This window comes from Coregonus lavaretus (genome assembly GCF_964263955.1).
Source record: "Coregonus lavaretus genome assembly, chromosome: 28".
In the NCBI taxonomy this organism is placed as follows: domain Eukaryota; kingdom Metazoa; phylum Chordata; class Actinopteri; order Salmoniformes; family Salmonidae; genus Coregonus; species Coregonus lavaretus.
The window spans coordinates 5,973,160-6,034,107 of NC_140015.1; the positions used below are offsets into that span (position 1 = coordinate 5,973,160).

Consider the following 60,948-nt stretch of genomic DNA (forward strand, 5'->3'; position numbering starts at 1 on the left):
TACGGACACTTGAGCGCAGAATACCTTTCCCTGCTGGACCAGATGGTGAGTTATCAGCACGCTGTAAGAGCAGACTGAATGCATGTATTAAGGACAGCAATCAACCAAGCAAAATAGTAATATGTTTCATGTTTAGCCTCTGTGTTAGAAGACTGTAGTCTATCTTTGAATATCATAGTAAAAGGGCGCTAAGGCTATAGTGACAGAGATATCAAGAGAGGCTATCTACATTAGGCCTATACTGTCCTTGCAGTTTAAGCTATACTTTTTGACGCGTGACTTAACATACTATATTGATTGTTTTCCAGGGACGAGATATTATAGAGGAGATTTCCCCTGTCCCTTTCCCCAAATTATTATACAGACGCAGAGATAAAGCTGAGGTAAAAACTAGAATTCTAACTCATCATGTTCTGATATGCTTTGGTATAGCGGTCTTGACCCAATGTTATATTGATGCCATAACGGAAGCCTATACTGTTTCTAATATTTGTTTTATATCATCCTGTGTAGTTTGAGGACAAAGTCAGGTTCATGAACGAGACCATCTATGAAATCACACAACTGTTTGATGGGAATATGAATGCTGTCACCTGGGAAAAGAAAAACCTGGATGATTTCCTCAACATTCTTGAAAGACAATTTGAGAACCTTAATTCCTGTGTAAGTAACGAGTCTATTTTAAAGTGTAATCACTGTTGAGGTCAGGGCTCTCCAACCCTGTTCATGGAGAGCTACCCTCCTGTAGGTTTTCGCTCCAACCCCAGTTGTAACTAACCTGATTCAGTTTATTAACTAGCTAATTAATCAGGTGTGCTAGATTAGGACTGGAGCGAAAACCTAAAGGACGGTATCTCTTCGGGAACATGGTTGGAGAGCCCTGGTTTAGGTGTAGCCTACTAACTGTACAAGTGAGATAATCTATATGGGCTATTATGTTCAGTGCGAGGCTAATGTTTTAATTTTGTCCAACAGGTATCACCTGCCATGAAACCTGAGAGGAGACTGAAACTACTTCAAGATGTTGAATAGGAAGGTTCTGAGAAAAATGGTGAGTTTGGTTTCGAATGGCAACATGTTTGATACCTGTAATCAAATGAATATAAACTAGGCTAGGCTAAACAGGAGCAGTTTTAAAACACTTTTTGGTTCTGGGCCCATATGTATCAAGCGTTTTAGAGAAGTGCTGATCTAGTATCAGGTCTCCTCTGTCCTTATTTATAGTGACCTAAAAAGCACTCCTACTCTGAAAAGTTTAATACATTATTATTATTATTATTATTATTATTATTATTATTATTATTACATATGGCACCAGGCCTTTCTTTGTTGTTCAAGACAAAATGATCATTATATTGGCCAGAAAGTCCACACCACTAATATTTACATTTTCCTTTTTTCAGAACTACAGTGCACAGGCGCTCATCAGGAAAGAGACTAAACTTAATCTTAATCTTAATGTTGGATACTGATCATACGGACTCATCTCAGAAGCTATGCCTTACCAGTTTATAAAGCATGCAAACAATCATGTGGGATCCTAATAGTCTAATTATTATATTTAAATGCATAAATTATTGTTTTTTATTATTATAAATTATTATTTATATTTTGTATTTCCCTTTTGTACCTGTGTTGAACTGAACTGTATTGCCTGTCTACTTGAGAAACCTGTGAAATAAATGAATATTGAAAATGTGAGTAAAATGTATTTTGTATAAATTGTCCAAATGTTGTTCTTTTTTAGAACCAATGAGAGTGGATTTATCTAACCATTTGAGGGGATAAAGATTAAACTTGTTGCTGATCGTCAGTCACATGATAATTCTACTTTAAGTTTATACACCACATGACCAAACGAATGTGGACACCTGTTAATCGAACATCTCATTCCCCCCTTTGCTGCTATAACAGCCTCCACCCTTCTGGGAAGGCTTTCCACTAGATGTTGGAACATTGCTGCGGGGACATGCTTCCATTCAGCCACAAGAGCATTAGTGATGTCGGGCATTGATGTTGGGCGATTAGGCCTGGCTCGCAGTCAGCGTTCCAATTCATCCCAAAGGTATTCGATGGGGTTGAAGTCAGGGTTCTGTGCAGGCCAGTCAAGTTCTTCCACACCGATCTCGACAAACCATTTCTGTATGGACCTCGCTTTGTGCACAGGGGCATTGTCATGCTGAAACAGGAAAGGACCTTCCCCAAACTGTTGCCACAAAGTTGGAAACACAGAATCATCTAGAACGTCATTGAATGCTGTAGCATTAAGATTTCCCTTCATTGGAACTAAGGGGCCTAGCCCGAACCATGAAAAACAGCCCCAGACGATTATTCCTCCTCCACCAAACTTTACAGATGGCACTATGCATTGGGTGGGTAGAGTTCTCCAAACCCAGATTAGTCCGTCGGACTGCCAGATGGTGAAGCTTGATTCATCACTCCACAGAACGCATTTCCACTGCTTCAGAGTCCAATGGCGGCTAGCTTTACACTACTCCAGCCAACGCTTGGCATTGCGCATTGTGATTTTAGGCTTGTGTGCGGCTGCTCGGCCATGGAAACCCATTTCATGAAGCTCTCTGCGAATAGTTATTGTGCTGACGTTGCTTCCAGAGGCAGTTTGGAACTTGGTAGTGAGTGTTGCAACCAAAGACAGACGATTTTTACGCACTATGCGCTTCAGCACTCGCCGTTCCCGTTCTGTGAGCTTGTGTGGCCTACCACTTCGCGGCTGAGCCGTTGTTGCTCTTAGATGTTTCCAGTTCACAATAACAGCACTTACAGTTGACCGGGGCAGCTCTAGCAGGGAAGAAATCTGACGAACTGACTTGTTGGAAAGGTGGCATCCTATGACCGTACGACGTTGAAAGTCACTGAGCTCTTCAGTAAAGCCATTCTACTGCCAATGTTTGTCTATGGAGATTGCATGGCGGTGTGCTCGATTTTATACACCAGTCAGCAACGGGTGTGGCTGAAATAGCCGAATCCACTAATTTGATGGGGTGTCCACATACTTTTGTATATATAGTGTATATTCTTGTTGTTTTGTTTCTTTCTGTAATTTCTTTTAAATGTGTTTTTCTACTTTGTGAGGGTTACTGTTTTTCTTGTTTGTTTTTGTGTGTCAATCACACTGGGGCAGTGGGCTGAAGGGGGTGGGGAGATCTGGGTGAGGAGTAGACGATAATCTGGGGGACCAGGAACTTTTAGCTCCCACTTGCAATTGTGGGATGTTTATTTATAAAGTCTGTCCAATGTATTAAACACCTGTAGGTCTTACTATGATTGGAGGAGAAATAAGAAAAAAGACATGGAAAGACAATATTGAAAAAGAGATACAAATTAAACAATACTTTTAATAGATATCAGTTTAGTCCCCTGATTGAGGAAGGGTGGTGGTGGGCAAAAAATAACAATAAATCTTTGATTTAGCTTAGTCATATATATAGAACTTTTTAAGTGGCATCATGGGGATCCTCCTAATAGGTCTCAATGGATAAATGAGGACAATTCCTGTATGACATTAGACAAAGGTGTGTATTATATAGGCCAATGTGGCAGCACACAGTCCTTTCATAAGACTTGGAATTCCTGGATAGAATAGAGTTATTGTAGATATACTGTATATCCATTTGTATAATGGTATGAGGTTATTTGGGATAACATCTAGAATGGTGTGTATGTGTGTTTACATTGTATGTCCCCTGTAGCTCAGTTGGAGAGCATGGCGCTTGCATCGCCAGGGTTGTGGGTTCGTTTCCCACTGGGGCCAGTATGGAAATATATGCACTCACTAACTGTAAGTCGCTCTGGATAAGAGCGTCTGCTAAATGACTAAAAATGTTTTTTTTTAAAGATATGGTATAGTACTCATATGTGCTGTATCTGAATGGTTTGCAGTATGTTTGGTGTATTACAAAAATACTCAGAGCCCCACCTGTTTTGAGCCCCACCTGTTTAGAAAAAAAAATTTATTTTGTTTTTGTTGTTGTTTCCTGTTTCACATGTTATTTTGTCACTAATACGTGTCATTGGTGTATTTGTAAAAATAAAATAAAAGAATCATCCAATGGCACATGAAACTGTTAATGAATGCAATGTGTAAAGTCAATAAATACAAGTTCTCCCCAAAAGAAACCTGTCTAGAGTGGATCACAATATGTTATTTGAGTTTAGTAAAGTATATTTTTTCAAGTGAAGATAATCCAATGAGATTATCTCCATTTATGTTTATAGGCTACAAGTGAAGGTAGGCTACTCAGTTGTCCCATCTCGGTTGGCTGTCAGGAATTTTGGGAGTTGTTTATACAGGCTACATATTGATGCTTGTCTCAGATTTCCAGACCGATCTTTCCAATAATGCGTGAGAATGTATTGTGTAGCCTACCATCATGATAAACAGTTTGACATGGTGGAGTGTTTCATTTAGCATATGTAAGGTGTATCCAACAATTGGATACACATGGAGGGATGCTCCTCTCAAAATCCTAAATAAGCACAACATCAAACTTCTTCAGGATTTGGTGAGATGGCTGACAAAAACCGTTGATGATTGTGTCCGAGCATGAAACGTAGCCTAATTTCTGAATCTGTAACCTAATTTCTCAATCTTGGCTTATCCTTTGCTGACCATATCATGTTTTAAATACCTAGGGTGGTCGTTTTCCGGTTCAGTGCTTGTAAGAGAACGTGAACATCGAATTCAACATGCATTTGTTATTTGAAGACACCCATTATCAACAGGTAGGTTAAATCTGTAACTTCTACAGTAGACAAATAATTTCCTACAATGGAATGATTTTATAGCACATTGATTTACGTCCATTTTTTTTTCCCAAACGAGAGAGATGGTTTTGACTGCATATATCATTTTAGGTCAAGTGAGAAAGATATTTGCTAAACCTCTTCAGCCTTTGTCATGGAACAAAAGTCACCTGGGTTACTTTAGAAATATAATTTTTAGACAGACAACGAATGTATCTGAATGTGTGAGTATGATTATTTGCTTGCAAGTTGAAATGTCAATACCACTTACTACATTGAATTGTTTCACACAGTTAAATGCAGATGAGAATTCTACCATTGGACACGTTTTCATGGAGAATCTGTCATTCTACAAAACGCTACTTCAGCAAAATGAAGCAACTTCTAAAGCAAAAGGTAAAAATAACACAGTAGCTTATATTGAATGGAATCACTTTTTAATTCTTCTATTTACTCATTTCAATTTACTGTGGGGTTTCATCGTTTCACGACAACAGTTATTGTACTTGGGAGGTTGTTCAAAATGAAATCGTGTGGATATTGAAGAATTTACAGATTCTACTCGAGTATATGCACCACAAATGAGCAGATGTAATATGTTTATTTAATAACACGACTGACTGTAGGCTACCAAAATAAACATGTTGACCCATTTAACCCATTTGTATTTCATTGACTGCACAAATAAAGTGAAATTCATCTCAAGCTTGAAAATAATAATTCATTTGTTGATAGGCCTACAATGTTGATAAATCAATGCCATGATCAGTTAGGTCATTGTTACAAGGTAACCTACAATAAAGGCTTAACATAAAAACTGCAAAATCAGAGACCTACACCTCAATTAACGTCGTCATCATCACCATAACCATCATCATCATTCTATGATTCTATATCTCAATGGGACTTTCCTACTTAAATCAAGGTTTTTAAAAAAGACCCATAAAACATAATCATCCTTCACATTAGGCCAAACTCACACATAATCTTCATCATTGTTGTCGTCTTGGTCAGCGCCTAATGAAGGCTAATTTAGGGCATATACTATTTTATTAAACAGAAATTATCAAACTGTAAAAAGATCCCCTTGGAATTTACCGAATCAATTTAATAAGAATGAACCGCATGAGAGAAAAGGAAAAGTAATTCCCCTGCATGCTGGCAGCAAAGTCAATACCACCGCACTCAACTCTCGATTTTAGAGGCGGGACGGCTTTAGCTTTCATTCAACACTACCAGTCACTCTATTAATAAAATGTATTTTTATTTGAATGATGTGCAATTTTAACACTGAACAGTCATGCTTCAGATTGAACTACCTGATTAAAAGAGTCACAACAGACTAAATGTGTGAACAAAATGATTCTGGTTAACCATACACAGAATCTGAAAAATGTGGTGTGCAATGTCCACAATCTTGAACATGGCCCTCATTTGCTAAGAAAGAGCCCTGCAACATTGTAGAAATAGGCTGTTTTCTGTTTTTCATATTCAATTTTGCCTGCTGAATAACTGCTTTCTGTTCTCATGAAATGCCTTGTTCCAATGCAATTCTCTGCATAGACATGTATGAAAACTGTTAACTTGCTGGACCCCAAAATAAATCGGATTAATTTCACAATAGCATAATTAAGAATCACCGACTGAAAAGTGGGGCTTAAGGGAAGCGAAAGCCTGAACCAAGCAGCCTTCTTCACCCCAAAGGAGTATTTTATACCGTCACGTATATCGATACTTAGGTTTATTATATAATAAAGGAACTTCAGCAATTGGGTATCATATCGAATCACGATTAAGATAATCGGTTGTTAATCATTTCGAAAGTCTGTTACACTTAAATTATATCCAAGGAAACATGGCTGTATTGAAATGGTGGAGTATCTGCCTGACTCTGTTCTGTCTAGACACAGCAGCATCCAAACCTTGCTGGTGGACGCAGTTTATGAACCAGTCCGCAATTTTTTGCACCAGTCCGCTATTTGGTGTGCACAATTTTATGCTCAATATATCTCATTATTAGGCCTAGATTTTTATTGATTTATTATAGCACATTTTATCTAACCAATGCTTTCACTCTCTGTACCACAATGTTTCATTTAAGGTTACTATCCCAATACAGTTCACTTATTTATATTGATATGACTTTATTTCTGGGTGGACAATTTCCAGTTCTGTGAGCGCATGTTTCCAGAGCATGTTTACAAGAACACACAGGTAGGATACACTTCAGTATCATATAGCAATATTTTGATAGCCTAAACTATAGTATATGATTTCTTGCAATTTCAAAGGGGTAAATTGGAAGTTTAACAATTTAATTTATGAGACACCCTAATGCCTAAAACCTTGTTTTATTTTATCCAGGGCGAGGATGTCTCTGTGGTTGCTTTAGAGGCTTTGGGATATATGGCCCAATTATTTAACAGCCTGACTTCTGTTACCTGCAACAAGGAAACACTGAACCTGTTCAAAAACAGATTACCAGTTAAATTAAGAAATTAGAGGGATGCGTAAGTATGATCCCTCATGGTGTAGCCTAAGCTATATTTGGGGGGCAGACAATCATTGGCATAGGTCTTTAATTTGTGATTTAATATAAGCGATACATTTTCAGAACCTGTCTTAAGACAGAACTAATTCACTCACCACCATTTTACTTTGTCTCCAGGTCAGATGTGGTGTTGGGGCATCCTCTGGAGTGTTGGTTACTTAAGGCAACGCGTCTATGAAAACATACTTCGACAAGCTGAACACCGTCTTGAAACAGACGGTGGGTCCAATATCAAATGTACTGGAAAAAAGGCTAAATTAATCAGAGGAAAAGTTCTAGATCACCACAAATCGGATGAATTTCGCTGCCACAACTCACATATGAAACTTGGAACTTCCAAGCGCCGTTTTAGTGTCGTCGGATGCGCTGGTGCAGTACCTGCTGTGGTTGAGTTGAGTGAAAAAATGCATGTCTTGTATGCGCTCCAGGAACACAGCGCATGTGCATGGGAGATAGTGGGAGCGGAGGTTCGCTACAAAATTGTGCAGTTTTAAAAATCCCTCCCAAATTCATTCACTTTAACTCTTAATTTAGTGAGACGCTTTCACTTTTTGTACATCCTTTCAATCGTCACTATTTAAGTTAATCCGCAGATATGGGATCAGAACACAAACCACATTCTAATTGGAGGAAATGTGCAATATACTGGCAACACGTGAGTCAACAATATGCTATCATTTGATCAATGCTTCAGGCTTCATTGAATGAATCATTTTCAGAAATATATTCAACTAACACTGATCATCTGCTACAGGTCGTCTAACTACCCTGAGAATGGCACTTCAGACTATCACTTGGATGAGCGCCTTCCTCTGCCTCGCACAAGTTTGCTCCATGCCCATGCCTTGCCAGCTACAAGGCCAGCTGGTGCGAACAACCCACAACCTACTGAGAGACATGGTACATTTTTTAAATTACTTTTGACTTGAGGTGTATTATCCAACTATGTTTAACTGAATAGCTCAACGTGAATACTGTGTTTTCGCTTTCTTTCAGGGGGGTCATTTTCCTCTGGAGTGCCTGCAGCACAATGTCTTCCTGGCATTCCCAGCCGCCGCATTTGCAACCGGCGCGCCACAGGTAAGGGAAAGCGCGCATATCCAAGGGTTCTTTACAGCATGAAAGAGTTTTTTGCAATCGTTAGGATTAGAAAGTAGAAAACTTTAAACTGCCATTTATGTTATTTGAAATTATTGTTGTTGTCCGTTTCAGTTGAGCAGCAGCGGTGCTAAGGCTATTTATGATACATTGAAGAACATCGACTCATTGTTTGGAGCTGACGACCTGCCCACTAAGTGGGACCAACAGAAGTTGGAGAATTTTCAGAATATTATATACCGCCAGATTGAAGAGAGCAAATGTGTGAGTTGCTATGCCAACACAGATAGCTTAACTGTTTAATTGTGGTATGGTGGCATTTTAATTATTATTCATCGCCTGCCTCTTTCTTTCTGGCAGATGATGGGCAGTGTGGATACAAGTGATTATCCCATCAGGGCAGAGGGACTGAATGCATACTTTGGGCACATTGCAGCAGTCCTAAAAGAAAAGGTAGGCTATAGGGTAAAAACAAAGACACATTGTTTTGATACATCTCTACATTGGACAATATTACGCTATATTGCCCTAACAGTTTATTTGTATTTTCACAGAATTTCAGTTACTGCGCCTGGGAAGTGGTTCGAAAAGAGCTCCTGTACACCCTACAGTTCATTCTGGAACACAACTCTGATAGCCTTTTGTGGTCCAACAGAATATGAATTTGAACGTGCAGAATTGATTTACATACTGTACTTGATTTTGATTGCCTACCATTGTACAATTATGTAATGTGTGATGTCAAACTGCAATATTATACATGTATGTATTTATTTATTTATCAAGGTTATTTATTTATGTAGGCCTATTTATAAATGTATTCATTTATCTCTTTGAAAATCGAATAAACTTTTTCTACTTTTAAATATTATTAATCTGAGTGCTCATTCTGTTGGCAAGTCTGTCGGTGTGTGAACATTCAGATTTGGATTAAACATGCTCGGGACATATGCACGGATGGCAGTACAATTAATTCTATAGCCTACTAATCCATAAAGGAAAGCCATACAAACAAGTAAAATGTATCTTCTCAAAATGTAGTTATATTCAAAAGCCTTTTTTCAATGAAGTGTGTTTTAGTACTGGACAGGGCGGGCCTGTTTTGAACGTTTCACTTTTAGCTCCTATACGAATTCCGTTCCTACCATAGAGATCCTATTAAATTATTCGAATTCCAAATTCTATGGTTTCAACCCCCTCTGTGAAATTGGGTTCCACAATCAATAACGTAATCGGAACAATATTAGCCGAATAGAAAGAACAGGTGCACAGTGAATTCACAAGCAGTGAGGTAAATGGTCGAACTTTAGCCTTCATTCAACACTATCAGTCTTTCTATTAATAACTTCTATTTTATTTCAATTATGTGCAATATAAACACTGAACAGCCATATGCTTCAGATTGCACTGCCTGATTAAAAGAGAGTCAACAGACTAAATGTGTGAGCAAAATGTGGTCTCTGTGAAACGCCTATTGAAACAATTGTTCTTGCTAACCCTACACAGAATCTGAAAAGTGTGGTGTACAATGTCCACAATTTCAGCATATTTATATTGAACATGGCCCTCATTTAATAAGACAGAGTCCTGCACCATTGTATTATAGCGTTATTCGTTTTTCATATTCAATATTGCCTGCTGAATAACTGCTGAATGTTATCATTAAATAAGACAGTCGTGGGCATTGGTATTTAATTTAGACACTACAGTTACTTATTTATTCAAATATTTTATGTATCTTTCATAAGACAGAACTAATGCACTCACCACCATTTTATGTTATCTCCAGGTCGGAGGTGATGTTGGGGCATCCTCTGGAGATGGAGGGTCGGTTACTGCAGGCAACGCGTCTCTCAAAACATATTTCGATAAGATGAACACCGTCTTGAAACACAAGGTCGGTCCAATATCAAATGCCCTCGAAAATAGACTAATTTAATCTGAGCAAAAGTTCTAGATCACCACTAATTGGATGCATTTCTCTTCCACAACTCACATATGAAACTGGGAACATCCAAGCGCCGTGGTAGTGTCGTTGGATGCGTTGGCGCAGCACTTGCTGTGGTTGAGTTGACTGAAATGTTTGTATTTATTTTATGCTCTCCAGGAACACAACACATGCGCATGCGAGATCGTGAGAGAGGAGGTTCGCGACAACCTGGTGCATGTCAAGAAATTCCTCGACAGCAGAGTCAAGCCGTGAGGAAGTCAACAGCAGAGTCAAGCCATAAGGAAGAAGCGGTCTGTTGGAGAACCACATAATCATCATTGGAGACATGTGACATGTTCCCAGAGGTGGGTAGAGTAGCCAAAAATTGTACTCAAGTAAAAGTACTGTTACTTCAGAATAATATGACTCAAGTAAAAGTAAAAAGTAGTCATCCAAATAATTACTTGAGTAAGAGTAAAAAAAGTACTTGGTGAAAAAACTACTCAAGTACTGAGTAACTGTTGAGTAACGTCTGATTTATTTTTTAACACAAGACAACAATCAGACAGACAAAAATACAAAATAATCATCTTTAATGAATTACAAAATAGCTTAAATTAAAATAATTAAGGTAAATTCAAGTATTAAAAAATAAAATAATAATAAATAAAAAATAAATAAGCACAAGTAACACACATTTCCAAACCTTTATACTTTTTTTACCAGGCAGAACTAGAACGAGGCAGCCCATAAACTCTCATAAACTGTGTGTGTGTCTCCACAGTGACAGAACAACAGAAGGAAACACACAAACATTTCATACCAGGCATGCTGAACAGAAAACTGCACACCAGAAGGAAGCAGTCAACGTAAAATAATCAATAGGTGTTGATTAGGCCTACTCAGTACCTTTGTATTGCATGGCAAGCAACAGCCCTTTTTCTGTGTGCCTAGAAATGAATACTCTGATCTGTGATTAGGCCACACTGCACATCTCACTGAGCAGAGGAAAAGAGCAGCAGTACACATCAACTGAAAAAGCACCAGTCCATGATAGATGGCCAAATAAAACAATATTGCAGGTCTAGTATCCCAGAACACAAATTAAGCTGAATGCATGTTCTCTAAAAGGCATTAGAGGAGAGTGATGTAGTTGTAGATCGGGCATTATGTTTACTTCCAGTTCCAATATCTAACAAGAAAAGTCAGCAAAAAAAAGTCACACTAACTATATTGCCACCCTGTGGTTTGTCACTGACACACTATAATCCTAAATGACAGTAACATTATACAGAGTTATATAGGTCAATGTCTACTGGTTCACATTTGAATTGATAAACAAGTATATTTACCAGCATTTAAGATGTTCTCCTCTGTGGTCCAGGATGTTCTGAATCTTGGTAGGAGTATTGCTGCTGCAATCAGCTCAGGCTCTTTCATGACGTCTCCAAAACGTTTCTGGATCCCTTGCTGCAGGGCGTGAACAAGAGGTGTACACATTTTGCAAGTTGACTCCAACTTCTTCAGCTTGTCCTGCAACTGGTAAAGTGTTGGCAGCAGGAGGCCCATATGCACAGATGATTCCCCTTGGAGGATATTAAGGGCCATGGCAACAGGCTTCATCACAGCAGCATACTCGACCAAAAACCAATTTTCAGCTGGATTGAACCTATAAAAGATGTAACGATAAAACAATTACTTATAGCTATTTCTGGTACAATGTCTTTATTATGCATTGTACATGTTAAATACAATATATATATATATATATATATATTTCATTCAAGTCATCCACAATTGTCACACCACCATGCAAAGAAAACTTAGTTACTTGAGACAAGTGGATTCACCCATTAATCAGCAAGGCTTATTTACTTTTATTATTCTTTAAAAACAAAATATACATTTTGTCAACTTACATCTTTATCTTTAATGCTGTGCAGACATTGCAAATTGCTTGTTCTCCTTGCTCTCGGTGAATGCGCACAATCCTTTCTACAGCGAGGAACAGGGAGCTCCAGCGTGTCTGATTGGGTCGGAGAAACTGCAGCTTGCATTCACGTTCCACTGTTTCATGAGCCATGGTTGACCTGCTGGTTTTATTCCAAAGAGCATGACATTTTGCAAAAGCAGACCGAGACAGCCTCTTGTAGGTTTCGTTTGCAGCTCCTCCTGCAGCAGTGGCATCAACTGTGGATATAAGATTGAGGAGATGGCATGCACACTTTTGGTGCCTTGGAAGTTGGTACTCAAGGCCTGTGTTGTCATCCAGAATTGCAGACATCTTGATACTCCACCTCTGACTCACTCTGATCTTCTGTTGCATCATCAAGGGTGGAGTCACTCTCCTCTTGTACATTGATGGCTTCCTCCTCTTTCTCCTCACCATATAATCGAAAGGAAGTTTGAGCCACTGTCTGTTGTCGTCCTGGTCACTTTTTCCCTGATGTGGTACTCAGAATGTATTTCCTCTAATGCAGCAGCAAGGACATCAAACGTGTGCGAGCCTTTGACAGGTCTACAAGCCAATGTGGAGTGCCTCTCCAGTGAGGTGTTGTCTATCCAGTGACAGGTGACACCTAAGTAGCTACGTTAGCAACATAGTTCACAGCACTCAGCTTTTTGATGATTATGCTCTTCTTGTGTTTTGCAGCTTCTTGTATTCTTGTGCATAACGTTTTCCTTGTCATTACTGTATGAGGTTGCAAGGTTTCTATCAACGTTTTGAAGGATGGCGTCTCAACCACAGAAAATGGTTGGTTGGCCTCACATACAAAATTTAGCATCAGCTTGTCAAGCGTTGCTTGTGTTACCCGCCCTGGGGCAGCAAAGGCTGTGATTTTTGCATTTTTCACAAGAGTATCACTGGAAGAGGAGGACTTACGCTTTCTGTGGTTCTCTAGTAAGTCTGTGTACTTTGCCAGTTTGTTGGGGTGAATCCTCTGTGGACAAAAAAACTACAGGGAGATCAAGACATTAAAAGAGACTTATTATCACATCAAATGTGGATATATATATATATATATATATATATATATATATATATATATATATAGAAAATGTTTAAAACATATGTAACCTAAAAGACAAACATTCGCCTATCCACAGCAAAAAAAAACGAATTTCGGAAACTTACCGCTACATGTTTCCTCAAGTTAGATGTTGAGTTCTTGAATGCTGAAATGTCCGTTTGTTTTGGTAGACACAGAAGACACCGCATAATGTAGCTGTTCTTTCGCACTTTTACTAAGGTAAACATGCTTTCAATATGAGGCCAGGGGTGCGGGTGTTCCTGGGTCATTCTACAGATTCGGTGCCTTTTGTGATTGAGGAGGATGAAACAATGAACATTAAAATCTTAAGCTTTTTTTTATTTGATGTGACAAAGTAATGTGTGTACTTGATAGAAAATACCTTTTCCCATCTCAATGTAGAGTATTAAGTTATTATTCTGTATTATTTTCTCAAACAAGTCCCAATTTAATTCAACCCCGTCACAGTCATTTTGTTATTCAACTATTCATTTTTCCAATAAGCTTGAGATCAGCTTCTGGCATAATCTCACAGTTTAGATGTCCCTTGTAAATAATGGCATATTGTAATTAAAGAGAAAATCAAGAAAAACTGACCAGCACCATCCTTTCCAGTTTACGATGAAGAAATTTCTAATCTAACTCCACATTTTCGCAAGAAATGTGCAAGAATGCTGCGTAATTCCTGACAAAATTGAAATAGCCTTATTTACCCTGATTTAATACACACAATAAAAACACTATTGATGTTATATTTTGTGTATTTAATACAAAAATGTAAAAAAATAATCTCGTAACAGGGATGAATGCACCGCAACAGGGTTGAAAATCATGTAACAGGGTTGAGTGAAAAGCATCACGTGTCATATGTTTTATCTTTTGAGATCACTAACATGTTGCCATTTTTTAAACATTTTAAACATTTTTAAACCTACTGTCAACATAGCTTTTAAAATCTAAAGAATCTAGATGAAAGCTAGACAGAGTAAAACACATTAATGAACTAATAACAGTAACAACATTTCATTGATTTCATAAAAATATCCATCTGATAATGGCAGGAGTCTGTTTGAACATTGAGCAAACATCTTAACATTGATAACCTATATAGGTCACATGTTGCCATTTTTTAACATTTTAAACTACTGTCAACATAGCTTTTAAAGTTTAAACAATCAAGATGAAATCTAGACAGATTAAAACACATTAATAAACTAACAACAGTTACAACATTTTCATTGATTTCATAGAAATATCCAGAGTAATGGCAGGAATGTCTGTGTTGTTTGAATGTTTGAACATTAAGCAAACATCTTAACATTAATAACCTATAGGTAAGCCTACAGTTTGTTCACCATTTTTACTGAGAGAGCCTAGCCCACACTTCCTTCTGTATTTCCATGTGCCTAGAAGTCACCGGTTTAGGGGGATCAATGTGTTCCAAGATGTCCTCAAATGGATACCACAGGATATCATCAAGAAGTGGCCAGAAGTACCTATTTGGTCCAGCACAGCACATGCATTTGACCTGCACATGGGATTCATCTGTGGCTAGAATTATTCCGGGATAGAAATCGTCATCATATTTGGCCACGCACCATTTCCCGCATATGTCTGGATTTGCCCAATCAACCTCCCTCTGTGACACGACTGATGTAACTTTAGGGGTAAATGTGAAATGTTGTGTATTGAAACACTGGCATTCCAGTTTCTTGTTGTGGACTGTGCACATACAGCTTACATCACGGTAGGCAATTTGCCTTGCAGCCACACAAACAACTTGGTGGATCCGCATTGTGGATGGAACTACTGGCAAATTGGCTGGCATACCTTGGACGGCTTTCTCGATGGCCTCGTCTTCAATGAAGTAAAGCTTGATGGCACTGTTGTTCTCCTCTAAGACCCTGTACAGAGTATGAGCATTTGGGATGTCACATCCTTGACTTATCAGCCTGTCTGCGGTTCTTTTTAGGGTTGCACCAACACCATCTGGTGCTCCCTTCCCATGTCCAGGAGAATTACCTGACCACCGGCGCGCGGATGTCCCTCACCTTCCTCTCTATGTGTGTTTCCTTTCTGCTGCTGTTTTTTCCATTGTTGAATCTGAAATTGTAGGTCAAGGTCAAGTCAATGACCTGCTTACTCTTCAAGACTAAATATTGTATCCTTTTAATCACTATGTAGTAAAATGAACATGAACTTGCAGATAATACTCCTAAATATGTCAATGTATATAGGAGAGAGAACAAATTAATTGTCACTTTTTTAAAGTTATTATTTTCAAAAATTCCTCGTACTTTTAGTTGATACTGTAAAACCGTAAACAACAAACATTCAACAAGAAAATATGATTGGTATTAAGCAATATACATTAAATATTGCTAAGATTTAACAGCTATTCAACCCTGTAACAGCCATTCAACCCCGTAACATTGAAAAATGTGATGGGGTTGAATGTGACAGGGTTGAAGATTTTGTGCTAATCTGTTGCTAATTCGGGATGCTAGCAGCTAGCAGTGTGCCACATGGCCTTATTCAACAAAAGACATTGTTATACTTCATAGCTATAAAAACAATTCTTGGTAAAATCTTAACTATGAATTCCCCCCCCAACAGAGTTGAATACCTGAGATTGACAAAGCCCATATGTGCTTAAAAAACATGAAATATTTATAAAAAGTGAGAGAGCAGCTTACCACTTGTCACACCAGGCTTCTCTGAAGACTTGTATGATGTCACTTCCTCATAAATTATGTCCACAGGATCAAACCATTATTTAATTGTGAGTGGGGGTATTGTTGCGTTACGGGGTTGAAAGAAATACAAGGACAGGGGTAAAAGCCTGAATTTCTCAGAAAATAAAATGTCTTATGCTGAGAAAATGGATTATGCATAATAAGGGGGCATATACAATTAATTTAACAAAAAAAAAGCATTATTATTTAACACTGTGTACTCAAAATGAGTCACGCCATTTGCATGATGGTCAATAGGGACAGGCGAAATTCTTAATACTCCTAAGAAAAGCAAACATATAAGTATTGAAATTCATCTCTGTTTAAAATCATATTCTCTACTCCATATTAAAAACATGTAAAACTTTGAAATGTTGTAATTTAAGTGTAGTTTGATAAATGTTCTGACAAGTTATAACACTAGTACATCTTGGGACACTGACAATACTGAAATGTCACCGAATCTGTAGACTGACCCTCCTCCTCGTCTGTGTCTGCATTGCCGACGGCTAACAGCCGCGAGCTGCCCAGTGACACAAGCCTACCAGACGAGCTAAACCACTTCTATGCTCGCTTCGAGGCAAGCAACACTGAAGCATGCATGAGAGCACCAGCTGTTCCGGACGACTATGTGATCACGCTCTCCGTAGCCGATGTGAGTAAGACTTTTAAGCAGGTCAACATTCACAAGGCCGCAGGGCCAGACGGATTACCAGGACGTGTACTCCGAGCATGTGCTGACCAACTGGCAAGTGTCTTCACTGACATTTTCAACATGTCCCTGACTGAGTCTGTAATACCAACATGTTTCAAGCAGACCACCATAGTCCCCGTGCCCAAGAACTCTAAGATAACCTGCCTAAATGACTACCGACCCGTGGCACTGACGTCTGTAGCCATGAAGTGCTTTGAAAGACTGGTCATGGCTCACATCAACAGCATAATCCCAGAAACCCTAGACCCACTCCAATTTGCATACCGCCCCAACAGATCCACAGATGATGCAATCTCTATCGCACTCCACACTGCCCTTTCCCACCTGGACAAGAGGAACACCTACGTGAGAATGCTATTCATTGACTACAGCTCAGCATTCAACACCATAGTGCCCTCAAAGCTCATCACTAAGCTAAGGATCCTGGGACTAAACACCTCCCTCTGCAACTGGATCCTGGACTTCCTGACGGGCCGCCCCCAGGTGGTAAGGGTAGGTAACAACACATCTGCCACACTGATCCTCAACACGGGGGCCCCTCAGGGGTGCGTGCTCAGTCCCCTCCTGTACTCTCTGTTCACCCATGACTGCATGGCCAGGCACGACTCCAACACCATCATTAAGTTTGCCGACGACACAACAGTGGTAGGCCTGATCACCGACAACGATGAGACAGCCTATAGGGAGGAGGTCAGAGATCTGGCCGTGTGGTGCCAGGACAACAACCTCTCCCTCAACGTGACCAAGACAAAGGAGATGATTGTGGACTACAGGAAAAAAAAGAGGACTGAGCACGCCCCCATTCTCATCGACGGGCGGTAGTGGAACAGGTTGAGAGCTTCAAGTTCCTTGGTGTCCACATCACCAACGAACTATCATGGTCCAAACACACCAAGACAGTCGTGAAGAGGGCACGACAAAGCCTATTCCCCCTCAGGAGACTAAAAAGATTTGGCATGGGTCCTCAGATCCTCAAAAAATTCTACAGCTGCACCATCGAGAGCATCCTGACTGGTTGCATCACCGCCTGGTATGGCAACTGCTTGGCCTCTGACCGCAAGGCACTACAGAGGGTAGTGCGTACGGCCCAGTACATCACAGGGGCAAAGCTCCCTGCCATCCAGGACCTCTATACCAGGCGGTGTCAGAGGAAGGCCCTCAAAATTGTCAAAGACTCCAGTCACCCTAGTCATAGACTGTTCTCTCTGCTACCGCACGGCAAGCGGTACCGGAGTGCCAAGTCTAGGTCCAAAAGACTTCTCAACAGCTTCTACCCCCAAGCCATAAGACTCCTGAACAGCTAATCATGGCTACCCGGACTATTTGCACTGCCCCCCCACCCCATACTTTTTACGCTGCTGCTACTCTGTTAAGTATTTATGCATAGTCACTTTAACTCTACCCACATGTACATATTACCTCAACTACCTCAACTAGCCGGTGCCCCCGCACATTGACTATGCAACGGTACCCCCCTGTATATATAGCCTCCCTACTGTCACTTTATTCTATTGTATATATAGCCTCCCTACTGTCACTTTATTTTTACTTCTGCTCTTTTTTTCTCAACACTTTTTTGTTGTTGTTTTATTCTTACTTTTTTGTTTAAAATAAATGCACTGTTGGTTAAGGGCTGTAAGTAAGCATTTCACTGTAATGTCTGCACCTGTTGTATTCGGCGCATGTGACCAATAAAATTTGATTTGATTTGATAATTCTGACATTTTTGTGTTGCTATGACTGTAAAGCCAACCCGTCCCGCCACTGAGATTGAGTATGGTAAAGTGACGAGACTGCACAACTACGTTTGATTGGTGAAACACAGTCACGTGGTAGAGCCTTAGCGGAAGTCTCTCTCTCTCTCTGTCAAAATAAAAACATTAAAATAAGGCATATGCGGGGGGATAAAGACAATGACGCGTAGAATACCAAAGAGGTAAAAAGAAAAGTAACGACCTCATTGTAGCCTAATGTAGCGGAGTAAGAGTACAGTTTCTTCTTCACAAATCTACTCAAGTAAAAGTAAAAAGTATAGTGATTTAAAACTACTCCTAGAAGTATAATTTTTTCAAAAACTTACTCAAGTAAATGTAACGGAGTAAATGTAACTCGTTACTACCCACCTCTGGATGTTCCTGAGGCTGGCTAATAGATTGATGGCTGATATATTTACTGACTGACTGATTTATTTATAAACATTGGTTGACTGATATTTATATGTGAAGGCTATGTATTTATTTATGTATTCCTTTATTTATTTATAATACAATTAAATGAAAAATACATGCATCTATTATCATTTTGTTTCTATTCATTCATTTATATATTCAGTCATCCATGCATTCATCCATTCAGTCTTTAATGCATTCATTTGTTTATAGACTTACTTTTTAAAAGGGGCAATCTGAAGTTCAAACAACACCAAAGCGGTCACTCAACCACTATTTTGGTAAATAGCTGAGGGATGGGGTTCGAGAAAAGTAACCACGGTCAGAGAGCTATTGATTCAAGTAATGACCATCCAAGAGATCAAAATTATAGTTTTAACTACATTTTGAAGCTATACAGTGTTTAGATTAGTGGTCCTCTGTAGCTCAGCTGGTAGAGCACGGCGCTTGTAACGCCAAGGTAGTGGGTTCGATCCCCGGGACCACCCATACACAAAAATGTATGCACGCATGACTGTAAGTCGCTTTGGATAAAAGCGTCTGCTAAATGGCATATTATATATTATTATTATTATATTATATTATATTATATTATATTATATTTATATATTATAGATTCATATTGTTTAAAACAATGTAATAAAACAAGTATATTTTTGGTTCTGTTGAGGTAAGACAGTTGAACTAAACTCATGAGGCATTTAACATTGATATATTCTTCAAGAATCAATGGGTAGCCTGTATATAATTAATTAAAAAGTCCATAAATGGATGTAGCAATCGCAGAAAATTCCCCTTTAATGTAGCATGTCCAGGATGATGAAATGTTATAGCATAAGGAATTATGATTTAGGTCATTTTCTAATAAACATACGATAATGTTATCACAACACATTGGCAAATTGTTTTATTCATATAGGCCTGCTAGTCTCTCCTAATGATGAAATATTCGAATGTTAATGTTAGCCTGATTATTCAGATACAGACGTCATAAAATGCTGGCGAATTTCTATTTAATTTCTATTTAATCTTCAGTTATTATCAACAGTTTAATTCAACTGTATAGACATGAATGAGATCATATTAAGTTATTTGTGGCTCAGCTGGTAGAGCATGGTGCTTGCAATGCCAGTGTTGTGGGTTCAATTCCCATAGCATCTGCCTCTAACCCTAGGAAGCTCTTTGCCACCTTCTCCTCCCTGCTGAATCCCCACCCCCCTCCCTCCCTCTCTGTGGATGACATCCGATCCTCGTTTGTTAAGTCAAATGACACTGCTGGTCCTGCTCACACTGCCCTACCCTATGCTTTGACTTCTTTCTCCCCTCTCTCTCCAGATAAAATCTTGCGACTTGTGACGGCCGGCCGCCCAACAACCTGCCCGCTTGACCCTATCCCCTCCTCTCTTCTCCAGGCCATTTCCGGTGACCTTCTCCCTTACCTCACCTCGCTGATCAACTAATCCTTGACCGCTGGATATGTCCCTTCCGTCTTCAAGAGAGCGAGAGTTGCACCCCTTCTCAAAAAACCAACACTCTGATGTCAACAACTACAGACCAGTATCCCTTCTTTCTTTTCTCTCCAAAACTATTGAGCGTCCCGTCTTTAGCCAACTCTCTTGCTATCTCTCTCAGAATGACCTTCTTGATCCAAACCAGTCAGGTTTCAAGACTGGTCATTCAACTGAGACTGCTCTTCTCTGTGTCACGGAGGCTCTCCGCACTGCTAAAGCTAACTCTCTCTCCTCTGCTCTTGTCCTTCTAGACCTGTCTGCTGCCTTTGATACTGTGAACCATCAGATCCTCCTCTCCACCCTCTCCGAGCTGGGCATCTCCGGCGCGGCTCACTCTTGGATTGCGTCCTACCTGACCGGTCGCTCCTACCAAGTGGCGTGGCGAGAAGCTGTCTCCGCACCACGTGCTCTCACCACTGGTGTCCCCCAGTGCTCAGTTCTAGGCCCTCTCCTATTCTCGCTATACACCAAGTCACTTGGCTCTGTCATATCCTCACATGGCCTCTCCTATCATTGCTACGCAGACGACACACACAACTAATCTTCTCCTTCTGATAACCAGGTGGCGAATCGCATCTTTGCATGTCTGGCAGACATATCAGTATGGATGACGGATCACCACCTCAAGCTGAACCTTGGCAAGACGGAGCTGCTCTTCCTCCCGGGGAAGGACTGCCCGTTCCATGATCTCACCATCACGGTTGACAACTCCATTGTGTCCTCCTCCCAGAGTGCGAAGAGCCTTGGCGTGACCCTGGACAACACCCTGTCGTTCTCCGCTAACATCAAGGCGGTGACCCGATCCTGTAGGTTCATGCTCTACAACATTCGGAGAGTACGACCCTGCCTTACAAAGGAAGCGGCACAGGTCCTAATCCAGGCACTTGTCATCTCCCGTCTGGATTACTGCAACTCGCTGTTGGCTGGGCTCCCTGCCTGTGCCATTAAACCCCTACAACTCATCCAGAATGCCGCAGCCCGTCTGGTGTTCAACCTTCCCAAGTTCTCTCACGTCACCCCGCTCCTCCGCACACTACACTGGCTTCCAGTTTAAGCTCGCATCTGCTACAAGACCATGGTGCTTGCCTACGGAGCTGTGAGGGGAACGGCACCTCCGTACCTTCAGGCTCTGATCAGTCCCTACACCCAAACGAGGGCTTTGCGTTCATCCACCTCTGGCCTGCTGGCTCCCCTACCTCTGCTGAAGCACAGTTCCCGCTCAGCCCAGTCAAAACTGTTCGCTGCTCTGGCACCCCAATGGTGGAACAAGCTCCCTCACGACGCCAGGACAGCGGAGTCACTCACCACCTTCCGGAGACATTTGAAACCCCACCTCTTTAAGGAACACCTGGGATAGGATAAAGTAATCCTTCTACCCCCCCTTACCCCACCCCCCCAAAAAAAAAATACATTGTAAAGTGGTTATCCCACTGGCTATAAGGTGAATGCACCAATTTGTGAGTCGCTCTGGATAAGAGCGTCTGCTAAATGACGTAAATGTAAATGGGACAAGCAAAAAAAAAAAAAATGTATGTATGCACTCACTACAGTAAGTCGCTCTGGATAAACGCGTCTGCTAAATGACAAAAATGTAAATCATCATCTCACAGAGAGAGATATTGGTTGACTGATATGTATTTATGATTTTATTTATAATAACATTGAATGAAAAATACATGTATCTATTCATTCACTTATCCTTTCATGCATTCATTTGTTTGTTGACTGACTTTTTTAAAGCGGCAATCTGCAAATCAAACGACAACAAAGCCAATCCCCGCCACTGTTTTGTTAAATAGCAAAGGGATGGGATTGGAGAAAAGTAACCACGGTCAAATTCATAGAGAGCTCAGGATGCAATGAAATCAAAATGTGACTATAGTTTTAACCACATTTTGAGGACATACAGTATTTGCTTACAATTAGCAAAATTTTTTACAAACAATGAGTAAATAAAGCTTATAATCTGGGTTCTGGTGGGATACGACTGTTGAACTATGAGCCATTTAAAAGTTGTGTCTATTATTTAATAATCAATAGCTATATATCATTAATTTAAAAGTCCCAAAATGGAAGTACAATTTTACAGATTGCCCCTTTAACGTAGCATGTCCAGGAGGATGGCATGTTGTAGTAGGCATATTAGGTAGTTTTAAATTATTTACATCATTTTCTGATAAACCTATGACGAGGTTATCACAACACATTGGGACATTAGTTTATTCAGATAAATAACGACAAAATATTAAAATATTAATGTTAACCCAGATATTTGGTTCTAGTTTGCCTAGATTATTTAGATGATAAAGACATTTAGAGGTCTACTGCATTCATCGTATAGTTAAGGGTCAATATTCTCTCTCTCTCCCTCTCTCTATTTTAGCAATGTTTGAGCCTTCGCAAGGCCAGATGAGACATTGTTTAGAACTAGCCTACTGAGGACACACTCTGTACATAATGAGAGAGAAGTTGAGGATACCAAAAGGGAAATCTGGTAGGTCTATTGTGGTTTTAACTAGGCCAAACTTTCCCAAATTCATTCATTTTTTACTCAAACCTAGTGAGACCCCCATTCACTTTTTGTACATCCTTTAAATTCTCACAATTTCAGTTAATCCGCAGATACAGTGAGGGAAAAAAGTATTTGATCCCCTGCTGATTTTGTACGTTTGCCCACTGACAAAGAGATGATCAGTCTATCATTTTATTGGTAGGTTAATTTGAACAGAGAGAGACGGAATAACAACAAATAAATCCAGAAAAACGCATGTCAAAAATTTTATAAATTGATTTGCATTTTAATGAGGGAAATAAGTATTTGACCCCTCTGCAAAACATGACTTAGTACTTGGTGGCAAAACCCTTGTTGGCAAATATAGAGGTCAGACGTTTCTTGTAGTTGGCCACCAGGTTTGCACACATCTCAGGAGGGATTTTGTCCCACTCCTCTTTGCAGATCTTCTCCAAGTCCTTAAGGTTTCGAGGCTGACGTTTGGCAACTCGAACCTTCAGCTCCCGCCACAGATTTTCTATAGGATTAAGGTCTGGAGACTGGCTAGGCCACTCCAGGACCTTAATGTGCTTCTTCTTGAGCCACTCCTTTGTTGCCTTGGCCGTGTGTTTTGGGTCATTGTCATGCTGGAATACCCATCCACGACCCATTTTCAATGCCCTGGCTGAGGGAAGGAGGTTCTCACCCAAGATTTGACGGTACATGGCCCCGTCCATCGTCCCTTTGATGCAGTGAAGTTGTCCTGTCCCCTTAGCAGAAAAACACCCCCAAAGCATAATGTTTCCACCTCCATGTTTGACGGTGGGGATGGTGTTCTTGGGGTCATAGGCAGCATTCCTCCTCCTCCAAACACGGCGAGTTGAGTTGATGCCAAAGAGCTCGATTTTGGTCTCATCTGACCACAACACTTTCACCCAGTTCTCCTCTGAATCATTCAGATGTTCATTGGCAAACTTCAGACGGGCCTGTATATGTGCTTTCTTGAGCAGGGGGACCTTGTGGGCGCTGCAGGATTTCAGTCCTTCACGGCGTAGTGTGTTACCAATTGTTTTCTTGGTGACTATGGTCCCAGCTGCCTTGAGATCATTGTCAAGATCCTCCCGTGTAGTTCTGGGCTGATTCCTCACCATTCTCATGATCATTGCAACTCCACGAGGTGAGATCTTGCAAGGAGCCCCAGGCCGAGGGAGATTGACAGTTATTTTGTGTTTCTTCCATTTGCGAATAATCGCACCAACTGTTGTCACCTTCTCACCAAGCTGCTTGGCGATGGTCTTGTAGCCCATTCCAGCCTTGTGTAGGTCTACAATCTTTCCCCTGACATCCTTGGAGAGCTTGGAATCTGATTGATTGATTGCGTCTGTGGACAGGTGTCTTTTATACAGTTAACAAGCTGAGATTAGGAGCACTCCCTTTAAGAGTGTGCTCCTAATCTCAGCTCGTTACCTGTATAAAAGACACCTGGGAGCCAGAAATCTTTCTGATTGAGAGGGGGTCAAATACTTATTTCCCTCTGTCACGATCGTCATACAGAGTGGACCAATGCGCAGCGTGATAAGTGAACATACTTTTAATGAGTACTATTCAATGACAACAAAACAACAAAACGATACGTGAAGTCCTAGGTAACAGACACAAACCATACACGGAACAAGATCCCACAAAATACTGTGGAAAACAGGCTGCCTAAGTATGGTTCCCAATCAGAGACAACAAGCAACAGCTGATACTCGTTGCCTCTGATTGAGAACCACCCTGGCCAACACAGAAACACATGAGCTAGATAATGAACCAAGAACCCAAACACATAGAAACTACACACCCTGGCTCAACATAACAGAGTCCCAGAGCCAGGGCGTGACACCCTCATTAAAATGCAAATCAATTTATAACATTTTTGACATGCGTTTTTCTGGATTTTTTTGTTCTTCTGTCTCTCACTGTTCAAATAAACCTACCATTAAAAGTATAGACTGATCATTTCTTTGTCAGTGGGCAAACATACAAAATCAGCAGGGGATCAAATACTTTTTTCCCTCACTGTATGGGATCAGAACACAAACCACATTCTGACTCTGGAGGTTATGTGCACTATACTAGCAACAGGTGAGTCTATATGCTATCATTTTATCATTACTTCAGGTTTTAACGAATGAATCATTTTCAGGATTAAATTTAACTAACAATGATACTCTGTTGCAGGTCATCTAGCTACCCTAAGAGTGGCACTTCAGACTATCACTTGGATGAGCACCTTCCTCTGCCTCGCGCAAGTTTGCTCCATGCCTTGCCAGTTAAAAGAACAGCTGGTGCGAACAACCCACAACCTACTGAGAGACATGGTACATTTTTTAAATTACTTTGGGCTTTAATTGTAGTATCTAACAAAGTGTATTAACTGACTAACTCAGCCTGACTTCTGTGTTTTGTCTTTCTTTCAGGGAGGTAATTTTCCTCTGGAGTGCCTGCAGGATAATGTCTTCATGGCATTCCCAGCCACTGCTTTCGCAACCTCCGGCGCGCCACAGGTAACCGCATGGGCTCATATCCAAGTGTTCATTAGAGCATGAAAGTATATTTGCAACCCTTACAATAAATAAGACAATCTTACACTGTCATATGTTATTTGAAATTATTGTTCTTGTCCGTTTCAGTTGAGCAGCAGCGGTGTTAAGTCTATTTATGAGATATTGAAGAACATCGACTCATTGTTTGGAGTTGACGACCTGCCAACAATGTGGGACCAACAGAAGTTGGAGTATTTTCAGAATATTATCTACCGTCAGATTGAAGAGAGCAAATGTGTGAGTACCTACCTATGCTAATACAGATTACTTAAACATTTGAATTATTTTTGTTCGCCTGCCTCTTTTCTTCTTGTGTCAGATGATGGGGAGTGTGGATACACGTGGTTATCTAGTATGGGCAAAGGTGCTGAAGACATACTTCGGGAACATCGCAGAAGTCCTAAAAGAAAAAGTAGGATAAAAGCAAAAATACTATAATAGAAAACACTACTTTGATAATATATCTATGTCAATATTAGCCTACATTTCCCTAACAGTTTATTTGTATTTTCACAGAATTTCAGTTACTGCGCCTGGGAAGTGGTTCGAAAAGAGCTCCTGTACACCCTACAGTTCATTCTGGAACACAACTCTGATAGCCTTTTGTGGTCCAACAGAACATGAATTTGAACGTGCAGAATTGATTTTCATACTGTACTTGATTTTGATTGCCTACCATTCTACAATTATGTAATGTGTGATGTCAAACTGCAATATAATGGATTTATTTATGTATATTTCAAGGTTACATTTTTATTTATTTGAAAATCGTGCATATTGTTGCTGTCAGGTAAATACACATTTTTATACTTTCAAATATTGCTACTCTGTGTGCTCATTCTGTAGCATCTTGATGCACTGACTGTCGGCGTGTAAACGTTCAGATTTGAGTTAAACATGCTCAGGACATGCACGGTTGGCAGTGGAATTTGGCCTATAGCATACTAATCTATAAAGGAAAGTCCTAAAAAACAAGTCAGATGTAACTTCTCAAACTGTAGTTAGTCTATATTCAAAAGCCTGTCTTCAATGAGGATAAGTAAACGGGTTTCAGCAGGGCTCGCCTGTTTTGAACACAGTACTTTGAGCTATTACAAATTCCGTTTCAACCCCCTCCATTAAATTGCATTCCACAATAACGTAATCAAAGCAATATTCGTCGAATAGACAGAACAGATGCATAGTGAATTCACAAGCAGTGAAGTAAAACAGTTTTCCCTACTGTTTTCTTTTCTAGTTTCAGTTTCCATTTCCTAGCGCATACAGTGCCTTCAAAAAGTGTTCATACCCTAAAACGTATTCCACATTTTGTTGTGTTACAGCTTGAATTAAAAATTGATTAAATACAATAACTTTCATATTATGGGGTATTGTGTGTAGGCCAGTGACAAAAAATCTAAATGTAATCACGTTTTAAATTCAGGCTATAAAACAACAAAATGTGGAAAAAGTCAAGGGGTGAAAATACTTTCTGAAGGCAATGTACATGCATGTAGCCTTTTGCTGTAGAGTTCATGTAAGGTTACAGCCAGGTGTAGTCAGATCATGTCTAAACAGTGAGGTTTGACTGAGGGCCAGTTGAGCTCAGTGAGAATCAGATGAGCCAGAGGGGTAAACAGAATGACACACCCTGCACTGCTCATTAAGTAAACCTGACATAGAAACATGGAGGTGAATCATATTTTATGGCATATGATTCACTGACTTGAGATCGAAACGAATCTATATATAAACACAATGGTTAATGAACAGGTGTCAAGGTATTAAGTGTTATGATTCACCACATAGACCTACATTATCATAGGTCTGATTTTTAAGCACCGCTAGCTAAAACAGAAATATCGCATCTGATTCACAGGGGATTATTACCGTGGAAGTTCATGAAGGGGCTATAAATGCTGTGGTATATCTGTATGAGAACTACACCCTAGGATATGACATGTTGGACGGGTCTGACAGTCTGAATTAGAACAGAATGTCAACATTTGGCAGAACATTGCTAATCACTAAAGAAAAGTTATGGTATTAAATGTCAGTTTTTCATATTGCTTTTTCTCACCATCACTTACCATTACATTTTTATTAACAAATAACTATTACATTTAAGGAAATAGTCTTACGCTATTGCAGGAGTAACATTTGAATTCCTTTTTAAGTCAAAGTTATGGATTAACCCTAGCGTAGATCATTTGACTCAATAATTCACATGCAAATATATGAGAGTTTGGGATATGATTGAGGTTAAAACCTTTCACAAGGTCAGGAAATAGCATCTGGTTTTGTAAAACTCAGTCTCTTATAGGTGATTTATTCATCTTCTTCTGAGGTCAAGTACTACTCATCATCCTTGGCCCAATAATTGTCTTCAAAATACCCGCAGTCTGCCACTTCCACCGAATGTGTGTTATTAGTCGGTATTTAGCTGAACTAGTGCTATGAAGGGTGGTGTGAGCTGTGAAGTGACTCACAACTTCAGCCCACACCTGTGAAAACAACAAGCTAACCCTGGAAGACACCTAAGACATGAGGCTTTAGGCAACCGACCATAAACCACTTCTCTTCTAATCCTCAAATCAAACGGTGTTGGCCAATACAGTCATGTCCATAATTATTGGCACCCTTGATATAGATGAGCAAAAAATACTGTATATAAAATATAGTAAATAATACAAATACTGAGCCACGTATATTGCATGCTAAATATTATTTTATACTCTTACAATTGCTCAGAGAAAGAGATTTGAGAACACGTTGGGAGGGATCTTAGATCATTCCTCCATACAGAATCTTTCCAGACCCTTGATCTCCTTTGTCTGCTCTTATGGACTGCCTGCCCTCTTCAATTCAAAACACAGGTTTGAGGTATACCGTAGATATGAGGTACTTTGCTTCCGCTTTTCAGGCCAAAGAGCTCTATTTTCATGTCATCTGACCATCTGAGTTTGATGGTCAGAAGACAGTGGTGGGTTTGGCGTTGAAAAACAGAAGCATATGCAGAAAATTACCTTATACCTACAGTAAAATATGGTGGTGGATCTTTGATGTTATGGGGCTATTTTGCTTCCACTGGTCCTGGGGCCCTTGTTAATTGACCACAAAAATCATCATTTTGCAATGTCCATCTCAGTCTCTGGACTTGAACCCCGTTGACAACTTGTGGTTTGAATTGAGGAGGGCAGTCCATAAGAGCAGAAGAAGGATATCAACAATCTGGAAATATTCTGTGTGGAGGAATGGTCAAAGATCCCTCCCAACATGTTATCCAATCACATAAAACATTTCAGAAAAAGGCTCAGTGTTGTTATCCGAGAGTATTGAAAACAGGAGTGCCAATTTTTTGACCCCCATTTTAACAAAAAAATAATGTGGTTACTTGTTAAACAAAATCTGTTTCTCTGAGCAATTGTATTAGTTTAAAATTATATAATGTCCCACTTTTTTTTGGAGCACACAACATAGCTCAGTGTTATTATACCGTTTTTTTGCTCATCTTTATCAAGGGTACCAATAATTATGGACCTGACTGTATGTCTCCTCCCAAACCATCCATGGTTGCCTGGTTATCTCTCTCTTCATTGGGATTCTTCATCATACCAGAGTGTGGATAAGTTCGAAGTCTGATGCTGACTAATATAGATTACTGTAAACTTAACAGAGACAACAGATTGCAACTCCAACTTTCAACACATATTGTACCTCCCATATTGGGCTGCCAAAATGGGTGGATGGCTGCCTGGGTATGTCTCCTCATTCAGATTCCAGGACTACGGAGTGTGGATAAGCTAGGAGACAAGTCTAATGCGGACTAATATACAGTCGTGGTCAAAAGTTTTGAGAATGACACAAATACTAATTTTCACAAAGTCTGCTGCCTCAGTTTTGATGATGGCAATTTGCATATACTCCAGAATGTCATGAAGCGTGATCAGATGAATTGCAATTAATTGCAAAGTCCCTCTTTGCCATGAAAATGAACTTAATCCCCCTGCATTTCAGCCCTGCCACAAAAGGACCAGCTGCCATCATGTCAGTGATTCTCTCTTAAACACAGGTGAGAGTGTTGATGAGGACAAGGCTGGAGATCACTCTGTCATGCTGATTGAGTTAGAATAACAGACTGGAAGCTTTAAAAGGAGGGTGGTGCTTGAAATCATTGTTCTTCCTCTGTTAACCATGGTTACCTACAAGGAAACACGTGGCGTCATCATTGCTTTGCACAAAAAGGGCTTCACAGGCAAGGATATTGCTGCTAGTAAGATTGCACCTAAATCAACTATTTATCGGATCATCAAGAACTTAAAGGAGAGAGGTTCAATTGTTGTGAAGAAGGCGTCAGGGCACCCAAGAAAGTCCAGCAAGCGCCAGGACCGTCTCCTAAAGTTGATTCAGCTGCAGGATCAGGGCACCACCAGTGCAGAGCTTGCTCAGGAATGGCAGCAGGCAGGTGTGAGTGCATCTGCACGCACAGTGAGGCGAAGACTTTTGGAGGATGGCCTGGTGTCAAGAAGGGCAGCAAAGAAGCCACTTCTCTCCAGGAAAAACATCAGGGACAGACTGATATTCAGCAAAAGGTACAGGGATTGGACTGCTGAGGACTGGGGTAAAGTCATTTTCTCTGATGAATCCCCTTTCAGATTGTTTGGGGGATCCGGAAAACACCTTGTCCGGAGAAGACAAGGTGAGCGCTACCATCAGTCCTGTGTCATGCCAACAGTAAAGCATCCTGAGACCATTCTTGTGTGGGGTTGCTTCTCAGCCAAGGGAGTGGGCTCACTCACAATTTTGCCTAAGAACACAGCCATGAATAAAGAATGGTACCAACACATCCTCCGAGAGCAACTTCTCCCAACCATCCAAGAACAGTTTGGTGACGACCAATGCCTTTTCCAGCATGATGGAACACCTTGCCATAAGGCAAAAGTGATAACTAAGAGGCTCGGGGAACAAAACATCGACATTTTGGGTCCATGGCCAGGAAACTCTCCAGACCTTAATCCCATTGAGAACTTGTGGTCGATCCTCAAGAGGCGGGTGGACAAACAAAAACCCACAAATTCTGACAAACTCCAAGCATTGATTATGCAAGAATGGGCTGCCATCAGTCAGGATGTGGCCCAGAAGTTAATTGACAGCATGCCAGGGCGGATTGCAGAGGTCTTGAAAAAGAAAGGTCAACACAGCAAATATTGACTCTTTGCATAAACTTAATGTAATTGTCAATAAAAGTCTTTGACACTTATGGAATGCTTGTAATTATACAATAGTAACATCTGACAAAAATATCTCATAACACTAAAGCAGCAAACTTTGTGAAGACCAATCCTTGTGTCATTCTCTAAACATTTGACCACGACTGTACATTACTGTACGTACATTTCACGACAACAAATTGAAACAATCTATACTTTTATGTGTTTGGCTGTCAATCACTAAAACCTGCTAATCAGGAGGGAAAACGTAATACTACTGGACGTGGCACTGACTGCACTTTGTTGTAATTCAAGAAATAACATTACAACTGAAAATATTTATATTTGTTACACTTTCATCCTACAATAACACAATATCATAAAATGACTGTGACCCACCACATTGACTTACAGTAAAATAGTCTGCAATGCACTCATACACTTCTAATGACGCAGAGGCAGACTAGGATAGAGAGGAGTTCGGTATCCATGGCTGCAGATGTTTAGATTAGAAAACAAAAACAATGAAAGGAAAACAATTCTAAAACGGGAGAAGAAAACTCCCTTTGAGACGTTGTGATATGATGATCTCATGGCATGACAAATAGCACTGGTGAGACTGGTTTGAGGAAGCTTACACACCGTGCCAGTGGTAAAGAGGCTCCCCTGGGGGAGCACACTGATGCACAGGCGAGCCAACGCTCAGTGCCTACTGGCGGATTGTGACTCCTTTACTGTCTCATTGCTTAATCATCTAATTGGACAATTTGACACATTTTACCACCAAACACAAACTCAGACTGGCTGCTCTCGATTTCTCTCTCTAGGAGACACAAACACGATAAGGAGAGAAGAACTTGTGCTTTTAATAAAATATTGAGTTGTCAAAAGTTCATAAACATTCACAGAATTTCAAAAGCATGTTATATCCTGTAGTAGTACGTCAAGAAATACAGTTTACAAAAGGTATTTTCCACAAAACAAATACAATTTCTCAGGTACATTCTTCTAAAAGTAACAGGAAATGCCATGTTGTTGTTTGGCACTAACTTGAACACAGTGAGTGCAGGTGAACACAGGTGAACTGTCTCCAGGTACATGTCACATGTTGACACTGAGGTCCCACGGTATATCCTCATCCTCCTCCTGGCCGTCAGGGTCAAATTGGCTCCAGGGAATGTCATTCACCTGACAAAGAAATTCAAAGAAAGGACATTCATTCCTGAGATCAGATTTGATTTAGATTTCATTAATGCTTGCGGTCAACAAGACTGAGTTATGCAGAATACACAATTACATATAATCAGTTACATTAAGTTATAAAGTATACTACTAAAGTTAATATTACATAAAGTTAACACCAGTGATTGTCCAGTAAAGTTACCAATAATTTTAAACTGCACTGGCAATTTTTGTAAATACTACAATGGCCAAAATACATACCGACTAAACATCCCATGTGGGTAGAAAACAATTTAAAGAATACAATGGTAATCTAAAGTGTGGAATAATTACTGTAAGAGAACAGTGTGGTACCTTTATGAGTCCTTCCAGATCCTCGTCTTGTAGGACATTATCTCGCTCCATCCTGCATTCAACTACAACTTTCCCATTACCTGGAAGACATCATTTTTTTGTGATTACATTTTTATTCCCTTATGGCGGAGGATATCCCTGCCCATGCATCTACACATGGAAGACTGAGCTGCAATCTTCATAATGATTCCAATGATTCGCTCACTTAAAGTTCAGGGCCTCGTTTCCCAGAGCCTTCGTAGCGTTAAGATTATCGTTAGAACCATCTTACGATGCATCTTTAGTAGCCGAGGTGTTTCCCAGAGCCTTCGTTAATAACGTTGATCTTAAAAACCTTTGCACATCTATGAGTGATCCAGACCACTCGTAGAGCAGCCAAAGTCCATCGTTAGATGATTTTTTGCCCTTCCGTGCAACTTTATTCACAGAAGACCTCCGCTAAACATAGAATCAAGATGTTTCTTGATCAAGATGGGTATCTATCTAACTGTGAACTACAAAAACAAAGTGGCCAAAGTATTTGCAATTGTTACAAACAAGTGAAACATAAAACAATGCTTCAAATGCAGGTGGTCCTCTGTAGCTCAATTGGCAGAGCACGGCGCTTGTTACGCCAGGGTAGTGGGTTCGATCCCCGGGACCAACCATACGTAAAAATGTATGCGCACATGACTGTAAGTCGCTTTGGATAAAAGCGTCTGCTAAATGGCATATTATATTATTATTATTATAAAATGAAAACCGAGATGACTGCATTAAAAGATAAATAGGCTACATGGGCCAATAAATTGAAATCGTATTGAAATCGTCGAGTTTTATTTTACCACTAGGCTACGGTCTAATTTTTGCCTCAATATGTGTCATGATGTGTGACAAGATGTGCTCAACGATGTGCCCAATCAGCCGTATGGGAAAAAAACTCAAGTGGTGGCGGGAGCTTGGACTGCCGTTTCCACATCTCCCCAATTTAAATGAAGCTTTACTCACCCAGAACCAGCAGCAACACCTTCTCGAAAGCGTCAACGACTGCTTTGTCCCTGGCCCATCTCTGGAGCTTTCCTCTTTTTAGCAGGACAATGTCTGTACCTATGGCCCAAAACAACAGAGAGGCGTTTTAGTGAAAAAAATGCAGAGCGTTATCTAGCATGTGTTGACAGACTAGAGCTTTCACTTTCGTTGCACAATAATTAGTTATTTCATTACAAAGACACAAATCGTATCTTTTGCACTCAATGTGCTCTGTTCCGAGAATAACACAGACATTTTAAAAGGTAATTAGAGATCAACACCTTTATGTCAACAAACCCTGAGATGGGCAAAAGTATACGTAAATTATTTTGTCTATATTCTGTCAATATACAGTGGGGGGAAAAAAGTATTTAGTCAGCCACCAATTGTGCAAGTTCTCCCACTTAAAAAGATGAGAGGCCTGTAATTTTCATCATAGGTACACGTCAACTATGACAGACAAATTGAGAAAAAAAATCCAGAAAATCACATTGTAGGATTTTTAATGAATTTATTTGGAAAATAAGTATTTGGTCAATAACAAAAGTTTCTCAATACTTTGTTATATACCCTTTGTTGGCAATGACACAGGTCAAACGTTTTCTGTAAGTCTTCACAAGGTTTTCACACACTGTTGCTGGTGTTTTGGCCCATTCCTCCATGCAGATCTCCTCTAGAGCAGTGATGTTTTGGGGCTGTCGCTGGGCAACACAGACTTTCAACTCCCTCCAAAGATTTTCTATGGGGTTGAGATCTGGAGACTGGCTAGGCCACTCCAGGACCTTGAAATGCTTCTTACTAAGCCACTCCTTCGTTGCCCGGGCGGTGTGTTTGGGATCATTGTCATGCTGAAAGACCCAGCCACGTTTCATCTTCAATGCCCTTGCTGATGGAAGGAGGTTTTCACTCAAAATCTCATGATACATGGCCCCATTTATTCTTTCCTTTACATGGATCAGTCGTCCTGGTCCCTTTGCAGAAAAACAGCCCCAAAGCATGATGCTTCCACCCCCATGCTTCACAGTAGGTATGGTGTTCTTTGGATGCAACTCAGCATTCTTTGTCCTCCAAACATGACGAGTTGAGTTTTTACCAAAAAGTTATATTTTGGTTTCATCTGACCATATGACATTCTCCCAATCCTCTTCTGGATCATCCAAATGCACTCTAGCAAACTTCAGACAGGCCTGGACATGTACTGGCTTAAGCAGGGGGACACGTCTGGCACTGCAGGATTTGAGTCCCTGGCGGCGTAGTGTGTTACTGATGGTAGGCTTTGTTACTTTGGTCCCAGCTCTCTGCAGGTCATTCACTAGGTCCCCCCGTGTGGTTCTGGGATTTTTGCTCAACGTTCTTGTGATCATTTTGACCCCACAGGGTGAGATCTTGCGTGAGCCCCAGATCGAGGGAGATTATCAGTGGTTTTGTATGTCTTCCATTTCCTAATTATTGCTCCCACAGTTGATTTCTTCAAACCAAGCTGCTTACCTATTGCAGATTCAGTCTTCCCAGCCTGGTGCAGGTCTACAATTTTGTTTCTGGTGTCCTTTGACAGCTCTTTGGTCTTGGCCATAGTGGAGTTTGGAGTGTGACTGTTTGAGGTTGTGGACAGGTGTCTTTTATACTGATAACAAGTTCAAACAGGTGCTATTAATACAGGTAACGAGTGGAGGACAGAGGAGCCTCTTAAAGAAGAAGTTACAGGTCTGTGAGAGCCAGAAATCTTGCTTGTTTGTATGTGACCAAATACTTATTTTCCACCATAATTTGCAAATAAATTCATTAAAAATCCTACAATGTGATTTCCTGGATTTTTTTTTCTCAATTTGTCTGTCATAGTTGACGTATACCTATGATGAAAATTACAGGCCTCTCTCATCTTTTTAAGTGGGAGAACTTGCACAATTGGTGGCTGACTAAATACTTTTCCCCCCACTGTATTCTGTTTATTATAAGGCCCTGTCACCACCATTTCACAAGGTCAAATTCCTGTACTTCGCAAATAAAGGTGATTCTCATTCAGATTCTTTCTGAAACACAACCTTCACATAGGCACTGTGGCTGTTCTGCTGAATCTCACCGGTGCCCTCCACGGTCTCCTCTGCCACTCCGACGCCTCGACAGCTAAGGCCATGCTGTGGGAAGGTGACCTCCATGATGCAGCCGTACTTCAGGGTAATCTCCTGAGGGTCACCAGGTGTGGTGGACAACCTGCCGGCATTGTCACAGTTGGAGATGTCCTTCAGCTGTCCAGAGAAAGGAAGGTTTCATTATATTACATATTGTCATTGTCTGAGGAAAACCTTGTAACTACATTTTTGCCAATTGTCATATATATAAAAAAAGTTCTCATTTATTGAAAGCAGTAACTCCCCTCAATGTCCTCTGAATATTTTATGACTCTAGGACCAAGAAAATATATTCAAAATAGCTTCTGAAGTTTCATAATTGTATGTTCGTTAACAGGAAAGTATGGTCATTTTTTCAAATGTTCTGAAAAGTTTCTGTTTTGGATATATGAGGTTTTCATCATACAGCGACGGTATACGACATGGTCCATATTCTCTACAGCAGAAATGGATTGACTTCAACATTTGGGACTGAAGATGTGTTACTTTAAAGTCTGACAACCTATCATCTGCTTGTGTTGTCAATCTTTTAATGTCTTTAGAAATACTTTAGGTCATTGCTCACACAAAGCTAACTAGCTATCGATTTCACATCGGCTGCACCCACCTAACCAAACAAATACTGTATCTGTTGTATCATCCTGTAACATACAGGCAAATATATTAGTATTGGAACATAAAAGAGACACATTTTGGGGCATTGCTGCTTCTTACTGTAACAATGTGGGTGCTCCATCCATTAAATCCCAGGTAGTGATTGGCCAAGTCCTGACACTTGCTATGGCTCAGTGGCTTGGAGTTGTGAAGGAAGTTTGGGTACTGCTTTGTGCTCAGCTTTACCTGGAGAACAGACAGAGAATGTACAATCAGTTCTAAATGTCAATCATTACAATGGTTATGACTTCATGGTGAACAGTGTTTTGGGCAGAAAGTGCAGCAGAGCAGAGACTACCAGCAAGAGGCCGGTCTACAAATCATCATTGAGTGGAAAGACATTGCCATCTACTGGTCAAGGTCTGGTATTAGTTATTGGTCAAGTGTTACTGTGAAGGTTCACAGCAGCTATGAGAAAAAGACTACTCTTGGGGCCTCGAAGTTGTTTTAAATGGGGAAAAGTGTTTGGTTGAAAATATATACACGTCATGTCACATAAGCAATGATCTTATGAAATAATACAATTATAATACAATCAATTTGGAGAGTATTTTGATATCTCTTTGGAATTGATGTTTGTAAGTACATATGAGAACTGCAAGCACTAAATTGTACAATAGAGTACCACCGTACGAGTCATAATACCCATAAAACCTAGCAGTCAACAAGGAAATGGATCTAAATCGTTTTTCCACCTGGATAAGAGCGTCTGCTAAATGACTAAAATGTAAATGTAAAAATGTTTCCCGTAGGAGATTTTAGAAACACTTCAAATAAGGGCTGTGTTTCGTGTAGGCTTACTCTGGCGGGATGATTTGATAACCGTGTAAATCTCTCTAGAACAAGGTGACTTTTATCAATATATTCGCCTGTATTTAACCCCCAAAAATGAAACGCTAATTAGCTGCTCATGTGGCTATCATAAAGAACTACAAATTATCTGGACGAGACTGACGAATCAAGGCAAAGGTAAGAATCTCTGGATTAAATATATCATGTTAATTAAATGTATTAATGAATAAATTGGCTAAGTTTTTGTGCAAGTTATAAATTGACACAATACCTGTTAGCATAGGTGGCAGGTAGAGATTTGTGCAGGAGCTTGCAGGGATTTGTAGTTTTGCATGATGTTTACTTTGATGCTAATTAGCGTTTTCAAATCTGAGAGTAAATAGAGCCTAATATATTGATAAAAGTCACCTTGTCCGAGAGAGTTTTACATGGTTATCAAAACGTCACGCCAAGGTAAGCCTACACGAAACACAGCCCTTATTTTAAGTGTCTCTAAAATCCCCTATGGGATAAAATGAATGGTGAAAAAACCATTGGAACCATTTTCCTGTTTGACCGCTAGGTTTTATGGGTATTATGACACCTCCACTGTGGGGCTCTATAGCTTGTAATATTTGAGTAAGTTTCTCTCTGAAAAGTTCCCTTACCTTCAAAGGAGAGTTCTGGAAAAAGCCTCTTCCGTGTGTGGCTCTCTGTGCTTTAGATGCCTGGGCTGCGGAGAAGTACTTGACTAGGGCATAGAACCCTGGCTCGACCACGGCAGCATTGGGACACACCTTCACCAGATACAGCGGTCCAAACTTACAGAAGATGTTCCAGATGGATTCCTTTAAAAGAACACAGTATAGAATTTCAATTAATGGCAGTGACAATCACTTATTAGCCTACTTTAGATAGGCTGGTGGGTAGGAGCGTTGGGCCAGTAACCGAAAGGTTGCTGGATCGAATCCCCGAGCTGACAAGGTACAAATCTGTAGTTATTTTACATTACATTTAACATTTACATTTAAGTCATTTAGCAGACGCTCTTATCCAGAGCGACTTACAGTTAGTGAATACATCTTTTTTTTTTTTATACTGGCCCCCCGTGGGAATCGAACCCACAACCCTGGCGTTGCAAACGCCATGCTCTATCAACTGAGCTACATCCCTGCCGGCCATTCCCTCCCCGACCCTGGACGACGCTGGGCCAATTGTGCGCCGCCCATGAGTCTCCCGGTCGCGGCCGGCTGCGACAGAGCCTGGATTCGAACCAGGATCTCTAGTGGCACAGTTAGCACTGCGATGCAGTGCCTTAGACCACTGCGCCACTCAGGAGCCCCTGACCACTCAGTTATGCCCCTGAGCAAGGCAGTTAACCCACTGTTCCCCGGGCGCCAATGACGTGGATGTCGATTAAGGCAGCCCCCCGCATCTCTCTGATTCAGAGGGGTTGGGTTAAATGTGGAAGACACAATTCAGTTGTACAACTGACTAGGTATCCCCCTTTCCCTTTATACCTTGCTCTCCTATCAAAGATTCCGTATCAAAGTTGCATTAGTGTTCTGCAAGTTAATTGTAAAATGTAGATGTGTCCAAAACAAAGTCATATAAAGGGCCTATACTATTAGATTGCTTTAATGTCATTGCATGTAATGATGAATGATGATGACAAAGAAAATAGTCTCACTAGTTTTTCTGAATTAAGTGTGGCGATTCTCAAACGTCATTAACTAAGCCAGATAACTACTGTATTAATCACATAGCTAACTACTGTATTAGTCGCAAACAATTCATCAATGAGACTTACGTAAATAAAAGCTTCTGAAAATATAGGTTGAATATTCCAGACAAACAGTGTTTTGTTATTTTCAATGGGTACCCTGAACTCTATTACGTCCACCTCGACCTCCATTGCAGTAGTGAATTCTGGCTAGAGCAACATTATTGTTGTAGGCTACTACTCTGCTCCGCCAACAGTGTTGCACGAAATGGTTTCAATGTTGATGTTAATGTCCCCCTAGTCAAGTCTTTTCTGGAGGATATTATGAATCAATCTATCGCAGAATCTTTGATATCACGTTCATGTTTACGTTGACTTCCGCACAAGAGCCTCTGATTTCCCCGCGCTGAAAACGTCATTCAATACGCAGTAGATTTTCTTCTATGGTATTATGGTGGTCCGCAAACACACGTTAGAGGTGCATGCCGCCACCTACTGTATGGGGTGAAAACTGGGCAACTTCAATGCAGCAAAAGAAAGGTTTAAAAAAAAAAACTCATATTATTCCCAAACGTTTTTACTAAAACAAACATCAATGTACTATTTCAGTCAGTTTCAAATGTCTACTCAGATCCCTACACAGGCTCTGGGGCCTGAGAGGGAGGAGTATCTTCCGACAGTATTCCCTGCAATGTTTCAGCCGTGAAGTCCTGTAGATCCAATAACCTTTTTGCCGCTCTACATAGGAGACCTGCTTGACAGCCCTGAGCCTCGCTACTTTGACCTCCTTCACCCTAACAGGGCACTCAGGAAACTCTGGAAAATGCTTCCCATCACAATTGCAGCACCGTGCATCCTCAGACTCTTCAAAACGTATTGTAGCGACCCGCACAGACAGCTGTGTGTTATGTGTTAGGCTAGTAGATGGTTGTGTTGTACCTACCAGTACCCAGTGTTCGCGGGGTCCGACATGTCAATCAACCTGCTATCTGCCAATCACGGGAATGCCTGGAATGTTCTGATGCCGGGCATCCTGGCGGTTGGCGGAGTGGCGTGGAGGGGGGTTGGGCAGGGGGATGGAGCATTGGAAGTTAAGACCAGGTTTAGCCTTTGTTCTCTCTCTTTTTACGTCTGGGCTTCACAAGAGAAGGTCGCGATTGTCTTGTGGGTTATCTTTCATTTATTTGGCGTGGGCTACGGCCAAACAGTAGCCTGTGTAAAGTTGGTTTAATAAACCGTCCATTCGTAAACTCAATCCTCTGTCTGGACAGTTGTTCTTTTATGATCTAGTCAGGTCATTACATTGGTGTCAGAAGTAAAAACGTTGATAAAAGTTAGCCAGCTAGCTAGCTGACTTCTGTGGCTAGCTACCGTAGGTGAGAACGGGGGTTGAAGATGCTTCGAGGGAATCCGAAAGTGAAGGTGGAGGTAGGGGACGATTATGGCCAAGGAGGTGCGTGTGCATGGATGTCGGGGGTTCTGGCTGAGGAGATCGCCAGGGCATCGGAGCCCAGAGGCCGCTTGAGGGAGGACGTTAGAGTGATGGCGGCTGAAGCGGGCATGAGTGCTTCGTCGACTGTGTTTCGCGCGGATTCTGGTGGGCGGACCAAAGGGGTGACGTCGACGCGGCGGGACGAGGAATCTGGGGCTCAGGATGTAAACAAACATGGCGGCGCCCAGTTCCCGGCTGCGTCCGTATCCGTTAAGACCCCGAAGTATTCCGGTAAGGCGGATTGGGAAGCTTTTCATGCTCAGTTTGAACTGTTAGCTCATTTTAGGGGGTGGTCGGATGAAGATAGGGCACTGCAGTTGGCTTTATGCCTCACGGATGAAGCTCTGGCCTGTTTGATATTGATTAGCCCCGAGGACAGACGTGATTATGGTGCTTTAGTGGGAGCACTGAGGAGGCGCTATGGACAGTGTGTACAGCCCGGGCTACTGCGCTCCGAACTGAGTAATAGACGCAGGCAGCCTGGAGAGCCTCTACGGGTGCTAGCTAATGACATTGAGAGCCTCTCTCGGCGGGCATATGCTCACATGCCCCCCTCCGTGCAGAGCGAGCTAGCACGGGACCAGTTCATACAGGCGCTCTCTCCTACGGAGCTGCGCATACAGACCCAGCTGGCTCATCCTGAGTCATTGCAGGTAGCCTTGGAGATGGCTTTGGAGAGGGAGCTGGTGTGGGCTGGGGCTTCAGCTGGGGCTTTGGTGGGGGTGCAGGGAGACAGACCCTCTGTGCGAGCTGGGGGGCAGAGCAGCCCGGAGCCGGAAAAGCCTGCATGGGTGGCTGAAATGACAGAACTCATTCGTGCTGTGTCGCTACAGGCGGCACGAAACACACGCCCTGGTCCCAGGGTCTGCTGGGGTTGTGGCCAGCCAGGCCATCTGCGCCGAGATTGCCCCATGTCCCCCAGAGCTCAGGGAAACGGCTCGGGGTCCGCATAGACCGGGTAGTGCGGACCCCTGGCTTTCTATCCCAACCACCATCTTCTTCAGGAGGAGCCCACCGGCACAGACGGGGAAGCAAGGCTCCACTTCCCCCAGAAGCAGACGAGGGTAAGCGGATGGAGCCTGTTGTTGTGGTGGGCCGGACCTGTGTTGGGGACTTTTGTCATGTCCCTGTCACTGTGGAGGGGGTGCCCTGCTCCGCCCTGGTGGACACTGGGTCCACAGTAACCCTGGTGAGGCCAGATATTGTGCCAGGTTGGACTCAGTGTGAGCCTACAACTGTGCAGCTCCGCACAGTCACAGGTGAGCTGGCACCCATGAAAGGGAAGGGAATAATGACTCTGACAGTAGGGGGCAGGACTGTGCGTCATCCTGTGTGGGTGGCGGCTGTGCAGGACCCTTGTATCCTGGGGTTGGACTTTCTTAGGAGCACAGGCTGCCAGTTTGACCTAAATAGGGGCACACTGAGCTTCCAGGGAGGGCCGGAGGTCACCATGGCCCCTAATGTCACATTCACTCAACCCAACAAACCCTTTACTCCAACAGTTAAAGCAGCAGAGACTCATGGCTGCCCCCCCTCCCCCACATCTGGGTGTGACTTTTCCCCAGCCCCCCTGTCACCTACGGCGTTGCGTTACATTCCCCCAGCTACCTCCACGACACAGTCCTCTGTGAGCCCGGGCCGCGCCCCCCCAGCCCAGCTACCCCAGATGGGAGGGGAGAGGACACTGTCTGCAGTGAGGGAGATATGGGGGAGGAACTGTGTTGGTCTTGACCCCGAGCAGCAGGAACGGTTGAGGCAGTTTCTGTTTGAATTCAGAGACAGCTTTGCGCTGAGTGAGGAAGAGGTGGGTCAGACTCATCTGGTGCAGCATGAGATCGACACAGGTGATGCTCGACCTATCAAGATGCGTCCCCGCCGTATCCCGCTGGCACGCCAGGAGGCGGCAGACAAGGCTGTGTTGGAGATGCAGCGGGCAGACTTCATTGAGCCCTCAGACAGCCCCTGGGCGGCGCCAGTCGTCATGGTTCCGAAGAAGGGGGGCAAGCTGAGGTTCTGTGCGGACTACAGGCGGCTGAATGAGGTAACCAGGAAGGACTCATATACCATACCACGTATCGATGAGTCGCTGGACCTGGTTAGGGGGTCCTCCTGGTTCTCCTCACTAGACCTCCGCAGTGGCTACTGGCAGGTGCCCCTCTCCCCAGAGGCCAGAGCCAAAACTGCGTTCTCCACTAACAGAGGACACTGGCAGTTCAAGGTCCTGTGCTTTGGCCTGTGCAACGCTCCAGCTACTTTTGAGCGTTTGATGGACAGGGTGCTGGATGGCATCCCCCGACAGCAGTGTCTGGTATACCTCGATGACATCCTGGCCCATGGCAGCTCCTTCCAGTCAGCCCTGGGGGCGCTACGGTGTGTGCTGGAGAGGGTGGCTGCCGCAGGTCTGAAGCTCCACCCCGAGAAGTGCCACTTCATGAGGAGAGAGGTGTCCTTCTTGGGCCACCGAGTGGGGAAGGAGGGGATCAGCACCATGGAGGACAAGGTAGCGGCTGTCAGAGACTGGCCCACCCCCACCGACCAGCGTCAGCTGAAGAGCTTCCTGGGCCTGGCCTCGTACTACAGGAGGTTTGTACGGGGCTTCTCAAGCGTTGCTGCTCCACTGAACCGCCTGCTGCCGAAGGACAAGGCTTTCACTTGGACAGTGGAGTGTGAGGAGGCGTTCAACACCCTCAAACGTGCACTGATCGGGGCCCCCGTGCTCGCCCCCCCTGACCTCACATTGCCCTTTATCCTGGACACAGACGCGAGCAAGGTGGGCATGGGTGGGGTGCTGGCCCAGGTGGGGCCAGAGGGGGAGAGAGCGGTGGCGTACTTCAGCAAAACATTTGACAAACATGAGCGCCGCTACTGTGTCACCCGGCGGGAGCTCTTGGCTGTTGTGGCTTCCGTCAAACACTTTAAGTACTACCTGGGTGGTCTGCCCTTTACTGTAAGGACTGACCACTCTGCTCTCCAGTGGCTCATGTCTTTCAGAGAGCCAGAGGGGCAGGTGGCACGCTGGTTGGAGGAGCTTCAGCCGTATGACTTCACGGTGGTGCACAGGGCAGGGGCACGCCACTCCAACGCCGACGCCATGTCCCGTCGGCCCTGTACTGCAGACGGCTGCCGCCACTGTGAACGGAGAGAGGGACGGGAGAGAGAGCTGTGTGCAGAGGAGGGGGTCTGTGCCACAGTGTGTCGGGCGAGCGGGCCTGTCTGCTGTGAGCTGCAGACTGTCGACGTGGCTGAATGGGGGCAGCAGCAGGGACGGGACACAGACCTACAGCCAGTGCTACAGTGGGTAGAGGCGCAGGTGAGGCCACCATGGGAAGAGGTGACAGCGCTCTCACTCGCGACCAAAGGGTTGTGGTCAAAGTTTGAGCGACTGCGGCTGGCTGATGGCGTGTTACAGCGGGCATGGAAGGAGTCAGCTACGGGGGAGGAGAGGTGGCAGGTGGTGGTCCCAAAAGCATTGCGGGAGGCTGTGCTCCAGAGTACTCATGGGGGGGTGGGGACTGGACACTTTGGGGTCACAAAAACACTGCGCCGCCTCCGTCAGGGCTTTTACTGGGGGCAGCACAAGAGGGATGTGGAAGACTTTTGCCGCCGCTGTGACAACTGCACAGCGAGAAAGGGCCCCCCAGGCCGCTCTCATGCTCAGCTCCAACAGTTCCCAGTGGGGGCTCCCATGGAGAGGGTGGGAGTGGATGTAGTTGGGCCGTTCCCCACCACAGACAGTGGAAACCGCTGGGTGCTCACGGCCATGGACTATTTCACAAAATGGCCCGAGGCCTATGCTCTGCCTGACCAGGAGGCAGAGACCATCGTCGACGCCCTGACAGCGGGGATGTTCAGCAGGTTTGGAGCTGCAGAGTCCATCCACAGCGACCAAGGCAGAAACTTTGAGTCCCGTGTGTTCGCCACCATGTGTGAGAGGCTGGGTATGCACAAGACCCGCACTACTCCTCTCCATCCTCAAAGTGATGGCCTTGTGGAGCGCTTCAACAAAACGCTTGGACAGCAGCTGGCCATCGTCTCTTCCAAACACCAGCGTGACTGGGACAAGCACCTGCCTATGGTCCTCATGGCATGCCGCTCCGCTGTCCAAGACTCCACCTCCTGCACGCCTGCCCTCCTCATGCTGGGGAGAGAGATCCGTACCCCTGCGGAGATGGCGTTTGGTCGGCCCCTGGATAGCCCTCATGTTTCCCCGGGGCCGGAGTATGCCCGGAGACTCCAGGACCGCCTGGAGACAGCCCACACCTTCGCCAGAGAGCAGCTGCTGAATGCAGGTGTGAGGCAGAAGAGGAACTATGACGTGCACACCCGGGGAAGGCACTTTGTGGCTGGGGAGCTGGTCTGGGTCTACAGCCCGCTAAGGAAAAAAGGCAGATGCCCCAAGTTGGACAGTCACTGGGTGGGACCCTGCAGTGTCCTGGAGAGGGTAGGGGAGGTTGTTTACCGGGTGCAGCTTCCTCCCAGGGGGAGAAAGGTGACACTGCACCGGGACAGGTTAGCCCCATATAGAGGGGCCTCTTCTCCCCAAACCCCAGGAACCCCCACAATTCCCCTCTCTGGCAATGACATTCTCCAGGCACCCACCCCCAGGTGCCGCAGACAAGGCTCCAGACAGCCCACTCCCCCTGTGTCACCGCGTGGTTCCCCAGAGCCACGGACTGTATTACCCGTTCCCGCTTCCTTGTCCCCCATGTCCTTGCCTTCATCCCCTGGTTCCCAGAGGGGCACTCTGCGGCCATCACAGCCACGCAGGCAAAGGAGACCTCCGGGTCGCTTCAGAGACTTTGTTTGTTCCCTCGGGGACGAGGGACTTTGTGGTGGGGGGGCTGTGTAGCGACCCGCACAGACAGCTGTGTGTTATGTGTTAGGCTAGTAGATGGTTGTGTTGTACCTACCAGTACCCAGTGTTCGCGGGGTCCGACATGTCAATCAACCTGCTATCTGCCAATCACGGGAATGCCTGGAATGTTCTGATGCCGGGCATCCTGGCGGTTGGCGGAGTGGCGTGGAGGGGGGTTGGGCAGGGGGATGGAGCATTGGAAGTTAAGACCAGGTTTAGCCTTTGTTCTCTCTCTTTTTACGTCTGGGCTTCACAAGAGAAGGTCGCGATTGGCTTGTGGGTTATCTTTCATTTATTTGGCGTGGGCTACGGCCAAACAGTAGCCTGTGTAAAGTTGGTTTAATAAACCGTCCATTCGTAAACTCAATCCTCTGTCTGGACAGTTGTTCTTTTATGATCTAGTCAGGTCATTACAGTATATTCCGTCTGCAAATACTTGATACGTGGCCAAACCTTTTACATGCATGACATTGCAGTGACTTTTGTACATACACTCGCACTGCATATCTCATATATCCCAGCTTTACATGGGTCAGGAGAGACTTCATCGAACAGACAGGTTTTCCTCCTTCTTTCCATTCACAAAAAAGGTTGAGCGACGTGGCCCAACTATTCCCGCCATGTTGTCCCTAAACCATGAAGCCTCGCTATCCAGAGAGATGACACCTTTCTTCAGTGCCCTACTCTGAAAAACACAACTCTCCACTTCGTACGTTGACAGTTTATAGAGCCATAGAACTTTCTCTTTTTGCTCTTTCGATAAGCGTGAAATCACCATCATACCGCTCCTGGTCACTCTGACTCCACCTTTCTCAATTCGTCCTTCACCATCTTCGTAATAGCAAACAAATAAACATCCTTATTCTTCTACTTCAGCCAGAAACTGCTGTTCATTTCCAGCTTTAGCTCTTTTAGCTCCATTCTTCTTTATTACCGTAGTCCAGTCATTCTTACCATCTTTACTCGCACCAACAGAACCAAACATTGCATCCGCTTCCGCCATTGCACAATCTGCCACCACCGGGCCAGATTAAAATTCGTCCATCCACCTTCCATATTCCTCCACTTCGGAAACCATCATCCTTCTCGTCCTCTCGTTGTATCTATCTATCCAGTGTCTCCATTCCATCCAATATTGTCCTCACTTGGCACAACCAACAAGATAGTTCGACCACCGAACAGTTGATATGGCTGTAAATGTCACTGAAAAACAACAGCTTACTAATTTAAGAATTTGACAAAGCTCTTACTTTACTCCTGCAGTAGATTTTCTGTACGCAATAAAACCAATGAGCTCGAGCACGGGGCAATGCTTACAGCTGTGTAACCAATGAAATTGCAAGTGCTGGGACACACCTTCATCTGGTTAAAGTTTGTTGGGGTCGCCCATACTCGAAGACCAGAGAAAAGTAAAATAATAATAGTAATCTAATCGTTTTAGCTCACCATTGAAGTCCCTTCACCAGAACCACAATTTATTCAATATATTCAGACAGGTTGGTAGGCTAATTGTCTGTTGGCAACCAGGTAAAATGTTCCTGAGGTAAAAATGATAACATTAGTGTCACATTCTATTTCCCGCCCCCTGGCTTTGCAATTGGACTTGCTCGGGCCTTGCAGGGGAGCCTCGCGAAACTGCCGTATGCCACTGGTCATGGCATTTACATTAATGATGAATGATAAATTATAACACAGCTACTAGTACTGAAGGTACATTCATAGATTGAGTTATGGTGGGAGCACCTGCAGCAGACCCACGTTTGGAAAGTCTGTTCATTAATATGTTCTGTTAAGTTGCGTCAATTCAAATCTGGTATTGGAACAAAAGAGGTCAACACGACTTCTAAGATATACTAGTATTTTAATTAATGCAAACACTTGAATGGTAAATATGATGTTCGTATATACGGGTCCACTGAAAAACCACACAGGGCAGTCAGAGAACTGGTCCATTGTTATAAGTTCTTCTTTAAATACTCTGACAGAGATAGTTCCCGCTCCCTGCTGGCCTATCAGAGTAGAGACTGAGCGTGGTTTAGACTTACTCAGCCTATCGTTGGCGCACAGGCTGGTCCCAGTCCCTTGGCGCTTCACTGTTGCCAGGTGTTGATTGTTTTGCAACTTGTCCAAAGAGTCAGCACTTTTGCAGTACACATGTCCTTGAGCGGTCTAACAAAGAGGCAGTGTGTGTGTATGTGAGACACAAGTCTGTCTCGGCCTACCCCCTAATGGTTCCTCACATTAATCACAGCTAATCTATATCAGTACAGCACAAACCTATTATGTTTAATCATTAATGTATTCTTTCTAAGCTAGGCATCACATCTACATTTACATTTACATTTACATTTACATCGAGTTATAAGAAAATAGATTTCTCACAGTTCCTTTGGATATATTTTCTCAAATTCCGCGCTATATAACAACCAACCCTACGGACAATCGGCAGAGAAAGTTCAAATTGAGCTTTATTCAACATTCGCGACAGACAGGGGACATATAGGTTTTTGCCAATACAAATGTACGTGACTATGGGCTGGATTCAATCCGTATCGCTGAAGAACCGCGTAACATTTTAAAGGTAATTTCCGATTGAGCCGACATAGTGAACGCTGTCTCCGCAAACGCGGGAACATTGCCTTTACATTTCAATGGAGTGTCTGCGATATGGTTGTCCATAGGAATGTCGGGGCTAGGAACTTGTCAAAAATGTTGATTTGAAAGATAATAAATAGTAGCCAAAAGATCATGTACTGCAGAGAACAACAGCTTTATTGAACAACTCATCACTATTAGTTTCAAACAATAAGATTAAGGAATGAAAATACTCTAAAATATATTATCAATCCGTGTACATACCAAAAGCTTGGAGCGCTACAAGTTCCCATTTCATCCCTAAATATTAATTTATGCATAAACAGCAGCACCACCTAGAATCATATATCTAACTAAGAAATGTAATTTACTTTTCTATAAATGTACTAATCTAAAATGTCCATGAATCAATGGTATCTCAGAGTAATAGTGTGAATATAGAAAGTGCTGTTGTTGATTTCAGAGAACAAAATGCAAATGCCTGAAAACCCCTGGAGTCAGGCTCTGCCAGATCCAAATTAAATCTACTCTAGACTAAAAAGCATGCTTAATGGAGAATCTCAATTGAAAATGCTCTTCAGTGCAGGGCAAGGCCTACTCTGTATCTGGGAAACCAAACCCTGGAGACAGGCTCTTGCTGGCTGCCTCTCCAACCAACGTCTACAGAGTGCAGTTGGCCTCCAGAGACTTCCTGCACTTGGCAACGGTCAGGTAGGTCTCGACCTTGGGGAAAAAAAAGAATGAGGTTATAATTGACGCATTTTAATGTCAATATTCTAGGCCTTTCTCAAGACTTTATAGACTTTATAATAGAGAACACAAAACATCTATGCACTGTAGAAAATATAGGAAGGCACATGCAATTGAAGGCAACATGGTTTTCCACCTTGTGCATGTCCTTCTTGAAGCAGGCCAACAGCTCGTAGTTCCTCCTGACGTTGCCGTTGCCCCCCAGGTTCTGGTAGTAGTTCCCGTAGGGGGGCAGCTGCTGAGAGTCATTGTCATCCAGGCTCAGCATGCCATCCTGGCTCCCCTGTGGGAGACAGAGAGAGATGCATGGTGGGGTGGATGTGTGCATATCAATATTTGTTTATTGGGTCACTCTAAAAGCACACATAGCAAAAGACACATGCATAAATGTCCTTTAATGGTGTGTTACTGATATAGTCACTATTAGTGATGACAGATGAGGTGAGTTACTCCATCACAATGTAAAGCACAGAAATATCTGCTGAGAAGAGGCATACGTAGTCCTACATTATGCTTTCTAACTAGGAAAGCATAGTGGTATTTCACTTTCATGTCAGTGGAAGATAAAAACCACACTGTAAACCCCAATGTGCTGTCATTACTCAAAACCTTTGAGGAAACCCGTTGCACTTAATATACAGAATATGAGTGCAGTTACTTAAAGTGATTTTATAGTCATTACTCAAGCCTATAGAGTCACCCTGTAGAGGGTCCAGATTTGAGTTGTATCAGCTTGACATTTTTTTGTAATGCCCCCACTAAGCTACGTCTCCAATATAATTTCCCAGTGTGCCTTGCCTTTTTGAGTGAATTATAGAGTTACCACCCATGACTGTATTTGTTAGTGACAGAGACATGGTTGTTGTCAAGTGAATTCCTAGGCAAATATTATCATTATATTTAAACTCTTTATAACAATACATTACATATCTCATAAGGCCTTATTTTGAGGCGTAGCTTTACCCTAATACAGTGGCCTGAAACTCATGGTTTTAAGGCCACATCAGGCCTGCAAGTAGGGTTGCAAAATTCTGGTAACTTGTATGTTATTTATCTTTGTGAAAATGTAGAAAAATGTATGTTATTTATCTTTGTGTAGCATAAGATTAATCAATCAATCCCTCAATGTACATGCAAAAACACAAATATGAAAAACAATTCCAAAAAATGTACCTGCAGTAGAGCATGCTGGGTAAAAAATTAATTTGTTATCATAACTTTACAAAATTGAGTTGATGTGACTTCTCATTTAGTTTTGAGCCAGTACCACATAAACATTTTAAGTAATAATGACTTTTCAGTGACTTTGAGTTCAACTTACTAGACGTATTTGAGTTAAAAATGCCTTGGGGTTTACAGTGCACAAAGTGTGGCAACACAAATAGTCATTGTTCTCCCTCCTTTCTTTACCTTGATGAGCAGGTTGATGCCCACTTTGAGGTCACTGAGCTTCTCAGAGATCTGGTTGGAGTTTCTGACCATTAGGCTGTTGGAGATGGTCAGGGTCTGGCTAGGGTACTCCCATGATTCAATCAGGCGGAAAGAGATATGGAGCAGCTTCAGGACCTGTGTGTAGATGTAGAGAAACCCCAGATTATTAGAGAATGAAGTTGAGTTGTATTGTACAGCTTGAGATGCCCTATTTACATGATTGAGCTAAATACCTTTTGGGCTGGTTTCCTGGGCAGAAAAGCACAAAATGGAGAATGGACGTGTAGAGAAACTGGCGATTAGAGAGTGATGGTTTTACTTGCAATGATTGTGATATGTAGTTGTTTTACTTACCTTAGTTGAAGGCACTGAGGTGTAGCAACATTTTAATGCCGATTTTACGTGTAGAATTAAATACTCCCTGTCATGGTTAGATTTAATTTCCACCATGCATGATGCTGTCTCTGCTTATCTAAAGTATATATTTCCCCATGGAGTTTAGACAAATCGTGTTCTGCTTGCCCAATAACTAATGACTAAGTTGTATCGACTGTTCACATTGAGATGGCCTATTATTTCTTTTGGAATCATGCATCATGGAGGAATTAATATTTAAGGTGAATAGCAGAGTGGAACTGTCAAGCTTTTACACTTTTATATGGTTGTAAAGGGCATAACATGGGTAATTGTCTCAGCCAGGTAACTTACTGAACTCTTCTGAGTCTCGTGCTTGTCGATTGGGCTCACGATGGAGTCAGAGTTACAGAAGTCCAGCAGGAATATCTTGTTCAGCTGTCTGCGCTCATCAGGCAACAGGGTGCCTTCCTGCACAAAATCACAAGAAGGGAGAGATATGTTTTAGCCACTAGGCTTGTGTGAAGAGGACACTGTCTACAAGAAGAAGAACAATCTTTGAAACATTATTTGCTATGTCAAAAGTAGATTCAAAAGCTGTCTTACAAAGTCATTGAACATTTTCTGAGCCATTAGGTGGAGATGTTGCACCTGGTTGACTGCGATGTTGAAGAGCCGTTGGTTTTCCATCGCTGCCCCTTGACTCAGAAAACAACTGACCAGTAAAACTGGCATCAGCAGAAACACTAAAAGAGAGATGACAGAAAATAATAAGTGATTAAGAAATGTATAAAACGAGTAAGTCGAATTATGGTGAGATATATTAGTAAGATATTCTCAGCCTTCGTACATCAATAGCCTAGCGGTTAAGAGTGTTGGGCCAGTAACGGAAAGGTTAGTGGTTTGAATCCCTGAGCTGACTAGATGAGAAATCTGTTGAAGTGCCCTTGAGCAAGACACCTAACCCTAATTGCTCCTGTAAGTCACTCTGGATAAGAGTGTCTGCCAAATGACTGAAATGTAAATTTAATAGAACATCACATAGTTAGGTTGTTAAATCAAAAGTGTCAATAGATTATAACCTCATGACAGTACAATACTTGTTCACTCTTTCTGTGCCTTGTTGGCCCCTGTTTCAGTTATTAAATGTTTAAGTTCAATTGTACTTCCCACTGAAAAAAGAAATAGACAGAAAAAGCTGGCTTACCTTGTCCCATTTTTACTCTTAATTGCCAAGGATGATTTCTTAACTTGAAAGTGCGGTGGTCGGTTGAGTATGTTGCCGTTTGTTTGGGGGCACTGTTTTTATAGATGGGGAACATATGTTTTAATGTATCATCAGGAGGAAACATGAGATTTTCTCCCGTTACCATCTTTCATTGATAGGACCTGTTTTTGTATGTGATTGTGGAACAATCAGTATAATGCGTCAAATCAATCATTAATTTTTCCATGACTTCGGGAAGACGTGATGTGTCCTAAAAAACAACTTACTTGATGACTGAAAGAACTAGGGTCAAAACACATGCAACACAAACCTCTGTGGTCTAGGATGTATTGAATGAAAACAAGTTACACACACACACACACACACACACACACACACACACACACACACACTGTAACTTGACGACAACGCCAGCTATTCTGCCATTCCGTTGTGATACTGTAGATAACAGGCATTATTTGACAAGAAATTATTTATATTGCTTCTTTAGTAGCAGCCATATTGTATTGTTTAATGTCAATTGAATGTCCTGTGGCGTTAACACTTATTCAAAGACTTCAAAGTAGACACACAAAGAAGGACCTATCAAGCACTTGAGACGCACATGTTAGAAAGTTTTGTTTTTATTTGTTTAAATTCAGACGGGGTCTAGTTACCATTAACGTACAGTACATACAGTGGGGGAAAAAAAGTATTTAGTCAGCCACCAATTGTGCAAGTTCTCCCACTTAAAAAGATGAGAGAGGCCTGTCATTTTCATCATAGTTACACGTCAACTATGACAGACAAAATGAGAAAAAAAAATCCAGAAAATCACATTGTAGGATTTTTAATGAATTTATTTGCAAATTATGGTGGAAAATAAGTATTTGGTCAATAACAAAAGTTTCTCAATACTTTGTTATATACCCTTTGTTGGCAATGACACAGGTCAAACGTTTTCTGTAAGTCTTCACAAGGTTTTCACACACTGTTGCTGGTATTTTGGCCCATTTCTCCATGCAGATCTCCTCTAGAGCAGTGATGTTTTGGGGCTGTCGCTGGGCAACACGGACTTTCAACTCCCTCCAAAGATGTTCTATGGGGTTGAGATCTGGAGACCGGCTAGGCCACTCCAGGACCTTGAAATGCTTCTTACGAAGCCACTCCTTCGTTGCCCGGCGGTGTGTTTGGGATCATTGTCATGCTGAAAGACCCAGCCACGTTTCATCTTCAATGCCCTTGCTGATGGAAGGAGGTTTTCACTCAAAATCTCATGATACATGGCCCCATTTATTCTTTCCTTTACATGGATCAGTCGTCCTGGTCCCTTTGCAGAAAAACAGCCCCAAAGCATGATGCTTCCACCCCCATGCTTCACAGTAGGTATGGTGTTCTTTGGATGCAACTCAGCATTCTTTGTCCTCCAAACATGACGAGTTGAGTTTTTACCAAAAAGTTATATTTTGGTTTCATCTGACATTCTCCCAATCCTCTTCTGGATCATCCAAATGCACTCTAGCAAACTTCAGATGGGCCTGGACATGTACTGGCTTAAGCAGGGGGACACGTCTGGCACTGCAGGATTTGAGTCCCTGGCGGCGTAGTGTGTTACTGATGGTAGGCTTTGTTACTTTGGTCCCAGCTCTCTGCAGGTCATTCACTAGGTCCCCCCGTGTGGTTCTTGGATTTTTGCTCACCGTTCTTGTGATCATTTTGACACCTCGGGGTGAGATCTTGCGTGGAGCCCCAGATCGAGGGAGATTATCAGTGGTCTTGTATGTCTTCCATTTCCTAATAATTGCTCCCACAGTTGATTTCTTCAAACCAAGCTGCTTACCTATTGCAGATTCAGTCTTCCCAGCCTGGTGCAGGTCTACAATTTTGTTTCTGGTGTCCTTTGACAGCTCTTTGGTCTTGGCCATAGTGGAGTTTGGAGTGTGACTGTTTGAGGTTGTGGACAGGTGTCTTTTATACTGATAACAAGTTCAAACAGGTGCTATTAATACAGGTAACGAGTGGAGGACAGAGGAGCCTCTTAAAGAAGAAGTTACAGGTCTGTGAGAGCCAGAAATCTTGCTTGTTTGTAGGTGACCAAATACTTATTTTCCACCATAATTTGCAAATAAATTCATTAAAAATCCTACAATGTGATTTTCTGGATTTTTTTTCTCAATTTGTCTGTCATAGTTGACGTGTACCTATGATGAAAATTACAGGCCTCTCTCATCTTTTTAAGTGGGAGAACTTGCACAATTGGTGGCTGACTAAATACTTTTTTCCCCCACTGTAAACAGTCACTTGATCAATACCAGTCCATGAAATACCCACTCCTTTTTGTGTGAGATCCTTTGTTATACCTGACGAAGATCCTTTCAGTAATAGAAACATTGTGAATAAGCCTAATAAAGGTATGTGTTGGAGCAAATGTGTAGGACTTCATTGATTGATTGATTGATTGATTTTGGGGTTAAAATCTATATGCCGTTTAAAAAGTACACATCTCAGAGGATAACACATGAATGCTTTCAGCCTAGCAGCATGTGTGCTTGACTACAAAATGCTACTAGCCCAAAGCCTTCCCTTTGTTTGTGCCACACCACCTTACTGTGTGTTGTTTACGCTACACAGGTAGGTGTAGGTGTACGGTGTCATGACACCTATAAAGGTGACCTGGTCAATAGTCATGACAGTAATGAGATCATGGTTGATGTGTGTCAGTGTGGCGTACGGGGGAGTTGACTGGTCCAGTGTGAACATATTCAACATAAGTTGGGAACGAGGTCCATATTCAGCGTTCAGGACACAGAGACGTGCTGAATGTCAGGCTAGGCCCAACGCTGTCCTAATCCTTTCCTGGCGAAAACAGAAATCGATCTGTTAACCTGCATCACTTTGGAAGGGTGGCAGCAAGTGCATTTACTGACCACATTACCTTGTTGAATATGTGGTAGCTGGCTTTCAAAAGAGCATTATACAATGGTTCGTTTCGGCCACGCTACCTGATTGGATCTAGTGATGACTTGTTTTGATAGTACAGCAAATCAAAAATACAGGATGTATAGCATATATCGATAAAGGTGTTATTCCATCAACCAACCTCTCATCATCTGGCCCCATTGTGGGATATGTATTGCCTGTAACAAAATGTCAGAAATCACTCAGAAAGTTAAGTTATTTTTTAGGTTTAGTCATATACTGCATCACAGTGGTTCCTAAATTCTCTTTCCTTTATACCCTTATTGACCCTTATGGAAAATCCACATGAATTTCACGTGATCACGTGATCTTATGTGAAGATAATGTGATAACATGTGACAACATGTAAAGTAACGTGATAACATGAAACTGCACATGTGAAAACATGTTATCACATGTGAAGTGTTCCAAAAACACATTATTTATTTTCCACATGTGAAATCAAGTGTTCTTTCTGTAAGGGCAGCCTCAACCAATTCTCTACATATCCTTATCTTACTCAATCGGCTGTATGGCCTCATTTAAGTTTTAGCATGTTTCAATCGATCTGGAATGAACTGAAAATTATTCTTGAACATTGTTATCAGGCTATAGAAGAAAGATACTCTACATTCCAGAAAATGTCCTGCATGGGTATTGGGTAACTGTTTTGAGCAATACACACATTATTGATGTAAGTCTATAACACAACCTGTAGGGAAGTGTAATACCCTACAGCTGCATCGGGGTTCCCTTGGCTTAAACCTGCCAAGTGTGTCATGACTGAGTGTGTGAGGTTCATGTTAAATGAGTGTGTGAGGTTCATGTTAAATGAGTGTGTGAGGTTCATGTTAAATGAGTGTGTGAGGTTCATGTTAAATGAGTGTGTGCCCCTTTAAGAGCGCACACGATTTATGGGCTAAGGGAGAGCTAACTGGAGGGAGAAAGAGAACATACAATGTAAGAGTATAGGATAGAATGTAAATAAACGAGCCCAGGGTTCACATATTCCTCACAATGGATTCCCCTTTTTATTACTGAGAACAGCTACACAGAGTGCAGTATGTCCACGTAGAGCAGCATGTGCCTATGGGGTTGTCACAGCTCACAGGTGTGATGTGGTTGTGTCTCACTCCAACTCTGCCTGGGCCTCTTCGCCACATCACACTAACCTTCTAGGTAGGAAGTGTAATGGTGCACTATAATACCGCTCGGTGAAATGAAATTACGTTGAACCAACGTGGCCTAGATGTTGAATTGACGTCTGGGTTGTCTTGTTACACTTACCTAGATATAGGGCGTGGATTCACATCAAGGGGATAGAGGTGAGCTACCTCTACACTGTTTTAAGGAATGAAACTGCAGCCAGGTGCCAGTGGGTGATTATATCACTCAGTTCGGCCTCAGCTGCTCAATACCGATGAAATGGCAAATGGCATCTCCCCAGGCGAGGTACACGACTCACCTCCACTAAGTGTCAAACAAGCCTGAGACCCTGAAGCAATCAAAGGTGATATGCACATCCGAAACTTGAACCTGAAACACTGACATTGACTTGGAGCGGAAAAGCCCATGGCCCCCCTAGCAAACACCAGCGCTCTCCCACCCTCCCATCCCCTGGCAAAGAGTGACCCTCCCTGGCCCCTGGAGTCTCCCAGTGTTTGGTCCCAGGCCAAGATGTCTTCATGCCTTCTATGCTATTCAGTCCCTTGCGCCAGACACTATAGCAGGAGCTACATGAAGGAATAGCACAAGCAATGGTCAACATTTGAGATTTGTCATAATGGAAAATTGTGCCACATTTTCCCTTACTTTAGATCTTGTCGTTCACAAATTGTATCTTCCTCCGTTGACCATTCATGTGGATATTTTGTCAAATCCATTGTGCAGAATACTGTTTTCACTTGCAGTGGCTCAATATATTTTTATTTCTAGAATATGTGTTGAGTGTGTGTCAGGAGAGAAGTGTCTCTGAGAACGTTATCACCAAGTTAACCTATCAGAGGTGACGTCAGTTTGATAGGACGTGCAGTTCTATCATTGGCCCCCAGGTGGCAATTGAGGAGAGCGAGAGAGAGAGAGAGAGAGAGAGAGAGAGAGAGAGAGAGAGAGAGAGAGAGAGAGAGAGAGAGAGAGAGAGAGAGAGAGAGAGGCATGGTCAGCGGGGCAGGGTTTTACCTTATGTCAATCAAATGTCAGCTCCTGATATTGATTTTCAGTTTCTGTTCTTGACATGTTGATTTGTGCAGTATTTGGATACACTACATGGCCAAAAGTATGTGGACACCTGCTCTTCGAACATCTCATTCCAAAATCATGGGCATTAATATGGAGTTGGTCCCCCCTTTGCTGCTATAACAGCCTCCACTCTTCTGGGAAGGCTTTCCACTAGATGTTGGAACATTGCTGCAGGGACTTGCTTCCATTCAGCCACAAGAGCATTAGTGAGGTTGGGCACTGATGTTGGCTGATTAGGCCTGGCTCGCAGTCGGTGTTCCAATTCATCCCAAAGGTGTTCGATGGGGTTGAGGTCATGGTTCTGTGCAGGCCAGTCAATTTCTTCCACACCGATCTCGACAAACCATTTCTGTATGGACCTCGCTTTGTGCACAGGGGCATTGTCATGCTGAAACAGGAAAGGGCCTCCCCCAAACTGTTGCCACAAAGTTGGAAGCACAGAATCATCTAGAATGTCATTGTATGCTGTAGCATTAAGATTTCCCTTCATTGGAACTAAGGGGCCTAGCCCGAACCATGAAAAACAGCCCCAGATGATTATTCCTCCTCCACCAAACTTTACAGATGGCACTATGCATTGGGTGGGTAGAGTTCTCCAAACCCAGATTAGTCCGTCGGACTGCCAGATGGTGAAGCGTGATTCATCACTCCACAGAACGCATTTCCACTGCTCCAGAGTCCAATGGCGGCTAGCTTTACACTACTCCAGCCAACGCTTGGCGTTGCGCATTGTGATTTTAGGCTTGTGTGCGGCTGCTTGGCCATGGAAACCCATTCATGAAGCCCCCGATGAACAGTTATTGTGCTGACGTTGCTTCCAGAGGCAGTTTGGAACTCGGTAGTGAGTGTTACAACTGAGGACAGACAATATTTATGTGCTAAGCGCTTCAGCACTCGGCGGTCCCATTCTGTGAGCTTGTGTGGCCTACCATTTCACGGCTGAGCCGTTGTTGCTCCTAGACATTTCCACTTCACAATAACAGCACTTACAGTTGACTGGGGCAGCTCTAGCAGGGCAGAAATTTGATAAACTGACTTGTTGGAAAGGTGGCATCCTATGACGGTGCCACTTTGAAAGTCACTGAGCTCTTCAGTAAGGCTATTCTACTGCCAATGTTTGTATATGGAGATTGCATGGATGTTGTGTGCTTGATTTTATACACCTGCAACGGGTGTGGCTGATATAGCTAAATCCACAAATTTGAAGGGCTGTCCACATACCTTTGGCCATGTAGTGTATTAGCCTAACTCATGAGATTTTCTTTCATCCTGATCAAATGTAGCCTACTAAACATTCTACTCCAAAGAGTGAATGTCAAAGATAATGTCCAAGCTGAGTGTCGATTCTTCACAACCACCAGGACTTATATCACCACTGTCCTTCTTGAACTTTGATTAAGATCTTTCAGCAGAATAGAATATGAGGATGTGATACTCTAGAATCCCCTATCGACCTATCAGACAGAGAGCTGAGGAGCAGCAAGGTAAGCAGTAGGTCATTAAAATAACAAGACCTATATAGAGACGCCGGTCAGAGAATGTGGTTCCGCTGCTCTGTGCTCACTGTCACCCTCGGCATCCTAAGAGAGGATACCGTTAAGGGGCTTATTTAAGTTTGGGAAGATTACCAGGCTTCGGTATTTGCTGGCACATGTCCAATGTCTTCCAGAATGTTCTGCTGAGTTCTGTAAACGTGCTGTGACACCCTGCGAGGAACACCAGACAGTCCCTGGTCTCCTGTCCACATCCTCTGTTATCCGATCAATCAACATGTTGTTGGTTGGTTGGTTGGTTGGTTGATGGACAGGGACATCACCAGGACCGGGCTTTCGGGGCTTTAGCCCTGAATGATTTTGGGTCAGCCCTGAATCTTTTGCGCTGCTGCTGCTGGAAAAGAAATACATCAACTGAATGTGCCGCTTAGTTCATAGAACCGTGGTTACGTGAAACTCCCAAAGTCATCCAACCGTTATAATAAATGTAAAGCAATTGTCGTGTGTGGTCAACTAGATGGTCATTTGAGCACCGGTTTTATTGAGACGAGCATGGGGGCGTGTCTTTATAAATCAATCAATGCCAGATTTTTGTTTTTACTGAATCTCCGTTTGGATATTTGGTTACAATTAGGCTGGGAAATGTTAGCTAAGTTGAGGTGAGTACTCATGATCATTCGTCTAGCAAATTGAAAGCAATGCAGATCTCCTCTACACACACAATTAGGCCTATATAGCCTACATGATGAGCTTTCCTGATGTTTTCCTGAACTTTCCAATACTTTTCTGATGCATTTTGGTCACGGCCTACCAATGCGAATAATAATTTTTACACTTTTACCATTGGCTATTCAAGTCATTTGTCATCTTTTCTTATTAGCCTTATGAACGTAGAAACTGTGCCACCATGGTTAAGAAGTTAATAAGGCCTACATCGTTTCTATAACTATATAGCTGAAATCACTATTGTCTCAACAGGAACAAAAAGCGATTAGATAGAAACACTTGAGAATTGACTTACTGAAATTGTAGGCTACTAGCAGATAGACTATTTTTTATATTATTGTAACAGTAGGCCTACCTACGAAATAACCTCATATTGGGTTACTGACCACAATCCATTGAATTAATACTAAGTGTTGATTATTTTGCCTTGGGTAGAGCACAGAGCATGGAAGAAAACTTAGCCGTGGGAAGGGGTGCTGGAAGTGCTGTAGATACATTTAAATACATTTGCCTAATTATATAATTACTCTTATCTGTACCGAAAGAAATTAAATAATTGAAAATACTACACCAGAGAGCATAATTTAGCCACAGATTATCAATAGCTTCTTTTTTTTAAATGCTGTTGATTGTGTTTTGTCATATTACCAGCGCTTATAAACCTACAGTCGGGAAGCCTGCAATTGGAAAGCCCGTGGGAATATCAAACAGCTGATTGTTGAGTTGTGGCTGTCAATGAACAGCAGGCAGCAGCTAGAAGGCCTTTCTCAATATTTCAAAATACAATTGAAGGAAAAAACTGTTTGGATGAGTGAGTGCCACTGGAAAGTTGGTGGACTATAATTTCCTCCTCATGTTGTACAATCTGTGTCTCCACTCTTTTCATTGGCCTGTGTGCTATTAGTTGCATTTAAGTCATTCGTTGTATTGATCTCAGTTTGTCAGTGTCAGAGTGGCCTGTCATTTTGGCCATTTGTGTGGTATTAAAAAACATTATTGTAACGTCTCCAGTCATGTAAAATTATGCAGAATTGCATGAAATGATTTTAGAAAAGGCAATTTGTCTCGAACCCGCAAATAGAATGATATGCATGCAAGGGCTGAGCCCCGAATGTTACGAAACTCTGGCGACGCCCCCGTTGGTGGAGCTGGGATTGAGTCAGTCATGCGGTAGAGTAGGTAATCACCCAGGCATTTCCTTAGCAGCTAATGAGGATTGAGAAAGGGTAAAGGGTGAACAGCAAAGCAGCGGGCAGAGTTCAGTGTCATTCCACATTAATGAATGGTTATGTTCCCCTTACCACGCAACAGGGGCGCACTTTTCTAACGTATTCTATGAATAGGAAAGGGGTGTGTGGGGTGTGGGCAGAGTTGAATGATCCCGATTCCAGTTGTCTCTATTACATGCACCCTCACCCACCCACCCATCTGCCCACCTTCTCCTGAAAGTGCAATGTTAATGTATAGGGCCGTGTCGTGTCCCTTTTAGATGTGACTCCAACAACTATTTTAGACAACTATCAAGTATCTCTCTTAACATTTGAGACTGTTACTTCCGCTCCTGCTGCTCCTGGCGTCTAAAAAAATATAACATAACAATTTGGGGTTGATGTTCGAACGAGGAAACGGTGGCTGGTGTTAGTTGTCTATCAACAAACAAAACTTATTTTGCCTTCCAGTGTCACTTCTGGAAGGGTTTCATCTCCTCCCGGTGGACCACACATATCCAAAGGTGCAGCAAATAGGCCTAGGCTATACAGAGTTTATTAATTAGATTAATGTAAGAGTGAGTTGTTACTTCTGTGATCTTAAGACAAAACATTTTGTGTGACCCTTTTGAAGTAGCTTACATTTTTGTAACATCTGTCCCTTACACTAGAATTAGTGGTGACTCGAGATACCCTGCAGATCCTCAAGGAACACCGGGAGTTCCTCAAGGAACCATTGCTAGTCAATGGTTAATATTCGTACCTTCGTTTAGTTGAGGGGTTCTTGGGAGCAACCTTTAATGGTTCAATGTAGCAGCGGGTTTTTTTGGGGGGGCCACCCGTTAGAGTAAATGTAATTCCTGTTCATCTGTTCTGCTGTATTGTCTCACATGTTAAGGTTGAACACTGACAGTTTTGTAGCTACAATGAGTTCCTCAAGAGCCTATGCAAATCCTAAAGTTGTAATAGTTACCACTTTATTGCTGTATGTAATCCTCAATGTTAATATTATTAATATTATATTAGAATATGTAATATGCATAAGTAT

The 60,948-nt window shown here is 42.5% G+C and overlaps 5 protein-coding genes across 5 annotated transcripts in view; 3 read left to right on the forward strand and 2 right to left on the reverse strand.

The window, feature by feature from the left end:
* Nucleotides 1-1,484, forward strand: part of LOC311103363 (interferon a3-like) — a 1,784-nt gene extending 300 nt beyond the window's left edge. The window contains exons 2-6 of the mRNA XM_084144922.1: nt 1-45; nt 309-383; nt 514-663; nt 976-1,051; nt 1,404-1,484. The exon at nt 1-45 is cut by the window's left edge and continues 43 nt beyond it. Coding sequence (XP_084001048.1) covers nt 1-45; nt 309-383; nt 514-663; nt 976-1,032 — 327 coding nt within the window. The 3' untranslated portion in view covers nt 1,033-1,051; nt 1,404-1,484. The remainder of the gene's footprint in view (nt 46-308; nt 384-513; nt 664-975; nt 1,052-1,403) is intronic.
* Nucleotides 1,485-8,089: 6,605 nt separating this feature from the next.
* LOC311103844 (interferon alpha-7-like) lies at nt 8,090-9,075 on the forward strand (the record flags this gene model as incomplete). Its single annotated transcript, XM_084145482.1, has 5 exons — nt 8,090-8,215; nt 8,312-8,395; nt 8,528-8,677; nt 8,774-8,866; nt 8,968-9,075. 5 exons carry the CDS (start codon nt 8,090-8,092, stop codon nt 9,073-9,075), a joined length of 561 nt encoding a protein of 186 aa, XP_084001608.1.
* Nucleotides 9,076-25,100: 16,025 nt separating this feature from the next.
* On the forward strand, nt 25,101-26,207 carry LOC311103845 (interferon alpha-7-like; the record flags this gene model as incomplete). The annotated part of the gene is made up of 6 exons (XM_084145483.1): nt 25,101-25,122; nt 25,219-25,358; nt 25,458-25,544; nt 25,671-25,820; nt 25,903-25,995; nt 26,100-26,207. 6 exons carry the CDS (start codon nt 25,101-25,103, stop codon nt 26,205-26,207), a joined length of 600 nt encoding a protein of 199 aa, XP_084001609.1.
* A 5,411-nt stretch (nt 26,208-31,618) lies between these two features.
* rdm1 (RAD52 motif containing 1) lies at nt 31,619-38,987 on the reverse strand. The gene is made up of 7 exons (XM_084145062.1): nt 38,681-38,987; nt 37,539-37,718; nt 36,160-36,285; nt 35,397-35,562; nt 33,296-33,394; nt 32,309-32,388; nt 31,619-31,960 (listed from the first exon to the last, which is right to left on the reverse strand). Exons 1-7 carry the CDS (start codon nt 38,783-38,785, stop codon nt 31,874-31,876), a joined length of 843 nt encoding a protein of 280 aa, XP_084001188.1. The 5' UTR covers nt 38,786-38,987; the 3' UTR covers nt 31,619-31,873.
* Nucleotides 38,988-48,195: 9,208 nt separating this feature from the next.
* LOC311103846 (somatotropin) lies at nt 48,196-51,287 on the reverse strand (the record flags this gene model as incomplete). Its single annotated transcript, XM_084145484.1, has 6 exons — nt 48,196-48,258; nt 48,422-48,568; nt 49,696-49,851; nt 50,425-50,541; nt 50,677-50,816; nt 51,278-51,287. The coding sequence occupies 6 exons, from the start codon at nt 51,285-51,287 to the stop codon at nt 48,196-48,198; spliced, it is 633 nt and encodes a 210-aa protein (XP_084001610.1).
* Nucleotides 51,288-60,948: the final 9,661 nt, after the last annotated feature.

What these genes read in the sequence shown, in the direction of transcription:
- rdm1 (XM_084145062.1), bottom strand. Translation starts at nt 38,785, where the DNA reads ATGGAGGTCGAGGTGGACGTAATAGAGTTCAGGGTACCCATTGAAAAT. An exon ending in GGAGACCGTGGAGGGCACCG is followed by an intron (nt 33,395 to 35,396) that starts GTGAGATTCAGC and finishes TTTGGGCCATAG; the next exon opens with GTACAGACATTGTCCTGCTA. An exon ending in GGTGTTGCTGCTGGTTCTGG is followed by an intron (nt 32,389 to 33,295) that starts GTGAGTAAAGCT and finishes GATGTCTTCCAG; the next exon opens with GTAATGGGAAAGTTGTAGTT.